This window comes from Cornus florida, unplaced genomic scaffold (assembly GCF_030987335.1).
Source record: "Cornus florida cultivar Cherokee Brave unplaced genomic scaffold, ASM3098733v1 CherokeeBrave_3.0.0_Hap2_Chr06, whole genome shotgun sequence".
NCBI lineage: Eukaryota > Viridiplantae > Streptophyta > Magnoliopsida > Cornales > Cornaceae > Cornus > Cornus florida.
In genome coordinates this window covers 96456251-96528047 of record NW_026775576.1, presented here as the reverse complement: position 1 = coordinate 96528047, position 71797 = coordinate 96456251, and the positions used below count along the sequence as shown (strand labels likewise).

Genomic DNA, 71797 nt, shown 5'->3' with positions numbered 1-71797 from the left:
GGTTATTGGGTAATAAAGCTTTATTTTGTAATCAGATAAATATTTATTGGCACGCTTTTATTTGAATCCCTTCACTTATTTTAAAAGAATATTGATACTCGCAACGAATACTTGTTATGAATTACAATAATTTTTAATTAGTTATTTATACCAAATACAATTAAGTGGAGGGCTTTATTTCCTTATTTGTCACATAATTGACCAATTAAAAAAATAAGTCTAATAATTCAGTGTAATTATTTGGTGGAAAAATCATTTTCCGTCTTAAAAACGAGAAGGTTATACATTTGGTTAAAGTCCTCTAATTCTTGACTAATACTTAATAGAGTAGCTAAGTTTGACATGCATGTTTAAAAGGTCAACTCCTTAAAATTTGAGTAAGAGATTTTAATTAATTGTTGGTCATTTATTTTATACAATATAACAAGGGAGGAGGGAGAAGAGAGAGAAAAAAAAAAAAAAAAAGGTGAAGAAAAATGAAAAAGATAAAAGAGAAAGGAGAGAGGCAGAAAACAGAGGAGATAGAAGATAGAGAAATGGAGGAGAAAGTTTTGTTTGAGTAGGTTAAGATGGGTACTCATTTTTAATCTATTATTGACTATTAAATTGTATGGGTACTCACTTACTTAAATTTGGGCGTTTAAATGATTTAATTGTAGTGGGTGAGTTTGGACGGTTTAATGGGTTTGAATTTAAATTGCCACCCCTAAAAAATATATGCCACCATAAATCAAATTATTATCATATTACCTTGAATTAAGCTCTGTCAACAAGATTTGTGTAAAAGAAAAAAAAGTAGAAGAAAAGATATTACACCTATAGAATATAGTAAAAGAAAAGAAAAAAGAAAAAAGAAAAAGAAGAACAATGCCTTGTGATAGGATTAGGCCGATTAGCATCCAAGAATTAGACAAATAAGTAAAAAATGGTTATTGGGTAAAAGAGCTTTATTTTGTAATCAGATAAATATTTATTGGTACGCTTTTATTTGAATCCCTTCACTTTTTTTAAAAGAATAGTAATACTCGCACCGAACGCTTATAATGAATTACAATAATTTTTAATTAGTTATTTATACCAAATACAATTAAGTGGAGGGTTTTACTTCCTTATTTGTTACATAATTGACCAATTAAAAAAATAGGTCTAATAACTCAGTGCAATTATTCGGTGCAAAAATCATTTTCCGTTTTAAAAATGAGAAGGTTATACATTTGGTTAAAGTCCTCTAATTCTTGACTAATACGTAATAGAGTAGCTAAGTTTGACATGCATGTTTAAAAGGTCAACTCCTTAAAATTTGAGTAAGAGATTTTAATTAATTGTTGGTCATTTATTTTATACAATATAGCAAGGGAGGAGGGAGAAGAGAGAAAAAAAAAAAAAGGTGAAGAAAAATGAAAAAGATAAAAGAGAAAGGAGAGAGGCAGAAAACAGAGGAGATAGAAGATAGAGAAATGGAGGAGAAAGTTTTGTTTGAGTAGGTTAAGATGGGTACTCATTTTTAATCTATTATTGACTATTAAATTGTATGGGTACTCACTCACTTAAATTTGGGCGTTTAAATGATTTAATTGTAGTGGGTGAGTTTGGACGGTTTAATGGGTTTGAATTTAAATTGCCACCCCTAAATAATATATGCCACCATAAATCAAATTATTATCATATTACCTTGAATTAAGCTCTGTTAACAAGATTTGTGTAAAAGAAAAAAAAGTAGAAGAAAAGATATTACACCTATAGAATATAGTAAAAGAAAAGAAAAAATAAATTGTTCTTTTTTAAAAATAAAAAAAAAAAAAGAAAAAAGAAAAAAGAAAAAGAAGAACAATGCCTTGTGATAGGATTAGGCCGATTAGCATCCAAGAATTAGACAAATAAGTAAAAAATGCTTATTGGGTAATAGAGCTTTATTTTGTATTCAGATAAATATTTATTGGCACGCTTTTATTTAAATCCCTCCACTTATTTTAAAAGAATAGTGATACTCGTACCGAACACTTGTAATGAATTACAATAATTTTTAATTAGTTATTTATATCAATTACAATTAAGTGGAGGGCTTTACTTCCTTATTTGTTACATAATTGACTAATTAAAAAAATAAGTCTAATAATTCAGTACAATTATTTGGTGCAAAAATCATTTTCCGTCTTAAAAATGAGAAGGTTATACATTTGGTTATAGTCCTCTAATTTTTGAGTAATACGTAATAGAGTAGCTAAGTTTGACATGCATGTTTAAAAGGTCACCTCCATAAAATTTGAGTAAGTGTTTTTAATTAATTGTTGGTCATATATTTTATACAATATAACAAGGGACGAGGGAGAAGAGAGAGAAATAAAAAAAAAAAAGGTGAAAAAAAATGAAAAAGATAAAAGAGAAAGGAGAGAGGCAGAAAACAGGGGAGATAGAAGATAGAGAAATGGAGGAGAAAGTTTTGTTTGAGTGGGTTAAGATGGGTACTCATTTTTAATCTATTATTAACTATTAAATTGTATGAGTACTCACTCACTTAAATTTTGGTGTTTAAATGATTTAATTGTAGTGGGTGAGTTTGGACGGTTTAATGGGTTTGAATTTAAATTGCCACCCTTAAATAATATATGCCACCATAAATCAAATTATTATCATATCACATTGAATTAATCTCTGTCAACAAGATTTGTGTAAAAGAAAAAAAAGTAGAAGAAAAGATATTACACCTATAGAATATAGTAAAAGAAAAGAAAAAAGAAATTGGTTTTTTTTTTTTTTTTTTTCCTTGTGATAGGATTAGGCCGATTAGCATCCAAGAATTAGACAAATAAGTAAAAAAATGCCTATTGGGTAATAGAGCTTTATTTTGTAATCAGATAAATATTTATTGGCACGCTTTTATTTAAATCCCTCCACTTATTTTAAAAGAATAGTGATACTCGCACCAAACACTTGTAATGAATTATAATAATTTTTAATTAGTTATTTATACCAAATACAGTTAAATGGAGGGCTTTACTTCCTTATTCGTTAATAATTAACTAATTAAAAAAATAGGTTTAATAATTCAGTGCAATTATTTGGTGCAAAAATCATTTTCCATCTTAAGAACGAGAAGGTTATACATTTGGTTAAACTCCTTTAATTCTTGACTAATGCGTAATAGAGTTGCTAAGTTTGACATGCATGTTTAAAAGGTCACCTCCTTAAGAAAAAAAGCCCCCCCCCCCACCCCCGAACAAAAGAATAATGGAAGAGAGAGGATATATCACAACAATATTTCAAATGATGTACTCAAAATTCAATTGTTTGAACTTGAATTCTGATGATGCGTGGAAAGCAAGGCATGGAAGTGGCAATGACAATGTGTGTGTGCGCGTGTATATATATTTGATGCTTTATCCTTTATAGACTATTAAGAGTTTACTTTTTTTTTTTATATATTTTAATATCATATCTTATTACTTTTGAGAGAGAGAGATGGAGAATATAGTCCATAAACATGATAAGCAATTACTAGTGGTACTTAAATAAACGATGACTTTGTCTAAGGTGGTAATTAAAATGCAGTTAATTATAAATAAAATTAGATTTTTCAAAAGCTGATAAATTCAAAGATGCATATATGATATTAGAAATATGGTATATATATAGGTCATGATCAACAAAAATTTAAAAGTGAAATACACCAATACATTCATAGATAGATATAGAGATAGAGACACAGATATAGAGACTATATATAGTCCATAAACATGATAAATTCAAAGATGCATATATGATATTAGAAATATGGTATATATATAGGTCATGATCAACAAAAATATAAAAGTGAAATACACCAATACATTCATAGATAGATATAGAGATAGAGACAGAGATATAGAGACTATATATAGTCCATAAACATGATAAGAAAAAAGTGGTACTACTTTAATGAAGGAAGACTATGCCTAAGGTGGTCATTAAATGCGGTTTATTAATCGAATTACATTTTTCAAAAGGTGCATCATAAATTCAAAGATGTGCTATAAATGAAAAACATTAGCTAAAGAAAGGTACACATTCAAAGTTGAGCCCACACATCCGTACTCACATGACTCTTAGTCTACTTTGCACTTCTACTCTTCTAAAAAAAATACACACATTATTTGTGTGTACCAAGTTTAATTATTCCATTAACTATTTTCCTCCTCAATTGGCTTGATTTACAAGGACAAAAATAAATAAAATTTGAGATTATTTTTCAACGACCATTTGACTTTTCGGTTGGTGTAGTGCCTTATTCTAGGAGACTAGGAGAAATACACACACACACTTTTCTTGCCTTATGAAGCCCCACCAACTTAATGACAAAAAATTGCAGAGTAATTGCTATGGATGTGGCTCGTACTCTATCGTTATAGATAAATTCTGGGTAGTTCATATTCAATCCTAATTATCTTGTTATTTAAGTTACAATTATGATAAGAATGTAACGTGAACAAACCAAGGAAAATATGATTAATTGATTGTTACAATAATAAATATATTATCAAGGTCAACCAAAAATATGTTGATGATAGTGGCGTGTATATGTATAATATAATCAATTTTGTACAAAGTTTAATCTATTTTACATCATTATAGTATTAGTTGACTTAATTTAACAACCACCTACCAAGCAATTTCCGTACAAGTTGTGATCTATTTTCCATAATTATAATATTAATTGACTTAATTCAACAACCACCTCGCAATCTTTAGACAAAAGATCAAACTGAGGACAAAGAAAAAAAAAGTGAAGCTGAATATGCACAAAACAGAACATTGTATTTCTTTTCCCATGTGGGAATACAATTTTCCTACATTCAAAATTTAACGAAGTCCAAACACTACAAGCATAAACCCTTTGGCAGAGAGACAAGCCCTTAATTGTTGTTGTCTACTTCTGTTAATCCAAAAAAGAAATCGTTGTTTGCAGAAGAAATCCCAACTTGTTTTGAATAGCACCTCACCGTCTGCTTTAGATGACTTTGTGGGATCTTAAAAATGCGCCATGATTGATTCTCCGGTGAAGTTACAATCATTGACCCGAGATAAGCTGCCTTCTTGAGTAAAAAATCTATTAACAAGAATTGATCATCTTCGCTTGTAAAACCCGCCAACTTAACAATTTTTAGTTGTTTGAGCTGTGATGCTTTAGAATTGGTTTCACAATCCACCCACAAGTGAGGCTCATGCCAGAATTGGCTGAAAAATGGACATGGGATAGAGATGCAACTTTTGTCAACCTGTATATTTGTTTATAGAGAGAAAGGGAAACATGCATTAAGACATGTACAAATTGAAAAACGTAACATTGCATGAGTGTGAAATTTGAGGAAAAACACTTACATTGACTATCAACTTCTCCAAGAAAGGTGATATGTTTAAGAAGCACGCCAGAGAATTTCTCTTTGCTCCGTCCATTGAAGAACCAATCCACCACAACTCCTTTAACTTGTTGAATTTAAATTCAAGTTTTTCATAAATCACTCCTGCTGCACACAGCCACTTTGGAAAATGACAGATAGTAAGTACTCTTTGTTAGAAATGATATACATATATTATATATAGTATGATAATGTTTGAAATAAGTGAAGGAAAGTGATAAAAAGTGATTTTGTTAAACTAAGTACCTCAAGAAGCCAGCCACTTATTGTGAGACTCTCAATGTCCTTGATTGAGTCTAGAAGATTTAGAACATCCTCGCAATGAAACTCGTTGAGGCCCAAACCTTCTCCCAAATCAAGTATCACATCGACCAAATGTGGAGTGTTTTTCAGATGAATTTGAGGAAGAACTCCTCTGTACCAAAAGACTTGAGATTAGAAGCAGAGAGTGTGACACTTTCCATGTCTGGACAGTCAACTATTGTGAAGCTCTGGAGACACTGGTTTGCTTTGATATTTATTCTTTGTAGTCCATTGCATTTGTCAAGCTTCAAGTTTTCAAGAAGCTGACAGTTGGAGAAAATATTTGTAACCAAGTTCTTGGCTAGGTGGTTTACTGATCTAAGATGCAGAGTCCTGAGAGAAGAAAAGGTGGATGCATCGATGCTTGGCTCGAATACCAAACTGAAATTGCTTGTCATTTGGTTTCTTCCAGTGAAGTCAATATGAACCTCTTTCTCTGCTCCCTTGATGGCTGAGAAAATCAGATCATCGTTCACCCTCTCGGGGATGCCGAGACTGAACTTCCATAGCTCTGGACCATTCCAAGATCCCAAGAACATAGCCATGGCTTGCGTTAGCTTTTTGCAAGCTTCGTGATTGGTTCTTTGATTTGAATCAAAGGCCAAGTCTACCACAAATGGTGTCCAGAGGCTCTTCCATGTAGTTGAGAGACTGCTAGTTCTTACTGCCTCTTTCAAAGTGAGGAATGAAAAGACTCGTTGCAAAATTTCTTGTGGTAAGCTGCTGATAAAATCAAGCTTTTCCTTCTCCATCATATCTGATCTCTGCTTCAAAACCAAAGTGTTATTCCATAAGTAGTGAATCAAACTAGAAAAAAAAATATCACGAATGACAAAACATAGCTTCAAAACCAAAAGGGCATGAAAAAAGTTACAAATAAGAAAAGTTACAGGACTTGTTTGTTTGAGTTTTCTGAAAACATTTTTTTATTCATAAAAAACTAATTAAAACCTAAAAACTGTAAAACAAAAAAATTACACAAAAATCTATTTGGTTTTGAGTTTTTTAGAAAAGTGACAATTTTCAAGATTTCAGAAAATATAGAATGGTTTGAAGAGAACTATATAAAAGATAGTTTTATGAAAACATCTTAAAAGTTGTGTCATCAAAAGATTTGTGTATAATTTTTTGATTTTTAATTCTCAATTGTTTCCACTCAATTTGCATGATTATGACAGAATCAAAAACAGGAGGTAAAGCATCAACAGATGAATTTTCAGACATGATGCAAAAATCAACAAATATGATCTACTCTATATATCGAGTATCCCGCTCTGATACCAAATTGTGAAAATAAAGTTACGCGGGGTGCGAAAACAGTTAGTTGATTTTAATTATGATTAACTCCTTTAATGACATAGATCTGATTATTAGGTCAACTTGCTCAATTTATGATTGATTAAATTATATGATTAATTTAAATATTCACAATCACAAATATATGTAAAGTAAAGCAAGTAAAAGTTTAGAGAGATTACACTAGGATTTTTAGCGAGGAAACCCCAATTGATAAAATACATCAACTGTTTGCATGGGAAAAACCTCATGGACTATTTAGTCCAAAGTAAACCGATCCACTATATTTGAAACAAAGTACACCAAACTTTAACTCTGGCTTACACCCTATCGTTCTACCAAATACCAATTGCTGACAATCTTCTGGCTTTGCAACTCCCCGTCCAACAGCAACTTGACATCAGGCTTATACTTGATATTTGGAGAAGAGTAGCAGGTAGATCAGACAACACTCCTCGAATGCTCTAACCCTTTCAAAGTGTGATCGCTTTTACTTCTGTTCTTCAAGATTTGAACTCAATATAGAAGAATTAAATCTTGTTTTTCATTCGGAATCTCTGAATCTTCAGTATTACTATACTTCCAATGAGATAGAGAATAACACTACTAAATCACTCATGAATATATGCGTATGCTCTAATAAATAAATTTAGAACAATCAGATTTGATTTTCTGAATTTTCTCTCTCTAAAAGGTTTTTTCAAAATATAGAATTGATTTTCTCTAAAGTCATGAATAAACCTAGAAGAATAACAAGGTTTATATAGAGTTTAGAATGTCCTAATGTTGTCAGGACTCTTGGTACCGGTTCTCAATCTTGGTACAGGTTCAAGAAGGTCAGAAACCTTTCCGACGCACTTTGGCTATCGGTTCCGAGCTGTGGTACTGATTCAAGGTTGGCAATGAACAAACCTGTTGTGGATCAAGGTTTGCTACCGGTTCAAAGATTCTCCTACCGGTTCCCGATGGACAGAAGTGAAATCTCTGTTTCCTTCAACCTTTTAAACTCCCTAAAGTGTTCTCACTCACTCACATACCTTTCTAAAGTATTGTTCTTATCATCCCAGAGTGTAATAAATCATGAACACTTGAACTTCTTCAAATCTGCATCCGATCTTCTTCAAAGTTGAAATTGTGAACCGAAAAATTACAATTCGATCGGACTTATTTTGACAACGAAATTAGCCAATTATAAAATATATTTCACAATTTCATCATTAACAATTCGATATCTCATGTTGCGCTTTCTGAGACAGCTGGTATGGACTAAAAGACCCTATTGATTTTCGTTTAACTAAATAGACTTTTATAAAATAAGAATAATGATAGTGAAACCGATGAATTAACCCCAAATAAGTATCGAATTTGACGTATTTTTGTTCACCTCATCTACTTAAATAGTTTTCAAAAATAATTATTTAACACGTGATAAGAATGACTAATCACGTCAAATTCAATACTAATTCGGTAATTCCTTTCGATTCTCCAATCATTACTCATAAAATAAATACCCATGTGGTTAAACAGTAAGCGGTTGGTGGGTCTCGGGTAGGGTGAAAGTGGCGGGTGCTTGGAGAGAGAGAATCTAAGTCAAACACAATTCAGTAATGTGCAATTCATCCAGATGGTCACCCCATCCCTCAAAACTGCCCCAAAGCTTTACAGGATTTCATCATTAACAATTAGATCTCTCATGTTTCTGAGACAGCCATGGAGAATGCCTTCGGTATATAAGAGTTCATGGGTAAAAGGAGACAAAGTCAAAATATGTCAGCTTTGGATGATTTTGTCATTCATAATTCGATCTCTCATAATTAGTCAAAATATGCTAGCTTAATTGTTTTGTTTTTTTAGCAAGTAGCAGCTTAATTGTTGCTCTAACTTGTGTTAGTTAACAAATCACACTACATATGCAGGGTGCTCTGTGTTTATTATAAATAACGGTAATCAATCAGCACAATATTTTATTCATAATATTGAAACACCCAATCTCTCCTTCCAACCATCTGAGCTTAATATTCAATGGTATGAGTTAATACCCATCGATACCATGTATTCTAGCGATGTTGTTTTTATCAGTGTTGGCTACATGCGTTAAGAAATTATATATATATATATATATATATATTTAATTTGTTATTACCTGTGTTAATCACGTGCTGGAATAGAAGGATTTTAAATGTCTCTTGAAAGTGGTGGGCGGGTGTTTGGAGAGAGAGGAGAGAATCTTAAGAGAGAATTAAGCATGTGGTGGTATGCATACAATTGTTTGTTTCAAAATGCATACTATAAACAAACAACTGTTGGCATGCACCAACATTGCCTTTAAAATTAATGAAAGACACTAATTCATTAGGTTATTCAGGCAACTAATCTCTCCATTACGAAAGTACATTCTTAAGTACTTTTCAAGTTTTCATAATTTTATGACTAATTAATTTTTAGTTGTTGTAGTCAGTTAAACTTTTTTTATTTATTTTTTTAAATGAACTAAAAGATACCATTCTTGGAATCATCTCCAATTCTTAAAGAAGGAAGAAATGAGAAACGTGTTATGGGGGACTATAGATTATTCAGTCAATGCCTTTGAAAGGATTTAAGAACCCTAAATGCATAACCAATTGAAACTCCTGCCAAAACCTCCCAACAAACCTTACAGATTCTTTACTGTGATATTAGGATGATGCCAAAAAAGAATTTGGTGTCAAGACTAAGTGATCATGCTTTATCCCCTTTGAAAGTAAAAGATTGAAGGCTTTAAATCTTCAGAGTAAGTGGATGTGTGAATTTCTTCCTAGAATATATATATATATATATATGCCATTGTTAAGGGAAAGAAGATCGGCCAAATTGACGAATTGATCACACAACCACGTGGCTCTAGACTGGCTAGCAACTTGTTAACCAGTCTCAGTGGTTCAAAAACAGAAGACTTCGGTACTTTAAAGTCCATCTTCATGGTTCAAATATGAGGGCTAAGGCTCGTCTCTGTTGACAACCATAAAAGTACCAAAACAGGTTAAAGATTAATGCTGTAACCTAACCAAACAAAAACATAGAGCTCTTACAATATAGATTTCTGTATAAGATCAAAGGATGAAGTTATGAACTTAGGTTCACTTCAATGTTTCGTTGGAATCCAAGCTTATTTTCAGCATGCTTTGAGCAAAAAATAGAGTAGATCCCACTAAGAGTTTTGGGTGGGTCCATAGTGGGAACATGTTACTATGTGTGGTTATATTTGTTTTCTGAAATCTATTTTTGAGTGAATTAGAAATTATCCAAAGTGAGAAGTTTAGAAGTAGGGGTGGCTACTGATCGGATTAGACATCAATTTTAATTCAATGTGCTCTCAACATATTAGAAAAATATGAATCGGTCACTGATTCGTTATCTCACTAATCGAATCTAATTGGATATGGGTTTTTTCCTTAATAGTCCAATATTATTTATTTTTTAACCATAACCCAATAGATAAAATTTCATTTTATGACCATTAATTCATATATTTAAATGACCATTAACTAATACATTTTTAAAGTCCATTAAATGATAATCAACTAATTAAATTAACTTATATATTCTTTGAATATATATATATATAAATTTTACCGATCGGATTGGATCGGATTTTTTACAACCCAATCCGTGATTCGATCCGTGAGCTACAGATTCAATTTTTTTAAATCCGTCACCGATCCATGGTGTAGCAATCCTATTCGATCCATCGGATTCGTAGATTCATAAATTATTTGCTCACCCCTAGTTAGAAGCTCATCACTAGACCTGTTAATGGATCGAATTTTGATTCGAATTCGATCAAATACTCCTTAACTTAACAAATCAAATATGGTTTGGGTTGATCTGATTTGTTAATAATTCGATTCGATTAAAATTATATATCATTATATTTATGTTCTATATCTTATCATATATCAACCATTAGATCATTAAATTTGTTTGGACTGACTAATCACAATTTTGTATGTATTTCTCCCCCAAAAAAAAAAAAAAAAAATTTATGGTGCTACCCGTTCTTTTTCTCTAATCACGAATACACACAAAAAAATAAATAAATAAAAAATGTTCCTCTCTTATTTTTCTTAACTCGTAACTGGAAAATGCCAAACATAGTACGAGTAATTTGGCTGAGATTTGGAGGAGAGAATTATTTGCCCTAATTGCTTGATTTATGCAAAAGTGCATAATTTAATCGAATTGGACGCATAATTTAATCGAATTGGACATTCGATAAAGTATGTTTTTGAATATGGATTAATTATATAAAGATTCTTTTAGAGGAGTTTAAAGGAACAGTAGTTGTGTATATCATCTAATATATAGGGAGGTGAAAATAAAAGATCACAAGTAAGTAATGTGATGGGTATGGACTTAGTCTATATTGGGCTTCATTCATAAAAAAACACAGGAAGGGGGAAAAATATATCACATCTAAGTAGTGTGGTGCGTATGGAGTCTATGGACTATCTATATCGTGGGCTCAAAATCATTTATTTTTTTATTAGAGATTGGGCTGGACCCAATTAGATTCAAAAACCCAATTCTAAGATGAGAATCCACAGAAATTTGAATTAAAGACGTAATATTCAATACTAGCCCCCATTTTCAAGTTCATTTTATTAATGTTGTATTTTATTTTAAAGTGTGTTTGGTAGATAAATTTAATATACATGTGATTATAATGTTTAATAGTATAGCGGGAATGAATAGTTTTAAATTAAAATTAATATGCCTTTTTTTCTTAAATTAGCAACATATATTACCTTAATTTTCTAACATGTATTTCATCCATTAATTGAGTAATATACATCTAATCTCTTCAAGTGTGCATTGGACAAAACATATTGCTAATTTATTTGATGAATCCAAAGGAATAGTTAGCTCATAGTCCGTAGTTGTTAGCTTTATAAGAATGCCTATGTGATGTTTGACAAAATGATAAGTATGACTGTATGATTATGAATTGTTTTTCAATTTGACGAGATTAAAAGTAATACTAAAAGTAAAAGAGTATATGGTTTATATTATGTATATGATATAAATAAAAGTATATAATACACTATATGGTTTATATTGCTATTGGACTTAAGACACTCAAATTTTTACTATATTGTGTTTAAACTAACTAAAGACCCAATGAATTTTTGGGGCCTTGTTTGGGCTTATGCACTAATCAGCCATATATTTATAGAACTTTTACAACTTTGGGCCCGTGCCCCTTTTCTATTTGTCCAAAATTGAGTCGAAGAGGAGAGAGAAATAAGGAGGACCACAAACCAACATGTAATTTTCTTTTTGTAACCTTTCCAAAAATTTGTTATTAAATTTTAATGTGTGATAATTTTATATAATAAGGGTATATTAATAAAAGATATACAAATTTTATTTCTCATTCTTTTAATTAAAAAAAAAAAAAAATCAAATCCAAATAAAAAAGTGAATGAGACATCTTTCCTTTTTTGTAAATTATATATATATCTTACATTGAATTACCTTACCGAATAATTTTTAATCGGTTATTTATATCAAATACAACGAGTGGAAGGCTTCACTTCCTTATTTGTTACATAATTGACAAATTAAAAAAAGTAGATCTAACAATTCACTTCAACTATTCGGTAAAAAAAATCATTTTCCATATATAAAAGATGGGGCAAGTTGAAGAATTGATCACAACCATGTGGTTCTAGACTGGCAACTTGTCAACCAGTCTCTGTGGTCCAAAAACAGGAGACTAAAATACTTTAAAGTCCATCTTCATGGTTCAGCATTGTTGACAACCATAAACGTACCAAAACAGGTCCCAAAAGACTGCTCCAAGCCGACGCTAATCACTCAAAAAGGAGCTCTTGTAACATAGTAGATGTCTGTATACAAGACCAAAAGGATGAAGTTATGAACTTAGGTTCACTTAATGTTTTTCATCCATTAATTAGGTTAATACATATCTATATTGCTCCAGCCCAAATTTTTTATCACACAAAAACTCACAACTTGATTGAAGAACTTGCAAATTCATTACATACAAAGTAACAAAATATGTCAATTCTAAAGTGAACAAATTCCTTTTAACTGTACGTTGAACGTAACATATTGCAAAATTTATTTGATGAATCCAAAGAAATATTTCTCATTTGGAGATAAGATAGCTCTGAATTCAGGTTGGCACCTAGCCGTTTGCTTTAGCTGACTCAAGGGTATCCTGACAACGTGCCACAAATCATTCTGCCCCGACGTTGCAGTCATGGACTGGAGTATGACTGCTTTCTTCAGTAGAAGATCCATTACCAATAACTCATCCTCCTGGTTTCTATATCCCGCCATTTTAACAACTTTAAGGTGCTGAAGTTGTAAAGAAGTCGATTTCGGAACTGAAGAATCCAGGTGGAAATAAGGCTCGTGCCAGTAATGGCAAAAATGTGGACAAGTAATAGGTTTTCGCGTTCCATCATTCTGCCAGTTTCGTCAAATATTGAAAGTGTTAGGATTTGAATGTTTAGGTAGTATGATAATTAATCAGTACATGAAGATAAAAATTGTGCACACTTACATTTATGGTTAGTGTTTCTAATAGAGGACAGATGTCCAAGAAGTAAGCTAAGGAAGCGCGCTTTTGTGCATCAATGGAAGAGTCTGTCCAACATAGTTCTTTTAACATGTTGAATCTGAACTCAAGCTTGCTGAAAATCACTCCTGCTGAGCATAGCCACTGCAATCACCAAACAGTTCGAGTTAGAAGATCGATGCACATGTAAAAATCAGACCACTTCAGGTTCATTGTGTGTGCCAACATTTACATGAAGCTAAGAACAAAATAAACTGCCCCCCTTCTCAAATTTGAGCAGTTCGTTACGTGCTTTACGAAAAAAAAAAAAAAAAAAAAATCAAGGAATTTGGATACTGGTTTAGTTCTCAAGAAGCGAAGAAAAGAAAATAATACCTCAAGAAGCCAACCACTGAGAGTGAGAACCTGAACATCCTTTAAAGCTGCTAGTAATGATAAAAGCTCCTCACAATCGAACTCATTGTGGCCTATACCATCTCTCATATCGAGCATGACATCAACAAGGTTCACGCCATTCTTCAGCTGAATCCGAGGAAGAACTCCTTGATACGAGAAGGATTTGAGATTAGAAGCAGAAAGAGTAATCTCAGCCAAGTCAGGACAGTCCACCACTGTCAAGCTTTTGAGAGAACCACCCGCGTTTATCTCTAGACATCGCAACCCAATGCATTTCTCAAGCTTCAAGCATTCAAGAAACTTGAAATCTGAGAACAAAGCAGGAACTATATCCTCAGCAAGACCAGTAACTGATCGCAGATGGAGAGTCTTGAGAGAGGCAAAGCCAGCTGCTAACTCTGGGAAATCGTTAGCTGGACTTTGACAAGTTACCTCCAATTTCAAATTGAAATCACTTGTGACTTGATTCTCTTCTGAGAAATTTAGATGAAGCTCTTTGTCTACTCCTTTAGCAGCTAAGATGATCAACTTCTCTTTCATTTCAAACCTTAAACAGAGCTTACAAAGCTCGAGATTGTTGTAAGACTTCAGAAATGTATCAATGACTCGCGTCACACCTTCATTAGCTCGGTGGCTACGTCTGCCATCTGAATCAATGTCCAAATTTACATTGTATGGTGTCCAAATTCCTCTCCAAAGAGGCGAAACAACGCTAGTTCTGACGGCCTCTTTCAGTGGGAGGAACGACATTATGAGATTGATAATGTCTTCCGGTACACTGCTGATTAGATCAAGGGTTTCGCTCTCCATTGTGTGGTACTACAATCCAACTCTGAAATGTTTGGTTCATTTATAAAGTACCATGCGCGTTTAATTTGCTGCTTTTTGAAATGTCGTGCGATTTAGTCCGACTATAAAATTGATAAGAAATTGACTTTTTTTGTATATGATGACTTTTAAACTTTATATTTAATTCCAATATCAGAGAATAAAATATGTGAATCCTGAAAAAGAAAGCAGATACTGTGAAGGATTGTTCCATTACCAACTCCAATTTTTTTTTGTGTCTAGGTTGAAGAAGCAAATGAATGCAATTGGTTGTTGGAATTTTATTTGATTATGGGGTTTGATGTGGAGAGGTATACATTACTTACTCCAACTATGCATAAAAAATTAATATTTTTTTATTTTTATTTATTATTATTATTTTTAAAAGGGTGCATATATAAAATTATATTGTGTAATTAATGTTCCCCTTTCACACCTTGAGATTTGTCTTTTCCTCCATGTCTACCAATTTCAAATTGATTAAATTTCCAGGAAGAAGGGCATTGATGTGCTAGGTAGCAATGCTCCAATAGTCCAATATATGTAAGATCAATACCATCATCTTATCTGATCTAGAACTTGACTCCTGCTGGGAGAAAGGAAAGTGCTGCTTAGTTTTTCAATACATGGTGTGGAAAAGTCTGTACCCAGTAAGAGACTTCACCATATATCTATATATACGCGCATTGGCACACACATATATACATATATGTATGTGTGTGTGTGTATATATATATATAATAGTTGATCCTTCTTTAAAGAGCTGATAAAGATGGATTATCATAAGATTAAGGGGAAAGTTCTGTTATGATGCACAATGTGATTGGGTGGTGGGACAAGAATTCAAACTTTTACATTACCCAATTTAGTGATTAGCTGGGCCTCACTGGCAAACAATTATTCAAGGCTTTTTGATGTTTCAACAATGGATTTATTTATATTTATTTTTTCATATCGTGACTTGTGAGGTGAAACATCTATACCCAAACCTAGAAATTTTGTTGGAAGTTTTTTCAAGTGTTTCAGTGGGAGAATTTTCAAAATTTATAGCTACATAGTCCAAAATAAAAATAAAAATAAATCAGTAGGGCAGCTACTCCCACTAGGCATCACATAGGTCCATGCCTGACCTTTGTGGTCTGGTCTATGTTAGTATTTCTATATGTAAATCTCGAAGAAAAATCGAACCGAATTTAACTTATATTTATATCTCTAGACACCAAAATTGGATTAAGGTGCCTAGAGATATATTCACTGACATTCAACTTTAGCACTAGGAATAAAAATAAAAAATTTAAATGTATATATATATATGCTCAACCTAATTAGTTACATTTTTATGTTATGGTCAATGAGTATGAATTAAAGAGAGGTCAACCTAGATTTCTTGTTGAATAAAATACATTACTTAGGTTAATAATGTAGTGAATTAAAATTTTAAATGAGGGTGGTTGTAGTCTTGTAAGATTGGTTTGCAGTTTTCATATGGTGGAATAGATTTAGTATTAAAAATGGAATAGATTTGGTGATAACTTTTTGCATACATTTTAAATAATTTTAGGTGGAGATAAAAAGCTTGGACAGATCATCCATAACATAGATAATTTCGACAAAAAATAAATTCAAATTCTCTCTCTTATGATTATTTTTATTATTATTTTAGAGAAATTATTACATAATTTGAGACCAAGTCAAAATAAAAAAAAAAAAAAATTAGACATGCTTATGTGATAGATTATGATTAACGAGATTATAGAATCCCAAAATATGTAACATATGGTGCATTCGCTTATTTGTGTGTCCGAACAATCATAAAATGTTAGTCAAATAAAGATTCAAATTGAATGAAATATGAATGTACTAATAAAATCGAACTTGATTTTTTCAAACACTTTGATTTTTTTGTTGTGTACGACATGAAGCTTCCGTAAAACTCGTTTTCACAAATCGAAAATTAGTCATGCATGGTGTACTATATTAGTCATGTTTAGTCCATCACTTCATTGTATTTAGATCAGAAAAAATAATAATAATAATAAAAATCAAATATCAACAGCAAAGCGTGTCATATATAATCAAAGCTTCTAGTATGAGAAAAGAAATCAAATCCCAATGAGTTTTGCTTAACATGGAAGCTTCAATCGGAAAAGAAAAAAATGTTAGTAATCTAGAAACCTCTTAATCTATCAACTTGACTTATTCTGGGAATTTCTACTCCATTAATGTAACTGACTTTCTGGGATGCTTCATTTCTTCTGCAATCTATTCCTACAATTAATGTACAAATTAACATTTTTATTTTTATTTTTTCTTCGATATACATAAAAGTCAGTTACCTGTATTTTTGTAGTAAGATTTGTCAATATGTGAAATCAAGGATAAGAAGCTAATAAAACTCCTGAGTCATGACCATAGTCCATATGCAAGGAACTGAAGTTTGACGCAAAAAAACCATTATTATTTTTTATTCGCTTAATTGCTCATTATATAATAATTGCTCATCCGGGTGAAATTATCCTTTCTATAATGATTTCAAGCCTCTTAAAGCATCTAATTTATTATGGGACATGCAAAAAAATGAAATAATATATTATTAAATAATTAATTATAACTTGATGTAAAGACAATTATGGCGACGGTCTTGATCTCTTGCTCCCCATGGAATAAGAAAATTAATCCACATTTTTTATATAGACCGTTAGATTTAATCTAACGTTCATTTTTCAAACCCACCTATAGCCTTTTCCTTTTAACACAAAACCACTTTCACCCTATTTTTTGTTTTTTTTTTTGGTTACCTTGTTATTTCTGAATTCTACACCATCCAATAATCAAACTTACAAATTCACAGATTCAATAATGAATTTCACCAAATGCCCAACTTCAAATTGAAATAGAAAGAACTTTTGTTCAAACTTTAAATGAAATTTTCTTCAATTTCAATTCCAATTAATCAATTCGATATTCCAAAATGCAACATTACAGTATATTTGTTGATAAATTTATTTATACTAGAGAAGTATATTAATTTACTTATACTGAGAACAACAAGATATTTATTAAGAAAATGTTATAATATCATACTATTGTTTCAAAATTGAAAGATACGGGTATTGTTTTTCTTTCAAAGAAATATCTAAATAAAATATAAAAAAATTATTAATAAAATATACAGGTATTATTTTTTTTTCAAAAGTTTTTATTTTTATTTTGATAGTTACCTTTTACTGTTACAGTAAGTAGTAATAGTAAAATTAAATATAAAAATTAAAAATATGGTGAGAGTAATTTTGTGTTAAAAGAAAAGGTTGTAGTGGGTTTGAAAAATAATAATTAGATTTAATCTAACGGTTTATATAGAAATGTGAATTAATTTTTTTGTTTTATGGGAGCAAGAGATCGGGACTATATATATATATATATGTAATAATGTGTGTGTATATATATATAATTATAAATTTGTAAAATATTTAGGGATAGTTTAGTCTTTTAATATATTTCTTTATATAAAATTTTTTTTGACAAAGTCAAAGGACATTTAAATTAATTTATATAGTGTCAGATGTCTAAAGATAATAGTTGAAGTGTAAGTGAAAAAAGGAACAAGTATAGTTATTTTGAAAAGTTGTTTTAAGGTAACATTTGGTCAAATTTAAGAAGTATTATTAAAATTAACTCAAAAAGTTAAATAATATATTATTAAATAACATTCCAGATTGCTTTAGACAAATGATTTAAAATCGGTCGGAAAAAAAAAAAAAAAAAAAAAAAAAAAAAAAAGACCCCACATTTCAATTCTCCTGAAAAGCAAATGAAAATAGTTGCTTGCTACACAGTACAAACAGTGCCCAATACGTCTATGAAAAGTATAACAAGACAACTAGCCAGTTGGAACTGTTGCATCAGAGGTTCCGATCCTCTGTGTTCTACACCACACAAATTACTTTAGTTCAATGAATGTTAGGGCCCCGCCAATTTTAAACACATTCTAATTTAATGATTGTAACTGTAATGTTACGGAATATGTGGTGTAAGGTTTGAACAAGGATCTTCAAATACAAAAAGTAATTTATCTATTCAAACAACACTTTTTAATATTGTCAAATGATAGCTCAATTGTCGAAAGGAATTTTGATGAAAAAATTTCTCCCACAAATTTTTCTCCAAACACGTGAGTTATTCTACAACAAGCTAAATGTATGATTGAGGATAGTTTAATTGTAAGATTCATCCTCGTTCCAACTCAACCACGCTATTGACTACATAAATCAGGTTAAAGTCTATCACTAGAAAAGAATTTTTTGTTACATTTCGTAGATTTCTCTCCAAAACTCATTGCCCTTAAGTGATGCCATGTGAATCATTACAAAATGTGAAACATATGATTAATGCAATAATTGAAGTTTCTGTATGGATCTCTAAAAACAAGTGACATGAATTATTAACTTAATAATGACAATTAATTTTGAAATTGTCATTCTAACACAACTTACCCTATTGACAGTGGTATCAATATTCTTATTGATGTGCTTAAAATAATTATATTCTGACTAAATTTTAAAATTTGAGACAGAGTTGTAAAATTTTTATTCTTTTGATGCAATAGATAGACCAAGTAAGAATCTCATTTATTACACAATTTGAAAATTATGTATCTTCTTCATTTTTATTTTGTTTTTTTATGTGGGTGTTAATTCTAGTTACATCGTAAATAAGGAATTATAGAACTTTTTGTTTTTACTACAAAATAATACATTGTTAATAAATTGTTCAAAAATATTGGGGTGTGAGGTAAGATTTAATTGGTTACGGGGAAAGCCTTGTTTTGGAAGTGAGCTTAGCAAGTGGAAGGCAAGGAAGAGTAGCTAAAGACGCAACTGTAGTTAGTCAGCACGCGGTGGGCTTTCGGGTTGGGCCTGATTCATCTGTTGGGGCCCATAGTCGTTGCTTCGGAGCTACAGGAAGTGGACCCTACATTTCACGTGGAAGATGAAACAACGGCTGCTAATACCGTAATAGAATCTCCTCTAATCCCCTCCCCACCAATTATATGCCTCCTCCCACGTGGGACTTCTGGTCCCACCACCACTATGATTTCACCTCATCCCTACCCTGCCCTTTATTTGGTATCTTTTATTATAATATATATATTATATATTTGTATGTATACACACACATACAGTTATATTTACACACTATTCATATCAACCTAGTCGCATACACACAACATATAGTTAATTTGTTTCTCTTGACAGTACTATTCCTCTTCTCTACCTACCCTTACCCTTTTATTTTCCCCAACCTTCTTTCTTTCTTTCCTTTTGTGAAAGAAAATCCAGTCTCTTCTACCTCTTCATTAATTAACTAGCTAGATCTTTTTGTCGCTCTCGGAGAAAAGCTCCGATATATTTTTTATATCTGGAGTGCGTGTGTGTATATATATATATATATATATATATATATATATATATATATTATATACAATAAAATAACATCATGGGTGACTCTTCAGCTTCATATATCCGATTGGTAACAATTAATTTCTTTATATATATATGTGTGTATATATGATATTTGATCATGTGTTTTATGTATTTCACTTCATAATTGAGGTTGATCTGATGGTGTACTGTAATGGTTATATGATGCAGGTGCAGCACCTGATAGAAGAGTGCATCATATTCAACATGAGCAAAGAAGAATGCATGGAAGCCCTCTCCAAACATGCTAACATCAAACCAGTCATTACTTCCACAGGTCAGTCTCCATTTGAGTAGATAATTAAGTTAATACATACATTAATTCTCTCATCTCCAAGCTTACCCATCCATATATATACACAAATAATTCATATATATATATGTATTTACTCAATGAATCTTAATTAACTACTTGGGATTGATTTGACCATATATGGGAATTGAATTTTTAATTTACTTTTTTCTTTTTTCTTTTTTCTGGAAGGACTCAACAAACTCCTCTCTCTTTTCTTTTTTCCCAACCTATCACTGTCAACACTAAACACAAATGGGTATGAATATGATATATGTGTTTGACACGTTTATCAATTATAAAATTGGACGTCCCCGTCCTTTACAAATGACGATCGATTTTAAGTAGGAAAAAAAAAAAAAAAAAGTTAGTGGCAAAGAAGAATTTCTTAAATATGAAATAAATCCCTTTTTTTTTTTTTGAAAATTTGTTCACCGCACACATCTAATGAAGACTAATTTAAATCTTAATTGAGCTACATTTATTATTACAAGTCACCTCTCATGTTATTTTTAGTATTTAACGATCATTTTCATTAATAACAAGACGTACTCACTTACTCCACCTAACTTTTGGACAAAATGTCCTTATTCAAAGAAAAAACAAATAAATAAATAAATAGTAAACCTCTTGGACACGTGATACATACAGATACCATATTACCCATCCCTTTTGTATAATAATACACATGAGTATCAGTCCATGCATATAAGTTACATCCCTTACGGACAAATTAATTAAATTCTTATTCATTTTACTTTTAAAATTTTTAATTTTTATGATGAATAAGTGTATTTAACATAGTAATCACTCTGTGTCCCGATGGAGGACGTATTACTCAAGTCAATGATTTTGATGATGGAATCCTTGTACAGTTAACACATGAAAAAACATGACATTCCTGGCTATTTTATAAATACACAATACATATGACATGGACATTTGTGTGTGTGTGTGTGTATATGTGTGTGTGTGTGTGTGTGTGTGTTTTATTACTAAAGTCGGTTATGTGATTTTGGGGTGATATGTAGTATGGAAGGAGCTAGAGAAAGAGAACAAGAATGATGGAATCCTTGCAAAGTTAACACATGGAAAAACATGACATGCCTGGCTATTTTATAAATACGCATATACATATGACATGGACATTTATGTGTGTGTATACATGTGTGTGTGTTTTATTACTAAAGTCGGTTATGTGATTTTGGGGTGATATGTAGTATGGAAGGAGCTAGAGAAAGAGAACAAGGAGTTCTTTGAGGCCTACACAGAGGGCAGAGAAGAAAGAGCATCTCAAATAGAGACAAAGGAAAGAATCCACAAAATATTATTGGATTCCAATTCCAGAAAATCAGATACCAAAGACAACCACGACTAATTCTTTTCAATTCAGACAACGATGTTGGGAGGGCTTGGCTTTGCTTTCAACTTGTTTTGGTTCAATCTGTAATATCATTCGAAGTCCAAGGGTAATAAAGGGAAAAGACAGCGACACGTCGTCATATCTGTTGGGGTGTTCCATCCTTACAAGCGTGACGGGTTTGGGATGTTGTGGTGGGCAAATGATACATCATCTATCATGCGCTCGCGACAATGCCGACAAATAGCACGCACGTGGCAAACCCCGCTTTTCTTTAATATTAATTTATGTGTCCTTTTTATGTTGATAATTTACGTACTTTTTACACAGTTTATTTATGTGTTCTTTTAGATTGTAATTACTATTTAGTGTGAAATATATAAGAAATTTATGAAATATAAGAAATTGTAATTTCGAGCACTTTCTCTAATTAATGCGGTTCGCAAGAATAAAAGTAAGTATCTACAATTTGACAATTTCCCTGTGGTGCAGTAAATTAAATAAACAAATTAATTATTTACACTAGGATTACACTTCAATTTAGAATTTTAGATTAGTAAATTAAATTTATGTTTTACCATACATAAATTAATAAACAAAAACAAAATCTCCATAGGCTCTCAAAAGCCCAATTTCGCGATCCCAATGTCTAATATTTGCGAATCACATAATCCAACCCACTCACAGAAAGTGGACCCGAAAATGCAACCTGCGAAAGCCATTGCTGTTGCTAGAAACTATCACAGGCCTGGCTGCAGGCCCCCATATGTTTTTTTGTTATTTTTTTCCAACGGTATATTAATATTTGAATTGAGCAATGGTTTAAGGACCTATCTGGCCCAGACCGTTGCCCAAAAACTAATTTTTTTTTTTTGGCACTTTATTGAATTTAAAGGACTATTAGGCACACCAACACTGCCTAAACGGCTTTATTGAGCAAAATAAAATTCGTTTTCAATTCTTTTCCCTTCAAAAAATGATTTTGTTTTTGTTTTTTTTTTCCTTTCCTTTCACCTCTATAAATTCATCAATCCCTATCACCATTCACCTTACATCAAACTTGAGCAAAAGTATAAAAAATAAATAAATAAATTTAAATATTAAAATATTATTATTATTGGAAAGCGAAAGCACACCATTGTGGCACCTATCTTCGTTAACCAAAATTTGAAGAATCTAAAATGCTGACGTGACTCTTCAAAATATTTACATAACTTTACAAAAACAATGACGGGCCAAATGTGGAGGGTTGCTATAATATGCTTGGAACAATGAGACCGTGTCATCTATCCTAAACAATTCTGTTATTAATTTATCTCTTAGGTTCCTTTTGGATTAAAAATTTTGAGGTGTATATTTTAAATTTACTAGCATATAATTGGAAAGAGGATCTCTTGAAAAATTTAGATTTAGTAAATTATATTTCTGTTTTAGCAATATGGTAAAATAATTTGAGATTATTACAGGTATAAATTCCAAATAGCAAGCTAATAAGAGCTAGTACTTAAATTCTATGCTGGTGTGTGTGTGTGTGTGTGTGTGTGTGTATTCATTCGTGTGTGTGTGTGTGTATTCATTCGTGTGTGTGTGTGTGTGTGTGTGTGTATTCATTCAACCTTTTGACTCTACAGTAGTCCTAGCAGACAACACGCTGCATGCATTGCCACAAAAACAAACACCTTGGATAAACATGATATAAAAGTGATTAATTTTATTTTAAGTGTAATTTACTCCTAATAAAAGGAGTATCTACATCATACGTACGTGTTCAGAAGGGTGCAAATGGTGAAGAGGTCCTTGAGTAGCCTCATTTACTATGGTGATGAGTTACTACGTTTCGATGGTTGGTGATAAGCTAGTTACGACGCTTGGATGGTGCTGATGGAGGAATAGGCATACCCTTTGTCAGCATTTCGTAGATCAGTAGTGGAGTAGGCGCCCGAGATGGAGGTCGCCGGAAAGATGACATAAATGGCCCAGATAGTGATGACAGAGGTATCGGCCGGTGGTTGTTGGGCAGCTTTTGGTATACTGTTGGAGTACTCAGAGTTGGGTTGATCATCATGGTGGATGAAACTAGTAATTTTCTGGCATTTAGTAAGCTGATGGTTGAGCTCCAAATTAAAGTGCTGATCAGAATCATCACTAACAAATCATGTTTAGCTTTCACCATTTGTTTTTTTTACTCGATCTCAAGCAATGTAAGAGTGATATGTTTGTTGTGCTTTAAATAATTAACAAGATGAAAGACATTAATTAATTTAGTGATGCATGTAGTTGGCACCAAACACCAAACAATGCCCTAAATGGCTTTCTTATTAAGGATACAATAATTTTGAATTTAATGAATTGTCATGCCAAAGATGCACCTATGTTTATTATGCACAGCTCATAATTTCTGCAAGATGAACTGTTAAATCTCTTACTGACAACGATGGTATCATGATGAAAACGCATGCATATCAACATCAAACACATGTAACAACAATTTGATTTGGATCATCTTATGTACACTTCTCTTTTTTTGTTTTTTTTCCAGCTATTATTTACAGTTAAGAAAATGCATATCAAAATATTTAAATGTATTATTTTAAATATTTTTTTTCTAAAAAAAAAAATTGAAAATATATATATATATAAAGAGATAAGAAGGAAAGAAAATGTACATAAATAATAATTAATAAATAAATAACAAAAGGTAGGCAAGAATTAACATCGTCATATCCCTCCCCCCAAATTCTTCACCCCACTTCAGGCCGTTCTGATTTAATAAATTAACCTTTTTCTTCAGGTCGTTTATTGAACCCTCTCTCCTTCGTTAACACCCACCAGCATTTTTCTTTGTAAGTACTTAAATATGATCATAATCCTTGGGGCGAATTCAAGAATTGTCAATGGGGGTTCGTATTGAACATAAATTTAATTACACAATTTTATAAGCAAATTTTTTTTGAATGGGTTAAAAAGGAGGCTAATACTACTATTAAATTTTTAAAAAAAAAAAATTAGGCTGAGCATATTATACTAAAAAAAATTTTTTTTTTTTTGGGGAGCTCAAGCCCCCCTCTGTGCCGCCATTGATAATCCTTCATTAAATGTTATATTCCTCTTACCTCCCCAATTTATTATCAGCATATGACTTGACAGAAAGAATTCATATGAAGTTATGAACCATGCATATATATTTGTTTGATCTCTTATATATGTCCCATGCATAAACCCCCAGTTTACTCTATTCGGACATTTTCTTGATTTCTGATCACTATACTCCCATATATATCAAGATCAGAAATAGCATTGGGGTCACAAAATATAAACTTGTGACTTAATTATACTCCTCTCTCTCTCTCTCTCTCTCTCTCTCTATATATATATATATATGAGGAAAACAGGTCTAAGAAAGACAGAAGACAATGGTCAAATCTTCTACCTTTTGATGGATTAAAAAACAATCTCACTTTAAACTTGAGGCTTGTGATGAATGTGATAGACTGGTAAGCTAATAATTAAAAATAAAAAATAAAAATTCAACCTTTGACTTTCTCAACGAGTGTTATGTTGCCATGCATTTAAACAATAATTTGGATAAACAAAAATAAAATTATTTTATTAATTTGTAATCAGCTAATTTTACACCAATTGAAATGCGGGTTTCTTGTATTTTGTTGATTTTGTAGGCCCAGCAGGCGGCTGAGATGGATTGGGACCACTTGGAAGATAATGGCCTAAAGATTGGTCGAATAACCGAGATGGAGGTGGCTGAACTGGATTGGGCCCACTTAGGGGTTAATGATCGAATAACCCAAATGGAGGTGGCTGAGATGGATTGGGACCATTTGAAGGATAATGGCCTAGAGATTGGTCGAATAACCGAGACGGAGGTGGCTGAACTGGATTGGGCCCATTTGGGGGATAATGATCAAATAACCCAGATGGAGGTGGCTGAACTGGATTGGGCCCACTTAGGGGATAATGACCTAGAGATTGGTCGAATAACCGAGATGGAGGTGGCTGAGCTGGATTGGGCCCAGCTGGATTGGGCCCATATGGGACATTATGGTCTGGAGTGGTCTGTGTAAATATACCTGATGGGGCAGATAAAGGCATAAATACTCAGAATTTTTCAAATTTTGTAAGTCTAACTGGTGGTGGCTCGACTGGAATAGGTCCATGTAGGACATTATGGTATAGAGTGGCTTGTGTTTGGACAAATGAACTAGTAGTTGTGCCTGAAACCAGAACGAGCACAAGGGTTGCTAACAACAACTTCTGGTGAGATTCCATGTTGGTTTGTATCAGGTTTGGTTTTGGTATTTTGCTATACTCCATCGACCTTTAAATACTTGATGCTCGTGACTTTAGTAAGGCAAAATACTACACACTATTCATTACGTGAATATATAAGGTATATGTTATCATTTGTTACGTGAGATCAATAATCTTCTATATAAATAAAGACAATGATATTTACTTCTATAATTTCTATAATCTTTGGCGTTGATTATTAATGAAAGTTATAAGGAATGTCATTAATTTAATCATATATAAGAGTAACTTCAATGCTCTCTCATTTGGGCCTCTCAAATTCAAAATATGAGAGTTGGGTAAAAAAAAGGCCTCTCCAATGGGCTCTTATTTAAGTTCTCAAAATTTGAAATTCTCAAATTTTTTCTCATATATGGCAGCTGCCAATTTTTTTTGGCAAGTCTCTCATTTTCCAAAACGGTGCCGTTTCTCATCCGTCATCACCCACTCGCATCTCTATATGTATATTATATATATAATATACATATATATTATATATAATATATATAAATTTCCGGAAAAAAAAAATTATATAAAAAAATTAATTCACAAATAGTGGTAAAAAAATTATAAAAAATTTGTTTTTTTTTTTGTTCTTTTTTGACCAGATATTTTAGATTTGTACTTTTTTTAATTAGGTTTAATTTTAGTTTCCTTCTAATGTCTACAACTTGACTTGGAATGTACCTAATATTAATATTACTGATGCAAATATGAATTGTGAGAATGGTAGTTGAAAAAGAATAGTGGTTGTATTAAAAAATAGCATTTTGCGTAAAATATACCATTGGAGCAAAATTGCTAAAATGTAGGATTTTGGCACTGTAACACCTGTCAAAATATAAATTTGGCATGCAAAAATAGGTTTTAGCATTAGAAATGCTCTAAGATACTCAATTCAAATTGTCAAATTTACTAAATCTAAGGACATACAAGGGATTTCATTTATTCCATCATGCACTATTTGTTTACAGTCCCCTGTTGCCAAGTTTTTACCTTCTTGTTTTTTAAGCATCATAATTTTTTTATACCCTCAATTTTGTAAAATATTACGACTTACAATTAGAGCTGCAAGTTGGGCTGGCCCAACCCAGTCCAATCTCAACTCAACCTCAACCCGAAATCGGATTGGACTGGGCAGCCCAAATTATACCCAAAATAGGTTATGTCCATAACCCAGTCCGAATATTTTGGACGGGTCGGACGAGTTTCATGGATTAATATTTTTCTTTTTTTTTTTATTACAAATATGCAAATTACATTTTCCTTTTCTATGTTTGTAAGCATCAAAATTTTTAAGTTTAATTCATTAATACTTGTCATTTTTCTTTTAATAAATACCTAGAAGTACAAATTGTCAATTACAATTTAAATAGTGTGTTGAGTTTTAACTTATATTGTCTCAGCCCAATATTCCAAACATATCTTCACTATAAATATATATACACACACATATCTTACGTATATATCTAATATATTATATACATAACTTAGACTGACACATAGTGATTATCATGCTGAAGAACAATCACCAGCCGTTGATGATGGAGATCACAGTCAAATTAGCCGTTTATGATGGAGATCGCAGTGAAATTGGAAGGTTCACTTCCGGTGGCACGCCCCCATTCTGATCTGACACACTTGTCGGAAATGGGTTGGGGTCAGACACTAATTGGTTTTCCGGTGACAATGTTCCCGAAGGTTGTTGGTGAAAACCAGTCACATGCCATGTCCCATGGACAATTCATTGCAAAAATAAAAAAAAATTTCTTAAGTTTTTTTATTTTATTTTGGGTTGGGTTGGGTTCAGGTTGAACCTGAGCCCAACCCGAACATGCCTGGGTTTTGAGAAAATCCAACTCAATTTGAGCTCGATTTGTAAATTTAAAAGTCCAAATTTCAAAATTTCTGGTCTGAGTTTGGGTTGGTCTGAGTTAGCCCGTCCAAGTTGCACCCCTACTTACAATAATTGAAAGGGAAAAAAGAAATGATCTACGCACAAACAAAAAGAAAAATTGAGGCCTTCCTTGGTTTAGAACTCCCAAAATTATTTTCAAGAATAGTTTTCAAAGAATCAGAACAAAGAACAATTTTTAGTTTTTTCAGTTCGAAAATCTGCTTAGCTATGAAAATTACAAACAGTTTTCAAAAAATAAAAACTCATAAATTTGATTGGTTGTACATACTGAAAATAGTTTTCTGAAAACTAAAAAATTTTGCATATTACTCTTTTATTTATTTCTTAAATTTATTAAGAGTATTGGATGTGCATTACTTTTAAATATTCTTAAATTAACAAAAAAAAATGCACAAATACAATATCATGAGTTTAAATATAACAATTCCTTTAAATTATTATTTAAGAATCCATACCATCAGAGTTAATTACAATTACAAGCCACAAAGGCCATACAGGGTGACAATGCCATTGTCTGATTGCTTTCCAAGGGTTTCACAAAATTTTCTTTCAAGTCCATGCTCTGCCCGCAAACTCAGTAGAAAAGTCAGTGAAGATGCCATTTGATCCCTTCAATAAGAAACTCTGTGAACGAACCACCTTTGTGGGCCTTCGAAGTATCACCCAAGAAGAGGACCACAAGTTCAATGTCCTCCTTGTTATACCACCATGTAACAACACTAAAAGGGAGGGGGTAATGGAATCACACCATCACACTTCTTTATTGCAACTAGTTTCTCTTCTTGTTCAACAAGTACAATACCAACAACACCACTACCTACAAAATGCAATATAGAATAGAGATTAGGGAGGAAAAAAAAAAAAAAAAAAAAAAAAAAAGGGGGCTGGGATAAGAAAAAAAGAGAGATTTGATAAACAGCTAGCCAGGTACTTTATCAATTCAGGTTTAATTTAATTCATGTTTACTTAACAAACTATACACAAATTACACCAAACCCTATAGTTCAATATTCACAACTTTTGAGGAGAATGTTTACGCTATCTTCTGTAAGGAATTAATACTATAAGCTGGCTTTGCACTATATTCTTTTCATAAAATCTATCATTTTAATAGTATAGCAACATGAGCGATGAGAATAATTTCAATATCTATTATTCCTTATAGATATCCAACATTATCTTTATCTACCATTCCTTATAATTTCAGTAATTCTGGAAGATGAGTTCATCTATTGTGGCTACATGATGCTTTATTTTGATGTTATTTTTGTTCGTTTTCTTTAAATATAAAGAAACAAACATGAATCTGAAAACATATATTTAAATATACTTGTTTCATGTCCAAACCATATATTCTTCAAACTTTGCCATCCAGGTTTTCCATTGTCTGGTCATCGCTACACAATATATATACAAATGTTGTGTTGGTCAATAACAGAGTTCCGTAGGCAATGAACTTGCAAAGAATGTAAAATAACTCCATATTCTGCTCATCACAAGTAAACTTTGACTTCATGTGTTAAAAATAATAAAATACTTTTGTTAAAGTGGTTTGAGTCTGTTACTTGCACCACCCAATCTAGATTTTGATTGCAAAATTGTTTGGATCCATAAATTTTTCTGAGTCACACCCAAGTTAATTTCCCATTCCAAAACTAATCAAAGGACCAATTATAAAATGAAGAAAAAAAAAAAAAAAAAAAAAAAAAAAAAAAGAAGAAGTTAAGTGCAAATGTAATAGCAATTGATGGAAAAAAACTTGTGTGCATATACAAAAATATAATTATAATTATTTTACCCTTAGTGAGTGGTATCTGATTAAAGAAGCGCCATCCTACTGGCATTTATAAGAGTTGGAGATGCCTTCAAATCCATTGAATGAGGGTTCTTCAACTAAAGAGAGATATATTACATGAATACAAATACAAAGATAAACCCAGGGAAAAGAAACCTAAACAATAAAGAAATGAAAAGAAATACAAATTCCACCACAATCAAAGCAAACCCACTTACAAAATCGAAAATAAAACCAGAGAATAAAGTAAATTGAAGCTATCTTTACCAAATCAATAATAAGATGAGTGAATCTTATAGAGGTTTCTTGTGTATTTTCCAAAAAACCCCCAAAATTCTTTAAGAGATGAAGGATCCATTACCCAAGAGCTTTTTGATTAGTGGTGAAAAAATAATGAATATTATCTTTTCAACAATGGTGAATATCTTTACATGTGAAAGATTGGTGACCAAAAAATTCCAACAAATAAATCAAAATAAGTTAAATTGAGAGATATAAAGGGGATGTCATTTAATTGCATTTGTAGTGGGATTACACTTCAAATTTAGATTAGTAAATTAAATTTATGTTTTACCAATACATAAATTAGTAAACAAAAACAAAATCTCCATAGGCTCTCAAAAACCCAATTTCGCGAGCCCAATGTCCAATATTTGTGAACCACATGGTCCAACCCACTCACAGAAAGTGGGCCCAAAAATGCAACTTGGGAAAGCCATTGTTGTTGCTAAAGACTATCGCCCACTATCACGGGCCTAGTTGCAGGCCTCCATATTTTTTTAAGTTTATTTTTCCTATACCTTCTGTCGGTAACCACCGTCTAATTTTTTAATAGGAATGTGTGATTTTATTTTTTGGCCCAAGAGTTATATATTAAAATTTATAACCTAAATGAAAAGACTTAAACACCCTCCATTTCTCTTTCTCTACACAGACCCATGATGTGGACGCCGGTGACCAAGTCGGACGATAGAGATCGTAAACAGCCACTGAGTCCGTTTAAGCACGTATATTTTTGACGTTTAGACCGTAGGGGCATTAAACATCCCCAAGCGGTGTTATCGTAACTTGTCGAAGATTCCTTCACCCAAGTCGGATGGTGATCCCAAGTCCTGTAAAGTTCAGTTCAGTCCAGCGAAGCTAGCAACGGAGGACGGCAGCTGTGATAAGAACCAGTGTCGGCCGTGGCTGTACCTCGTAGACCCAAAAAACGGTGATTGTAAGGCAACACGACAGGAAGCTCCGACCGCGGCGACTCTTTTTCCAAAAGTTGTGATATTTACTCTCTAATTGCCTCTAAAAGTAGGGTGTGATGTTTTTTCACGACTGCTATTCCAGCATGATCGTGAAACTTCAAAAAACTGGGTTTCTCTTCACCGGTGCAATCTGTTTTCGCATGCATGGAGTGTCGCCGATGTGAAAGCTTTGAGCTTGCCGAAGTGGGTTAACTTCTCTTGGGATGTTTCCGAATTGAAATTAGGTTGCTTTTAATTCATTCATCGTCAACGTCATGGCTCACTCACCGGAATCAGTTTTGAGCTTTGCGGTCTGTCACCCAAGTGGGTTTCGTGAGCTTGTTCCTTATTGTCGTCGAGAGCACCTCAATGACGGCGACGGTGGTATATATGTGTGTGTGTGTGTGTGTGTGTGTGTGTGTGTGTGTGTGTGTGTATATATCAAGCTTGGCCACGATATCATTCTCGCATGGACGCGGAGAGGTTTTAGAGATGACCGGTATATCTCACCGTCAATTGGTTGCACCTCACGTCGTTTTCTTCTTCAACGGCCACCACTATCTCAAAAAGCCACCGCAACTGCCTTTCTCAACCTCCTTCTACGACCCAACAACGTGCTTCAGTTCGATGAGGCTACAAGCGTGATTCAGTGCGGCCAAACAACAACCCATCAACATGCTTCAGTACAGAGACGCTACAAGCGTCCTCAACCCACCTTGGTGAAACCTAGTTCAAGACGGCCATGGACTCGCCAGACATTTCATTCCCACCGAACAGTCCCGCCACTAGCAGAAAAGTCGAAAATAGGTGTACGCAGTGATTGGTTAAGGGTAATTTTGTAAATTTGCATTGGTAAATGAGGTTAAAAATGTTCTTTCAAGTATTGGAAAGGCAAAATTGACCATGCTGACACCGCCAGTTGCTTAACAGTAGGGGGTAATTTGCCACATAAACGAAAACCTCAAGGAAAGTTGGTGGAATATTGAAACTTAGAGAGGGTATAAGTGGGATATAGACAAACGTCAAGGGGTGTAGATGAAATTAACCCTATTTTTTTTGTTATTTTTTTCCAACAGTGTTATTAATATTTGACTTGGGCAATGGTTTTGAGGGCCTATTTGGCGAGACCGTTGCCCAAAAACTAGTTTTTTGATTTTTTTTTTTTTTTTTTTTTTTTTTTGAGTTGGATGACACCAACAGTGCCTGAATGGCTTTATTGGGCAAAAAAAAAAAAAGAAGAAGAGTAGGTTTTCAATTTTTTTCCCTTCATAAAATGATTTTTTTCCACCTCTATAAATTCATCAACCCCTGCCACCATTCACCTCACATCAAATTTGGGCAAAAGTATAAAAAATAAATAAATAAAATATTAAAATATTATTATTATTGGAGAGCGGAAGCACACCATTTTGCTAACCAAAATTAATATTGATGTAATTCATCAAAAACGCTGATGTGGCAAATTTAGAGAGTTAGAATTTAAAGATACCATGATATGCTCTAATATACTTGGGGCAATGAGAACTTGCCATCTGTCCTATGCAATTCTGTTGTTAATTTATCTCTTTAGGTTCCATTTGGATTAAAAAATTTGAGGTGTATATTTAAAATTTACCAAGCATATAATTGGCAAGAGGATTTCTTGAAAAATTTAGATTCAGTAAATTAAATTTCTGTTTTAGCAATATGGTATAAAATAATTGGAGATTATTACATGTATAAATTCCAAATAGCAAGCTAATAAACTTAAATAGCAAGCTAATAAGCATTGCTGGTATATATATATTTTTCAAAAGATTTTTTTCTCATTTTTTGAAATTCATTCAACCATTCGACTCTACAGTAGACAACACTTTACATGCATCGCCACAAAAACAAACACCTTGGATAAACATGATATAAAAGTGATCAATTTTATTTAAGTGTAATTTACTCCAGATAAAAGGAGCATCTATATCAAAAGCTAGTTATGACGCTTGGATGGTGCTGGTGGAGGAATAGGGATGCCCTTGGGCAGCATTCCATAGACCAGTGGAGTCGGCTGAGATGGAGGTCGCCGGAAAGATGACATATAAATGGCCCAGATGGTGATGACAGAGGTATCGGCCGGTGGTTGTTGGGCAGCTTTTGGTAGACTATTGGAGTTCTCAGAGTTGGGTTGATCATCATGGTGGATATGAAACCAGTAATTTTCTGGCATTTAGTAAGTTGATGGTTGAGCTCCAAATTAAAGTGATCAGAATCATCACTAACAAATCATGTTTAGCTTTCACCATTTTTTTTTAACTTGATCTCAAGCAATGTAAGAGTGATATTTTTGTTGTGCTTTAAATAATTAACAAGATGAAAGATATTAATTAATTTAGTGATGCATGTAGTTGGCACCAAACAGCAAACAATGCCCTAAATGGCTTTCTTAAGGATACAATAATTTTGTATTTAATCAATTGTCATGCCAAAGATACACCTATGTTTATTATGCAAAGCTCATAATTTCTGCAAGATGAACTGTTAAATCTCTTACTGACAACGATGGTATCATGGTGAAAACGCATGCATATCAACATCAAACAAATGTCACAACAATTTGATTTGGATCCTCTTATGTATCCTCCACATTCTTTCTTTCTTTCTTTTTCAGCTATTATTTACAATTAAGAAAATGCATATCAAAATATTTAAATGTATAGTTAAAATATATATATATATTTTCTAAAAAAGAGTCGAATGAAAAATAAATAAATAAATAAATAAATAAAATGAAAAATAAAAGAAACTAAAAATAAAAATAAAAATGCAATCTGTGACTTTCTGAGTGAGTGTTATGTTGCCAAGCAAGTAAACAACAATTTGGATAAATATAAATAAAATTATTTTATTTATTTGTAATAAGCGATTGTTACATAGATTGAAACACTGGTTTCTTGTATTTTGTTGATTTTGTAGGCCTAGCAGGTGGCTGAGATGGATTAAGCCCACTTAGGGGATAATGCCGTAAAGATGGGTTGAAGAACCCAAATTGAGCCACAAACTCCTTGTATATTTTTGGGAATTTTGTAAGCCCGGAAAGTGGCCCAGCTAGATTAGGACCATGTGGGACGTTATGAGCTAGTCTAGCTGGTGGCGGGGCTGGATTACTTTCTTGATTAAACCCATTTGGGATATTATAGTCTGAACTAGATGGTGGCCCAGCAGGATTAGGCCCACGTAGAACATTATGGTCTGAAGTGGTCTGTGTAGATGTACCTGATGGGGGCAGATAAAGGCACAAATACCCGGAAGTTTTCTGAATTTGTAGGCCCAACTGGTGGTGGCTCAACTGGATTAGGCCCGTGTGGGACGTTATGGTCTAGTCTAGTTGGTGGCGGGGCTGGATTACCTTCTTGATTAGGCCGACCTATGACATCATGGTCTGGACCAGATGGGACTGGATTACCTTTTGGATTAGGCCAACTTTGGACATTATGGTCTGGACCAGATGGAGGCCCAGCTGGATTAGGCCCATGTGGAACATTATGGTCTGGACCAGATAGAGGCCCAGCTAGATTAGGCCCGTGTAGGACATTATGGTCTGGACCGAATGGAGGCCCAGCGGGATTAGGCCCATGTGGGACATTATGATCTGGACGAGATGGAGGCCCAGCGGGATTAGGCCCGTGTGGGACATTATGGTCTGGACGAGATGGAGGCCCAGTGGGATTAGGCCTGTGTGGGACATTATGGTCTGGACCAGATGGAGGCCCAGCTGGATTAGGCCCATGTGGGACGCTATGGTCTGGAGTGGTCTGTGTTGATATACTTGATAGGGCAAATAATTAAAGGCACAAATACTCAAAAAATTTCTGAATTTGTAAGCCTAACTGGTGGTGACTCGACTGGAATAGGTCTATGTAGGACATTATGGTCTAGAGTGGCTTATGTTTGGACAAATGAACTAGTGGTTGTGCCTGAAACTAGAACGAGCACAAGGGTTGCTAACAATAACTTCTGGTGAGCTTCCATGTTGGTTTGTATCAGGTTTGGCTTTGGTATTTTGCTATGCTCCATTGGCCTTTAAATACTTACTTTAGTAAGGCAAAATATTGCACACCCTATTCATTACATGAACATATAAGGTATATGTTACCATTTCTTACCTGATTTCAATAACCCTCAATAGATACATATAAAGACAATGTTATTTACTTCTATGATTTCTATAATCTTTGCTTTTGATTATTAATGAAATTCAAGTATGTATAAGGAATGCCATTTAATCATATATAATAAGAGACTCAATTCAAATTATCAAATTTACTAAATCTAAATAGGGATGTCAATTTTTACTGCCCCGCCGGGGTCCCGTCCGGTCCCGCCTCATTAATAACGGATATGGGAATACTTTTTATACCGTTGGGGCGGACATAGATACAAATTTTGTACCCGTCGAGGGTCACGGGGCGGGTAAGAGTTCAGTATACAAATCCTAGGGGCCCCGCCCCGCATATAACTATATATATATATATATATATATATATATATTAATAAGTTATTTTAGCGGCTTACCCAATTACCCATCTCTTACAATCCTAATTTGGGATGTAAACTTGGTATTAAATTTGCTTTTGTTTTGGTTATGGTGGAACTTAGAACTTAGAACTTCTTGTGATTTGGTTGTATTAAATTTTTATTTTTGTTTATTATGTTCTCTGAATTATGTTATGTGCATGTTATTTTTTTATTTTTGTTGGGATACATAATTTTATTTATGTTGTGTCATTCCTATGCTTTGCACATTTAAATAGCCGGAGTTTAAGTTCCAAAAAGTGGGAGAAAAAAATTTGTTAGCGGGGCAGGCATGGGGCACAGTATTTCCTAACGGGGCAGGGCTGGACATGAAAATCCAACCGTCACGGGTCTCGGGGCGGACATGAATTTGACAAAAATTAAAAGGGACGGAACGAAATTTAGGGAAACCCGCTCCAAACTCTCCTCGTTGCCATCCCTAAATCTAAAGACATAGAAGGGATTTCATTTATTCCATCGTGCACTATCTCGTGTCTACTGTCGCCACATTTTTATGACATAGAAGGGATTCATGATTCACGTGTTGCCACGTTTTTACCTTAAAAAAAATGCTAACGAAAAAAAAGAAAAAAAAAAAAGGTCTACACCAGATATTGCAAACAAAAAGAAAAATTTAGGCATCCTAACAAAAACTTTAATGAATTTATGAAAACAAAAGGAGAAACAAAAATTTTAACAAAAATTAATTCAAATTAAATCCCAAATTGTAGAAATATATAATAAAATAAGGAGATCTAATACAATTAGAAGATCATTATTTCTATATATGATAATGGCTGTGTTGAGAGTATGCATATAATAGTTAGTGTACTGATTTAATTATTTATGCATAGATCATTAATATTTCTACGCGATGAATAATTTAAAATTTTATAACAATAATAATAAAAATGCACGAATTAAGATGCAACAAATGCAACAATAATCATGGAATACAAGCGCTCAAGCCCATGGAAAAATAGTAGAGAGCGATGAAATGATGATACATAGAAGTATCAAAAGATCTCTAACACACACACACACACACAAAATGCTTTAGATTGTTAGAAATTTTGTGGCAATTTTTGTTTTTATTTTTTAACTTCAAATATTAGAACATTATAACAAAAACAATTCCTCATATCATATTTACTAAAACAATGAAGAAAACAATTGAAAGGTCTACAAGCATGTTAGATGTATCTTGTAATCTAGCAAGCCTTCAAGCATGTTACGGCTGGCCCAGATAGCCGAACTGGGCCCTATATTTTGGTGCGCTGAAGGCCCAAATGGATGACTGGCCCTTTTGGAATCATTGGGTGGGTAGAATTGTAGAAATGGGGTGTGGAATGTAGATGTGATGGCCCAAATGGAGGCGCATGCTAATGGCACCGTTGCAGCTCAGTGGTCAAAATAGTTGGAGCCCAGACGAGTTCTATCGGGTAAAGCCAATGATTAGAAACATGGACTCAATGAGACTCACACAGTGTCTTCAATCTATTCTCAAATTTTTTACATAGGACATCGAACATCAACATTTGACATCACTTTAGTGAGTCATGTTGAGAAATTAATTAATTATTTTGATAAGCAGAGCTGAGGATGCGGGATGAATTAGAGTATGTTCTCATGTGCAAGAAATGACCTATCACATATGCGGACCAATGGGTGCACCATTGTGGAAAAATTCTCTCTTCCAACATCTAAAGACTTGGCCTATGCTCCATTGCCCTTTAAATAATTCATAACATTTTGAAATTTCAAATACTAAACAAGTAGGTACTCCTCAAATATTCAATATTTTTCTGTTTTATGTACCAATTAAGCAAATATATTTTGCCATTCTTCACCATGTAAATATAAACTGAAATTAAAAGTATTATATACATTGCACATACAGAAAACACCAACAATTAAATAAAATTAACATTTCAAGAATTAGTCATTTAACTAATTAAGGATATATATATATATATATATATATATATATATATATATATATATACCTGATTAATTAATTAAAGAGGTTCATCGGGAACAAGTTGCTTGCACAATTCAAAATAAGTGAGATAAAGAACACGATCTTTGGCACCCGTCCTATGATTCTTCGTGTGCTTGCAGAAGTACTTCAATTCAGCAAGTTTGCAACATCCAAGCATTTGCCCTAACAACAAGAACAACCAGTTGATCGATTTCTTCTTCGAAAGAATTGGCTTCACACAATTATTCTGCCCACAAGAGCTGCAATCCGGTAGAACCGGGTTCATCCAAATAGTCGGTGCGCGGTCGTGCATTAAATGCTTGTTCTTCGATATAAATGTTGCAACTTCCATGAACTTTTTTTCCAAATCAAATTCAATCTCATATTGTTCGTCACACCTCTTGCATTGCACTTCGCCACTAATGTTGTTGATGCCATTTGACATGAGATGGTCCAGACTATGGACCGTGGCACGCTTTGTGGTGGCCCAAGGGTATGGTGCAGCTATGGTGTCACTCTTCCCCGGCCCAAGGGACCGGACCGGGGACCTTCTGGTGCGCGACAATCGAGATGGACCGGCGGCTGCATCTTGATGGGATGTGGGAGGTTGGAGTAGGATATTAGTGAGATGAGGAGGGGGTGGTAGTACAAGTGACTTTTGTGGTGGACGTGGTGGTGGTGACAATGTTAACCATGTTGGTTGTTGAGGTAATTTTGATGATGATATAGAAGGAGGAACATTTTGTGGTGGTGTTTGGACATGTGAACTAGGAGCCATTGTTGAGAGTGAGAGGGTGACGGACTCCTCATCTTGGTCATAATCAAGCTCTTTTAAAGAAGAAGATGGAATATTCTTCATGGGGGTATTATTATATATATTTATTACAGAGAGAATTAATGGAAGGAAAGGGGAAAGAGAGAGACAAGGATGAGTGGAAGACAAGAAGAGAAGAAGGTATGTGTAGAGAGAGGGACAAGAGTGACTGATGAAAGAAGTCTATTGTGATTGGAATTCCTTGGTTCAAAAATTGAAAACTAGTAGATGCGTAGAGATTGACAAGAGAGAGAGAGAGAGTGAGTGAGTAATGAAGAAGTCAACAATGGTTAGAATCTTTAAATCAAAATTCAAAAAATAAATATCTGTAGGATATATGATACTTATCTTCTTTGGTTCCTAACAACTTTAGTAGTAAAATTCGGATCTCCCAACTCCCTACGGAAACCCTAGCCAACAAAACTGCCAATGCACCCCATGTAACCCTAATTTATTTACTGTCCCCCACACAACCATAGTTCATACATGTATGCTTATTGTCTATTTCCAAAGACAGATTAATTAGGTTCCACCAAAACACTATGGAATGATCACTTTGAATAAGTATCCACTTCATATTGTACTTTTGTTTGGACGTAGATCACCAACCGACCTTAGCTCAGTTGGTAGAGCGGAGGACTGTAGTGGGTTAGAGCTTATGGCAATCCTTAGGTCGCTGGTTCGAATCCGGCAGGTCGGAATTTTTTGTTCTTATTTATGCATATATATTTCTACTTCCTTTTTTTATTTATGCATATATATTTCTACTTCCTTTATTTATTTATTTATTATTTTTTTGGAAAGTAACTTCTACAGTTCTACTCCTTTTATTAGACTGGTGTATTCTTGATCTCTAATAAATTAAGCCAGCTCGTAGGAGCGAAATGACATTTCAGGCCTTCAAATTATACATTCTTCATATAACTTTTTAACATTTCATTGATACAAATCCTAGTGAAATTTGTGGCCCCTATATGATGGATGCTGAGCGTTCTATCTTAACTGTACAATAATGTGGCTTCGCCATGTTTACTTGCTTTCATGATTGGAAGAATTTGGTGGATCCGTCTTTCTATCACAATTTTAGGATATTTTTTGTAAAATTTTTCTCAGTCGTGTTCACATATAAGGTCACATTTAGGGACGAAGAGTCAGTGAAGGCAATTGGCCCCACTAAATTTTTTATTTTTTATTTTTACTACTATATATCATTAATTTTTCTTATTTTCAATTATATATTTATAAAATTTTCACTTTGCCCCACTCTAAAATTACAAATATATATATATATATATATATATATATATATATATATAATACTAAATTCACTTTTACTCTCCTCCCACAACTTCCTGAATCAGTCCTTGTCACATTCTCAATAATTGAATTGAAAATTTGTGAGATGTAATCTGAGAGACAAACTCATAGCGAGAGCACTCCTTTTTGTTTTTCGTATCACCCTTTTCCTTTTTCCTGATTAGCCTAAACTTGGTACATTAAGGCACAAGGGTATGGCACATATCCTTTATAAATGCAGTTTTAATAAATAAATAAATTATTATTTATTCTTGATAGTTCATGGCTCACATGATTTTTTGTCTGTGGTAAGCTTTTCTTTTGTCCCCTTCTTGCACAATGTTTCAAGTCAAACCAAAATAGAAAGCAATTTGTTAAATTAAATTTGAATTCTCTGAAAATTTTATTGAGTTTGAAGTAATCTGTGCATCTGTCAGTGAAACTGATGTGCTAAGGCTTTGGATTCTATTTGAACCCTCAATTAATAACACTGGTCTAAACTATATGAATATAATATGAAATAATGAATATAATTTTTACCCAACGATCAGAATTTTACGACTTCCCAAACAGCCTCCCCCAGAAAATGTGTTGGGAAGAACACAGGCGTGGCAAATATTAATCAGAATAGTCTTTTATCAGTTTTTAATAAATAGTAGCTCATAAGAAAATAATAATAATCATAATAATAATACCACATGAGTCTTGGTCCATAACTATACTAGAAGTCTAGAACTAGTTAAAATTTAAGAACCATTCACTTCATTCTAACACTTCATGTACACTACATTTCAGCACTGCAACACACAACCTTGGGTAAATTTTTGCACTGCTCTAATTTCTTCTCATGCACCAACTCCCTTGTGTTGTTTCTTGACTTCTGCATAACTCGAGCCACCAATCGGGGCAGAAGATGACATTGCAGGCGTCCACAGCTGCGCACTCTTCACCTTTGACACGCTCGCGAGGACTCCCAATGGCGTGACATCCCCGATAACTGTTACCTTCTTAGCTGCAAAGTCTATGTTGAAGGATGTCACCCCTGCTCACAATTGTAATAACAAAAGTTAGTCTTTTTCCTAGTAAAAAAAACAACAACAATTACCTTATGTCGTTGAGGAGTTTGGAGAGGGTGAGATGCATGCACGTTTATTCTTTATTTTGTACATATATAATGTTTTTATAGTAAACATGACCTTATTTTATTTATTTATTTATTTTTTTTACATGATCAAGTGACAATAAGGTGCAAAAGTGAGGCAAGTGTTATTTAAGATAAGGTCATGATAAGAAAACAAAGAAGAGGCTAAGGAGTGAAATGCATACCTTTCATTCTAGAGATATGTTTTCTAACTTTTCCTTCACAGCCCTTGCAGTGGAGTGATACCCTCAAAACAACCACCTGTGAACAAAGCCATTAAAATCACACCCACCGCCCATTAGGCCCACCTCTGTTTTCTTTATTATCATCAAGAACCAACATTTAAATTAATGGACTTTATTTTTGATTTCATGATAAAAGAGATCAACTTTCACAGAAAGAAATGTGATTCAAAAAAAGCCAAAATGAACACCTGTACTTGTACTAGAATGTACAATAGACTATAAATCAATGAACTTTTTTTTTTTGATTTCATGTTCCTTATCATTTGATTTAGATTTTAAAATTCGAAGATAGACAGATACCTTTTCATCTAGCATTCAATTATCACAGTGACCCTTCTTTCTTTTCTTTTTTCAAACTATGGATCTGTTTTCGCTATAAATAAAAATACATAAATAAATAAACCAATTAATTAATAACAATAATTGATGTCAGCTTTTTATCCTAAAAATCTCTAATCTGCAATTGCATCCACTTCATGAATGTTCAAACAACAATTTACAATTTTCCCATAAAAAAATACAGAAATTAGAGCAAAAAATTTATTATTATTTTTTTATTGTCAATTCAGAAGCTCTTGTAAAATTTATACATTACTCCATAACAAAGAAAAAGAAAAACAGTTATTCTAGCCGTTTTAATCTATAGTCACTCACACACTTTCCTTATAGACTAATGCTTTGATGGTAATATTCAAGTTAAATTACCAATATAATCTAACAAACTGACAAGACACTTAGCTGGTGGTACTCACATACACAGACACAGATGGTTTTATGTGAACATATATATATACACAAATATGTATATATTTATAGGAAGAGAGAGAAAGACAAAGAAAAACCTGATCAGAGGGTGGTTTTGAAGAAGAGGATTCCTCTGTTTTCACATGATCATGAGCTTGAGACCTGTTGTTATTTTCCACTGGAACCAATGCTAAAACAGGGTCAAAATTGTCTGACAACACATCCAAGAAGGTTGTTCTATCACCCAACAGGTACCTTGTAGAAGCAGGAGGGCTGATAAAATCACCAGGCCTATTAACGCAGCTCTTCCTCAGAATGATACTCTGCTCACTTGGCTTAGCACAACCCTTTTTCTTCTTCTTCTTATTGTCATCATCACTTGGTGGTTTCGATGAGCTCTTCTTGGAGCTCTGATGATTATCATTATTTGCCTTGAAGATGCTGTTTTTAGTACTCTTGATGGCATGGTGGTGGTGGTGATGATTAGTGGGGTTGAGAGGTTTTGGCGTAATGGGTAGTTGAGAAGAGCAAGGAGGGAGCGATTTGGTGATTCTTTTGGGGTCTCTGATGATGGGATTGTGGCGGTCGATGGCTCGGCCTAGGTGGATGGTGGCGGCGGTGGCGGTGATGGAGGAGGAGGAAGCTTCGTCCATGGTGGAAGCACGTATGGCGGTTGCAGCTTGGGATGCGCAGAATATATCGATTCCTCTCATGTTTGAAAAGTGGGAAATGAAAGCAGAGTAATAATGTTTTAGAGAATCTGCATTTCTTCAACTTTTAGAGAGAGATAGAGAAGAACTCACCAGCAAAGTTGTTCCATCTGCTTTTAAGCTCGAACACTTGGAGTTGGAGAGACAGAGGTGAGTCAATTATTTGACTGTTACTTGTTCAATTTTGTTAAATTGTGACACCTAAAAAGTAAAAAAATTATGTAACAGAAAAAATTCAGCATTAGAGAAAATGTAGTGATATTATTTAGTGACCTAGTTGATAGAGAGCCTAGCCTACCGAACAGATGTGTTCGTGTTCGAGTTCTTAGAAACATGGACCTGTTGAACAAAATATTCTTATTATTACAGTAGAAAGCAAATTCTTGAAGTGTGAAAGAACAATTGATTTTTACAGTAGGAGGATCAATAATGGGCAAGATTCTCTGAGAATTTCTGGGACAATTCCTTATAATGCGTTTGGCGCGATTATAAATTCTATAAGATTAAAATTTAATCTGCAGATAACCAAGAAGGGTTTAATGGTTTTATATATAAACTTCAGAGGAAGTGTGTCCAAGAACTGTAGTTTTGAACCAGAATCAGACAAAGCAACGGTTAAATATTCAGTGACAACCTGCTGTGCTGAATTTATGGTACAGTCACGACATTTCAAGGAAGGCTCCAAAAATGTGGAACACACAATGTATTCTATCAAACATCTTTATTGAATCAGTAATGATAGAGATGGGGAGTCTGACGGTTCGAGAAATTAGACTAATATTACGGGAGTATATGTTAATTTTTTTTTTCGATAAATAAGAATTTTGATTCTTATTGGCTTTGTTAAAAAAACCAAAAAAAAAAAAATCTTGTTAACGGTATGATTTTCAAATTCCATTAGCATAACTACTAGCCACGACTGAATTGAGGTATGTCCTACTTCTTAATTACGCTTTGAAGTTGGTACTTGAGGGCACATTCAATTCAATTTTATGTTGCTTTCAGTAATAACTTCTTGCAGTGCCCTGCAAGTTTCAATTGCTCATCAATCAGCTTGAAACATTATTCACAGCTAATTCTAAGTTCTGAAAGCAACTTAATTCTTACAATCTTACTATAAAAAAATAAATAAATAAAGGAAAACTTTAAAGGTATCGAGAGTGAGCGATCGACTCAAAGACATGAAGTGTGTGCTGTGGTGGGCTCACACATGTCTTTCAGTTAGTTGTCGTCTCTCGACAATTATATCAAGATTCGTATAAGTATACATTTCTCTATTTTTCAGCTCAGTTCTCATATGAATTTCTAGCCAGCTAGGTAAAGGACAATTACTTGGTGCTAATCACACCTACACAAACAATTATTAAAAAAGACAAGAAATAACCGTAACGTGTAGTATTATTTTATATAAAAGTGGACATTTTTGTATTTAAATTTGTGTCCTTAAACTTGTCAACCAAATTTTTTACCATTAGCAATGTTGGTTGTAAAATTATATCGAATCTTGCAACCCATGTGAATGTAACTCTAATTTATGAGTGACACACGTAAAATGTATGGGGTAGTTATAATGGATTAAAATACCATATACTCAATGAAAAGTAAATGAATAATGATAGGGAGACCGGTGAATTAACCTGAATAAGTATCGAATCTGACGTGTTTTTGTCCACCTCATTTACTTAAACAATTTTTAAAAAATAATTGTTTAACACATCATAAAAATGACCAACCACATCAAATTCGATATTAATTCAGAGATTCCTTTTCAATTCCTCTATCACTACTCAAAGTAAATAACTTAAAAAAAGAAAAGAAGTATACAAAAGGCAAAGAAAGAAAATGTTATATATAATAGTTGCAGGTCATAGAAAGGGCCAAGTGTACCTTCAAATTTGCTTTAGGGTTGGGCGGTCCAATTGTACGTGCATAGGGACAAAGCTATGTGCAACTTTAAAGCTTCTAGAATGAGAGAACATTTGTGGAATTGTATTCTGATTCTCAAATGAGCAATAATAATGTTGCCCATAACACAAAACTATATACTAGATTTTTATTTCCTTTCCTTTGGATGAATGAGACACAAGGTCACTTTGCCAATCTATCCCATTGATTGAGTCAAGTTCTACACCACAAATTTATGGAATCTGATGCTTATATATATATATATATAAATGTAAATATTTGCACATATATATATTCTTGTATTCTTTTTCTTTATATCACTGCCAACCCATTCCATCATTCAAGAGTCCCAACTCAAGACGATTCCTTTATTCGTGATATTTTGTGCTTTGTCGATATGCAATCTGATCCCTTTCACTTTCCCAAACATTATTAGTATACAAATTATTGTGTTGATTAGGGCCATGGGTCGTTACTGGTCAAGCTCAGATAGAGAGAGAGGGATATTTATTTATAAGAGAGATCGATATTTGTGTTTGCTTTTTCATTTGCTTAATAAAGTGAATTTGCTTTAAATAACCTCTGACTTTTCATATGTCACTACCTCTTTGGTTCCATGGAAAATGCAGGAAAAAAGAAAAAGGAACTACAGCGACCCCTGTAACATTATTTAATTTTTTTATTAAAAAAAATGCATTTACGATTAATAATTTCCTCTTCTGATATTATCATCCTCTTTGTTTTAATCATATAAATGAAATTAGTCACATAATTTATTTTTTATTATTATAAGGCATCTCTCATAGTATAAAAAATAATAATAATATTGTCCTGTTTTGGTTGCTCTATAGGGAGAGCAAAAAGTCGACCACAGTGGGAGTCGAACCCACGACCTTCTGATCCGAAGTCAGACGCGCTAATCCACTGCGCTATGCGGTCTTGTTGCAAAGGTTTTCTATTTTCCATATATTATACCGTATATCTCTAAGTTTTCCAACAACTTTAGTGTCGGCAGCAACTTTTTGCTTTCCACGTATGATGAGTCCTTCTCATGCATATCTAATGGTTCAAGTTTCCTTCACTCCTATTCGTGAACTTAAGTCCCACTGTGCACACACACACACATATGTGTATATATATATATACTATATAGTTCTCATTATGCTCCTCTTGTATCATATCCCCCGATCCCCGTGAAAGAAGAATTAGAACTTGACCAGTGACCACGCATGAGGAGTCCAACTTAATATATTACGGTTATAGATAACATAACGATTTTATGACTTAAGCCATTAAATTTGATAAATCTCATATATATATATATATATATATATATATATATAGAGGGGTGGAGTCAAAAATTTTAATTTAGGAGAGTCGAAGTTAAAAAGACTCTCGTTATTATAGAGTTGGGGTGAACTAATCTTATGTAATTAAATATTGAAATATTAATTAATCAATCACAATAAATATATATTTTTTACAATATTATTCTTGTTAATGAATATATTGAGCAAAATAAAATCCAAAAATAATAAATTAATAGCCTAATTAGTTATAAATGAAATGAAATATAAATATATATATATATAAGATAAAATGATAAGTTGTGAAGAAAAAACATTGTTCAAGGTTAAATTTTATTTAACAATTGTTTTAGTTTGTGAAATTAAAAAAATTATTACTTTGATTTCACTTTGTGACAGCGTGTCATTCTTAACTTAATAAAATATTAAGAGAAAAATATAACATTTTAATCAGCAAAACACACTTAGCATGACCAACGGGTTAGTGACTTAGCGATATCAGTCCCTTACTTCCCAAAGAGGATCAGGGGTTCAAATCTTAAAGGAGACAAATGTGTGTAGGTACCAACTAGAAAAAAAAAAAAAAAAAATCTAGTATTAACAAATTAAAGAAATGCTAAGAAAAATATATAATATTTTAAATAAACAAAACACAATTAGCAAGAACTAAATAGAGAAGTGCTAATATAAAATATAATATTTTAATTAAACAAAACATAATTAACTAGCAGGAACAAAATATAGAAGTGTTTTAATAACTTATTTAAAAAATAGTTAGAAAATATGTCATCAAATAAATGACAACTAAAAATATTAACATATATAATGATATTATTTTTATTGACATTCTTGTAATCTTGGTATGATAATATTTTAATTTTTATTACTTCGCATGAAACGACTGACGAGTTATGTATTTTTATTAAATATTACGAGGAGACATTAATGAAATTTTTTCTTCTAATTCTTGAATTCATATAATGACTATTATAGTTGTGTATATGTAAGTGTAAATGTAAATAAAACAATCATATAGTAGTAAAAACTAAAAACAATGAATTTATTTTTTTGTTGGACAAGATTTGAGCTCAAATTAAAATTTTATATGAGTTTTGAGATGACACAAATTAGTTTTATTCGTAAATTCATAATTATTGGGGCAAATAAATAAACGCTTTGGAAATTTTTTTATGAGTTTTGGGGTTATAAGTAGAGGTATTTATATAAAATAATAATTTATATCGGGTTTTTAAAAATAAAAATAAAAAAAAAAAAAAAAAATTGAAAATCCAGAGCTTTCTACCAAGTACCATATTAGGGTTTAAATTTTTTACCAATGCACCAAGTATAATATAAGTACATCACAAGCCCAGACCTAATTTATTCAATTAATATAATCAAATGTATAGCATATATACACAGTACACCGCGTGGATAGTTGAAAGAACATCAAATGCCAAACCCTATCAACATAAACAAACAATCAGAAACCAACGGGCCAGTGGCTTATCGGTATGCCGGTACTCAGCCCCTACTTTCCAAAACAAGGTAAGAGGTTCGAATCTCAGCGGAGACGTGTGTGTGAGTACCAGTTGAAAAAAAAAAAAAAAAACAACCAGAACACCTATAACAAATGTCACACAAATCAAAATTACTGTAATTGGTCCATACTCTTCACAAAGATGATCTTATACCATGGCGTGTCGAAAACTAAACAAGATTAGAAGTGGACGCAAACGTTTATTTAGATATATACTATTTGAGGTTACTAGGTAATCACTTTCTGATCTTCTGGCAGTGGAACACACTGCCATCCTGTACAATGTTGTAGAACATGTTTAAGATCATTCGACGGAGCTCCCACCGTCCATGTGGGGTAGTATGCACTAGGATGGAACACACTATCTTCATTGGCCCGGGTCAACAAACCGGATTGAGTTCCGCTTACAAACAAGTCCCCCTCAGATATCATGCTGCCAGTACTTGCCTCTTCTTTATCAGCCGCCTACAGAAACATAACAAAAACGAAGCTTAGAGACGAAAAGCTTCTTAAGTCACAATGGGTATGGGCACAACTCAAAAATTATAAAATGATTAGAATTCTATTGAAATGATCCACGCTATGGAGTACCATTGTTTTGATTCCATATCAGAAACAGATAGACACCTTAAGCAAAATTGAATAGATACCTAGCATCGGCCTATAGTATAGTGGACATAGCTGTTCAAAATTACCAAGGGTTGCCTACACAAATCTTTGTTTACCAACTTTGGTTTATCTAGGGCCATACAATCATTTTTGAGGCCCTTATAGAAGAAGAAAAACACAACAAACCAATAGCAGCCAAAACTCGATGAAAAAACATCAAACCTACACGAGTTATTTGCAAACTCATTGAAATTTAGAATCAACTTCATTGAATATAGGTTTGAAAACTTAAGGGCGGAAAAAGAACAAAATTGTAAACCTCACTGGAAAGCAATCATTTATGAAGGCAGCGGCAGAATAAATCTCCATGGTTCACTCCTTTTATCAGAATGTCATCACATTTTGTCCTAAAATTAGAAGGCAGCAGCTATTTCCACTCTTGTCCCATAGTGGTAGGGTCCCTATATGAACATGAAGGCAGAAGTATCTCCACCGTTTCTTAGCCATTTGGGAAAAGTAAGTAGACCAAGAAAACTTCAATTCCACTTGCTCTGGAAAGGTACCCTAGCGGTCCAGAAAGTCGGCTTTTGGAAAGACTTTTGCAGACATGAACTAGATGTGCAATACATCACTCTAGTTCACAAACAGGATCAATAAAAATCTCCATGGATTTCTAAATCTGCTGGTTCTCTTATATTTCAAAGCTGCGAACTTGGAGGCCTATTGGTTCCCAAAACATATTAAACCTGGAGGAAATACCACTAATGGGTGTTTATTTACCAGTAGAAAGAGTTAGCATCTCAAAGGAGATGGTTTGCCAGTTCTTACCCTTTTCCTGAAAGAACCACTTTTATTGTCCCGTTTTTGTTCATCAAAGCAGTGATGCAGATGTTTGGCAGCTTTATATATTAAAATTATGCACCAAACACATATACCCTGCTTCTAGTTTACCGCTATTATTTTCTTCTAGCAACAATAATATGAATGTCATCTAACATGATGCATGAGTTAATTGAGTGTTTCATATCAGCATATCCCAGTAATACCCTGCAGATTTGCATACTCAACAAAGGCCCGCTATTCAACCATAGAGTCATATATGTTAGGGAAATCGGGGGGAATGCATTTTTTTTTTAGCTGGCCAAGTGCATCAGTCCTACCGAAACAAAAAGAAAAATATGACCTCAGCTTAAACAAAACATCCAATTTCTCTAAAATAGTTTAATTGCACACTTCCTTGGTTCCTTAGGATGGTTTTTCTTCCAAATTTTTGCCTGCTTAAATTGTCAAATTAATTAAATTTCTCAACTTACACTACATTTTGCAGGAATTAGTTGTTCACTCTGATTTTCCTAGACTTCTTTTTCTAGTATATTTCTATGTTTTAAAACCAAAAAAAAAAAAAAACACAAATTATTTACAAATTTACTAATTTTTGACCGTTTCTATATTAGGATTTCGGTCACATGAATCTGATATACAGGGGCCTAAATAAACAAGCATGTATAGATTACTAAATGTCATGTGGATCTCAAGTGCAAGTAAATGCATCCATGTTTACAGCCTAGAATCATGGATTTCAAATAACACATAGTGAGGTCTTTTTCTCAAATCCATTCCTCATTTGAGCTCTAGCCATCAACTCTCAATATGCAACCCTAACATTTTTCTTCCTCTCCATCTCTACATCACTCAGAACACTCTCTCCTATTGTCCTTAACCCTAACAAGGAATTTTAATGTGAGTTTCCTGCCATAAGTTGAAAATTTTCTTAAAATCCAGTAAAATTTTACCATAAAAATATTAGAACTGAAATTATAACAAAAAGAAGAAACTGCATTAGCATATATAAACCATAACTACTAATGCCATGCGTAAAGTTTAGAGCTGTAACTGTGAAACGTAAAAGTAAAAAATGAAAAAAAATACCTTCTCTGTGAGATATTTAAAAGCCACCTTCTTTTGTCCTGCTTCATAAATATTGCATTGTGAATATATCTGAAGTCAAAAATTATAATGATAATTAATAAGTGGCATAGTAGAAGGTACTATCTTTAAAACCTTAACAACATTAAATCAAAAATATATATTTCTGAAGAAAGCATTGAAACCTGTGATTCTACACTGGCACAAACAGCATAAATGCCCCAGTTTCTGGTGTAATTATTGTATAAATGTACTTTCCCAAACCTAACACGAGGGTGGCGCTGTCGAGTACCATCAAAAAAGCAATGGTGAATGGTCACCCGCATGCATCTGTCACCAGTGTGAGAAGGGTCTGCTCCAATGAGAATTGTCTTGTCATGCCGTGAAAAGTGACATCTGAATACAAAGATTTGACAATCAAAGACATGGATAAAAAAACAAATTAGGAATTTCCTAATGGTATAGATAAGCTAACCTAGAAATAGTAATATCTGTGCTCTCCCGGGTGATATCTATCAAACCATCATCAAAATCACGAAGGCTGCAACGGTCTATCCATATGTGCTTTGAATTAGGTTTAATTTGAATGCCATCAACATCAGGTCCTCTACCACCTTCAAACTCTAGATTGCATACAATTACATGTTCACATTCCTTCAACCTCAAACCTTTCCCTGTGAGTTTGATTCTTTTGCCCCGCCCATCAATGGTCTTATAAGATGACACACTCAAATAAGATGAGAGCTTAATGGTCCCTGCAACTGCAAAGACAATCCACAGAGGTTCTTTTTTGCGACATCCAGCACGAAGTGATCCTGGCCCATCATCTACATTCACATAGAAATGGTGTCAATCTTATCAAACACAAAATACAGAACTCATCATAGAACTTTAAAAATAAAATAAAACAAAATAAAAATTCCCCTAAATTTCCCATACTAAACAAGAATTCAAGTTGTCAGCGGACCAATATGATGTTTAAACAAATTATAGTCAAAATATAAAAGCAGCTTTGGCAAATCAACAAACAGCAATATTTAACAAATTCATCTACACCAATTAAAATTCAACACCGTAAACCTTCAACAAATTAAATATGTTTTCAACTAAGAACATTCAAAATACAGGTAAAGTGGTATGCAAAAAGATTATACCTCCAAAACCATCCTACATATATTATTTATCAAGCATAAGTATGCTTAAATTTTTTCTTTAAACACCATGACTGAACATGAAACATTTGCAATACCAATTGCAGCAATATTTCAACCATATTAAACTAGTAAGTTAAATCCCATCAAAACCCAAATTCATATCAAAGTAATTCCCAATAAAACATAACAAATACCTATACCTCTCAAGCCACTCACATTCAAATGTGCGATTCACAGTCCAAGCATTTTACCATATACACGAATATATATATATAGGGAGATATATATAGAGAGAGAAAGGGGATTGACCTGCTAAAGTGGTGACAGGGTAGAGGGGTCCGTGGAGGCCACCAATGGCTAACCGGCCGAAACCCTCGGCTTGGCCGGCGAGGGCTCGTAAGGAGGAGTCGACGTGAGAGTAAGGCAGAGTAGAGGAGGATGCCATGGAATTGGTAGTTGAGCTCGAGATCTGTGAGGCGTTAAGATCGGATGGACTGTATTTATCGGCTGCTGGAATTGCCGTTTTCTCGTTCGCGCCGTTACGGTTCTTGCGGTGTCGGTTGGAAAAATGACACAGATGGTTCCCCATTGAGAATGGACACAGACGTTTCTCGCTATGTTGAAAAACTGACCCACATTGATATATATCATTAAATATATACTTAATGACAAATATATATATACACTTCAAATTGAAACCGACCGACATGCTTCTCGAACCTGATTCGCATTTAGGCGCGTTTCAAATGTTTTTCTTATTTAAATTCGATGCAATAACTCATATATAAATTGAAGCATTTTATTTAATAACTCAATACTGAGTGATAATCTAATTAGCTATAGTCCATATGATGCAACCTATATCAGAAGTATATATTTATTTAAATAAATTTTACCTTACGAGGGTAAAAAAATGGGTGATTTGATCATTTTTATGGTTGTAGAAAGGGGTAAATCATAAATAATAATAAAATTATTGAAAAAGAGAGAATAGATGAGTTTTTGTGAAGGTTTTGATCAAGGGTGTTTTTAGTCATTTACAAAAGTCATATTACAGTTTACTTCAAGAACTAGTGAGAAGGGTATGAATATGTAAGCGTACGAATTCGTGCTAAAAAAAAATATATCACGTAAAAAAAAGAAGAAAATTAATTTAAGGTTATTTTTTGTGAACCCACATGGATCAACTATCGATCATCGTGCATGAATGGTTTTCAAATTAAAATGCTAGACCACGATTAAGTAGATTATTTATTTATTTATTTTTATATATTTAAAATAAGAATTAATTTTACTGATACTCCTCAAGTTTGATCAAATATTACATTGAAATATATTTTAAAAATTATTATCACTAGAGTCTATTTTTACTTTTTTTTTTACTTTTTCGTCACCAACACCGTCTAAAATGTGTGAAATAATAACTTTGTTCCTAATCTTTTTAATCCAAAATATTAACAAATTGAAAGAACAAAATTGACCGTTGACGCAACTACTCATCAACGGGAAGCAAGAAGAGTGATCTGGACTATTTTCCTGTATGCATTGTGGCTTCTTTGCGACCGTTTGGCTACTGATAAAATTGGAGAAAAGATTTTTAAAAAAAAAAAAATTTTGAGGAAATAATTAACTTTCAAACCTTTTTTGTTTGCCATTATTTTGCTTCCTTATCATCTAAGCCTAATATTTATAACACGATCGGTGGAGTGGGTTCTTTTTCTTTTTCTTTTTTTTTGGGTTTAAAACTTATTTTCTTGAACTGAGATATAATAAATAAATAAAAATTATAAAATGGGTTTGATGCTTTTAAAGCACTGAATATTATTAATTCTTAAATTAGGGGACAATCCAGAGAAAGATCGAGGGGAAGATGTTGATGTGGTGAATAACATTCCTTTAGATTAACACAACTCATCTTTTAACTATGTAATTATTCACTCGTCGCTATCTTTTAAAGTCAAGCGGCATAAAAATTTACTTCTAATCTGATGGAAAATATAAATACGCTCGCTATAGTTTGATCTAATATTTGTATTCAAGGTTTTATTTTTATTTATTTTGTTATTTATAAATTTTTTAAAGTGTTGGTTTGTAATTACTATTCTTTCGTACTTATATTAGTCCTTGGGACCTGGACATCCCTTTTTGATGGGTTAATTATTATCAATTGAACAGTTAATTTGGTGAATTTTAATCCGAACTTATATTAGTCCTTTGGACCTGGTTATCCCTTTTTGATGGGTTAATTATTATCATTTGAACAGTTGTTTTGGTGAATTTTAATCCAAACTTATATTTGGGAGGTGGATATAAAAATTTCCAATCTTTTATATTACTCTTCCTTTGTCTCATTTTAAATGTTCTTTTTGAGAACTGTCACCCATTATGGATCACAGTTCCTTTGTAAGTCAGTCTTAAAAAAAAAAAGACATTTAAAATGAAACAGAGAAAATATAAATAATTTCTCTTACTAAATTTTATGAATATCTATTTTATTCTTTGAATTTTAATGTATGTCATTTGTGCTTTCTGATATGGATAGTCGCTCACAATTGAGAAATTGACTTTATGTTGTGTTTGTTTAGAGTGAGGGATGGATGAGAGGGTGGATAAAAATACTGTATTTGGTTAGAGGGAAGGGAAAAGAAGGAGGAAGCAAGGAGGGAATCCCTCCTTTCTTTGTATTTTTCATAAGTATCAATTAACAAAAATATGTATTTTTCATTTCTAACCTTCCTATAAACTTGGAATAAATATAGAATTTTTATAATTTTAAATAATGAGGGTATATTGGTAAAAAGAATATAAAAAACCCTCTTTCCCTTTCTTCCATCCAAACAAAAATAATGTGTCACCTCATCCATTCTTTCTACTATCCATTCCATCCAATCAAAAAAAATTTGAGGGAGACATCTTCCCTTCCCTAGGGATGGCTCGTCTATTCCTTCTCATCTCCCTTCCATCAATTTTTCCATCACTCCAGCCAAACGGAACATTAAGGTGGAAAAATAGTTGGGTTCTTCTCTCAAGATGAAGTTAAAGCAACAAACTTGTTCTGTGTTTAATTCATTAAATAAATTTGATGTCTTTTTCCTAAATTTCTCTTCTAAGGCGAAGACATGATTTCTTAGTTTCATAAATTTGATGTTTTTTTCCTGCTTTTATATTAACTTGTTTTCTTTAAACTCACTTACTTTCTTTGTTTCTTCGTAATTGTGTGTATTTATATTCGTACACACACCCACATAAATATATATCTATATGGAGAGAGATAAAAAGAATAAAGGGTAAAACGCAAGAAACCCCCTGAACAATGCAAAATTGTTGCAGATCACTCCATCCGTTTAACGTCCGGTGATATATGACCGTTGAAATTGGTTTCTTAAATTTAAATGACCATACTGCCCATAGAAGCATGAAAGGACAATAATACCCTTAATTTTAGAACACCGACCAAACAAGACTTTATCAAAATTTCCCCAAATCCATAACTCTGATTCTCTGAATCGTCCCTGTAACACGCGAAGGTCTTAAAGCGTTCTCAATTTCCTAATTTTGGGGATCGTACAGTTTTACGACAAGGATGAGTTCATTAAAATCTAGTAAGACAAGATCAACGATTCACCGCATGTCAAACTGTAACACAGAGGACGGAATGGTCCGGTGACTATACAGAGGACGGAATGGCGAGAAGCAAGAACTGCCACTGAACACGGACGTCATGATGCGGAAGTATTTCAAGCATCCCATAAATTTTCAAAATGATCAAAAAGGAGACAAAATATTCTATAAACATGCAATTGGTAAAAGCCAAAAATGAACCCAGTACCATAAATTGGATTATTGGATCCGTCCGTGCGACCCTCTGCCTTGCCGTCGCCGCACCAGTAAGCCCCGTCGCCGGCGACCTGTTCCTCTCTCTCCGGGGTATCTTCTCAGTTCACGACCCGCCGATCTCTTAAACTATTGCCAGAAAAGTATGCATAAATTCCAGCCTCGGAGGTCCAGGCTACATCCAATTTCTTCACCGCCACCAAGGACAACGCTGACCTCATCCCTCCACCGACGCCGACAAGTCTCTGGTCTAGACTCTAGACATAATGCGTCCGCCTTTTCTGGTCTCTTCTCTGCCAAAGCTCACAGCGAACTCCGCAAATCCATGACCGATGGCGACTCGTGTTCTCTCTTTAGGAATTCGCTTCTGCAGTTTCAGTAGCCACCGGCGAATGAGAATTCCAACTGAAGGTGGTTACGTTGAAATTTCACCACCTATCATCACCTTCACCCGATCTTCTCACCGGATTCGCACGCAATCTCACCGCCGAACAGTCTTCACCAGCTATGCTCACACGCGATAACACGGTGAGAAAAAGCTAACCAATCAATACCCTACTTTCCCTAACGTGCGCTCATGCGCCATGTTTTTATGATTAATTTCTTCACAGAATTGTTCATGATGGTAGCTCTGTTCTTGGATTTGTCTCCGATTTTGCTTCTTTGGTCTGTTTTGGATTGATTTGATCTTAATTGGTGCATCGGATTGACTATATGCGTGAATAAATAGGTTTGTTTTGTTGTTTAATCAACCCAAAACATTCATCTCTCCCATGCAAGCTCTCTGGCATCGGCAACCGAATTATAAGACCCCAAAATTATAGCTGCAAGACCAATAAAAATCTTGTAGTATAGGTGGTTGTTGGTGTGATGGAGTATATATTATCTCTTTGGTGTGCTGTCAATATACCATTGGCTGTTGAGAATTTTTTTGCCGCGTCAGCAAATTAATATGACGATGCTTCAAACGGTGTAGTTTCATAGTAAGGACAAAAATGTCATTTACCTTTTCCTGTGACCTGATGGGGTAATATGCAACAAAATCAAAGTCCAGGGGTTTTTTTGTAGTCCAAGGGGGTTAGTTGCAAAACTCCCATAGTTCAGGGGGGTTTCTTGCATTTTACCCAAGAATAAATTGACAGTACCACAAACAAGTAATTTGGAATAGTATTGAACTTAAATTTGTAGCAATTCTTGTTAGTGAGAAATTTATTAAAAAGGTACCAATGCCATTTTGTATACAAAAACTGTTAAGTGTTTTAATGTGATATTTAGTCAAATTTGAGGGAGTGCTAATGAAATTAATCCTTAAAATGAATTGATTGTGAAGAACTTCAAATAATTAAAAATGTAAATTAATGCTTTCAATATAACTCCCCATCCTGAACTCTCCTTTTTAACTAACTAATGGAAAGAAGTATTAAATTTTTACATATCTCAAAAACTACCTTAATCAAGCTGTTAAGTATTAAGAGTTCATAACTCTTTCATAAATTCTCTTGAAAGCATTCTCAATATGAATATATGATGTTATCATTATTATAATTCTGGCATATAAGGTCCAATACACGGAGATCATAAACCCCTAATTTCTTGACATTAGGTGATTTTATCAACGAATAATATTTTGAAATTTTTTTTTTCAAAAGGAGGGATATACACAAGATAAGTCTCACAGGGATACAATAAGCTTTCCATCAGAATTTCAATTCCACATAGTTAAATGGAAGATGTAACATATTATATATATATATATATATATATATATATATATATATATATATATGATATAACATGTTTATAACACATTTATTTTAAAGTTGCAACATGCAATATATCATATTAAGATAAAACATTGCCTAATTGTTAAATCAATAATGTACGACAAAAATGTAACTCTTTTAGATCATTATTATGTTTTCGATTTAATTACATTGTGTACGACAAAAATTACTAGTTTTATTATAATTTTCTTTTAAAAAATTCTCCTATTCATAAAAAAAAATAAAAAATAAAAAATAAAAATGCATCAAAGATTAATCAATTTATCCTTACTTCTATTTCTTTCCATTTTTTTGAAAAAAACACAGATAAATTTCGTATCTCCTCCTTTCCTTTTCTCTCATCTCATATGCTTTGTTTTAAAAAAGGTGTAATAACTCTTTTTAACGTCAACAAGACGAGCGCAATTTGTCATACCTCCTTTACCTAAACATGCAAGAGTGAGAAATGACAGGGCAAAATTTGAATGAGGTTCTAACCTGTAATTTCGCCCCCGGCCGTTAAATGGTGGGGCCCGACCCACCTCTAAATTCCCCGCCTCTGCAACTGCCCGAACTTCTCGTCACTCACCACCTCCTTCTTTCTCATCTCTCAAAACCCTAGAATTTCCAATCTTTCAGCATTTCACCAAAATGAATTTCTGAAACCCTCTCTCTCCTACATTGCCCAATATGGCTTCCCCATTGGAAGAAGGTAATGCACGCACCATTCACACACACACATTTATATATATATCTATATGACTACATATATATATATCTCAATTACCATTGAATTTCTTGATTTGATCAAAATCTGTGTAATGTATGTGTTGATTGTGAAGGAGGCGAGAGGGATCTGGAGATAGGAATGAGCTCTGTGCCAGACCCTCACCTTCTTGCCAAGCCACCGTCGCCGTTGCAGTCATCGCCATCACCTTCTCGGATGGCAACGGCGTCACCATCATCGAGGCCGGCTCTTGTTGTGTCCAATTCATTTAAGACATTGGCCGGATCAAGCTCCGGTAAGGCATTGCTTGTGTCGTATTCGAGCAAATCTTTGTTGATGTCTAATTCAGGCAAGAGGATGGACCAGGCCGGGAAGAAGAAGTACGTGAAGCAGGTGACCGGCCGGTTCAACGACACGGAGCTGCATTTAGCGGCACAGCGGGGGGACGTGGCCGCTGTGAAGCAGATTCTTGGCGAGATTGATGCGCAGATGATGGGGACGCTGAGTGGGACGGAGTTCGATGCGGAGGTATCGGAGATTCGGTCTGATATGGTGAATGAGGTGAATGAGTTGGGGGAGACGGCGCTCTTCACGGCAGCTGAGAAGGGGCATATTGACGTCGTAAAGGAGCTGTTGCCCTACATGACCAAGGAAGGCATTTCAGCAAAGAATCGGTCCGGTTTCGATCCATTGCATATTGCTGCAAGGCAAGGTCACCTAGGTAATGATTGAATTTACGTGTTATTTTATTTTGTTTTAATTTTTCAAGTAGTCACTTCTCATTTACATGTCCAGTTTAACTTCAATATATATGTTTATACTTGAGTTGGTATAAGGAGGTTGGAATATGATGCAAGGACACCATACAGATAGAGGCTAAAACTGTTATGCAGTTTCATTTTCTATAACCTTTTCTATTCATCCTTGTCATTGTTGTTGTTGTCATCATTATTATCATTGAAATAGGCTTGAATACTATTCTAAGGGGTATCCTAGCATTCAACATCAAACACTCAGGATAGAAAATTGAAGGTTTGTCAAAATCCACCCCAACTACTACTCTAAAGTGATGTGAGACGTCACAATCACCCCTCTTCAGACAGCGTCCTCGCTGAGGTATCCCCATATAAGTGCCACCAACTTCTCCTCCCAATGGACGTGGGGTGTCACAAGTACCTTTTTAAGACCTAGCATCCTCGCTGGTTTGACTCGTATGGGCTTGTGCATGCTCCTCCATTTCCGGTTAGGGATTAGCTCTAATACCATCTGTCAGGATCCGTCCCACACTATCCAAATACTATCCATTTTGCGACACAAGCACTCAAGATTTTCAAAACGCATCTACACAGGTAGGAGACATCCCTATAAGTGCCAGTAACTTTTCCCCCCAGGTGATGTGGAACAAGGTTGCTATAGTAAGATGAGGATTCGGCATGGGACACCGCGGGTTTGTTCCCATTAGAATCCTTTTACAAGAATATTGAAGGTGTGGTGTTCAATAAGCCGTGCCTAGGAATCTCTTTCTTGTATGGTGAGAATATTGTTCCTCTCATAATTTCTTAGAGTGAAAAAGCAAGTGGACATTTTACCTTCTATGAACGAAGGCACAAGCTTTGAGGAGTTGAAACATGATTTTTAATTATGCTTCTTACATGCAAAAGATTTATAAAGATAACTTAATAGTAAATAAGAAAATATTGTCAAGAATGATATAAAATATGTAATATGTACGAAGTTGGACAATTTTTTAAAGCTCGAGGGGCACTCTCACATGTAGTTTAAAGAAGAAAAAATAAAACCTTTACAATTGTCATGTTCAAGGATTGGAAAAATAAGATTCACCGAGAAGAGAATATAATTAGGACAAGTTTGAACCTATCAATTGGTAGAGTGAAAAAGAATTAAAATCTTTTGGAGTTAATTCAAGCTCATTGACCCCAAAATTCTATTGAATGAACCCAAAAGACCGAAAAACCAATTTGACCAATTCGTTCTAAACTATAAAACAATATAAGAAAAAAGAAGCAGCCAAGTAGTCAACTCAACTCTACAAAAAAGCCACATCCTTAGCTATGCTGCATATTATCTTATCTTTCCTAAATATCTCAACCCATCCCTAGCATTTCCCTTAATAAGGACTATGTCATCTTTTCTAAACATGGCAGTTATTGGCCATTGCACATGGCAAAACCATCTTACTCTATTCTTTCTTTTTTTTTTTTATCTCCAATCAATGCTACTTCAACCATCCATAAATGTATAAATTTTTTTTTTTGGTCTTGCTACACATCCATCTCAACGTCCACATTTCTGCCACTCATTTCAGGAATACATTTGGTTTTTTTAGCTACTCATCATTTTGTCTTGCAAGGTATAACTGATCAAATAGCTATTTTATGAAATTTACCTTCAGTTTTAAAGGTATACGTTGATCACACTAGATACCAGAAGGACCATTTGACCCAGCCTACTTTATAAAGCCTAGGTTCGAAAAGTTATTCACTTTTTGGCACCTCTTGACCATTTATCATCACTACATCCATACTTGTATTTCTAGTTTTACTAAAGTTACAATACACATATTCAATTGTATTAATATGTCTCTTAAACTCTCTTGATTTTAAAGTATCTTCAAACCTCTACATTTGCTCTATCTATGCCCTAGTTCCTTCAATCAGAATGATACTATCAGCTAATAGCATAAACCATAGAATCCCATCCTAAATGTGTTTTGTTTGTTCATTCATAACAATAGCAAAAAATATGAGCTTAATGTCGATCCCTGATATGAACATACATAAATTGAGAATTTATTTGTTTCTTCATCATATATGTCCTTTACCACATAAAAATATTTACTAGTGACTTACTTTTTATCTAATGCCCAACATATTGTATCTGAGGGAATCCTATCTTAGGCTTTCTATGGATGTATAATAACCATGTGTAGATTTTTTCTATATTGATATTCTCAATAAATACATAGTTTCAACCATTGACCTTCCCAGCAGATATCCAAGTTAATTGTCCCACACTATATAGTTTCACACCCTAGTCATTATTCTGCAACTCTTTCAAAGAGTTTCATAGAATGAATCATTAATTAGATACCACAATAATTTGAACTTTTTAATTATTATTATTTTTTTAGCCAAAACTGACCATCATCACATAAACACCTCCAATCTTCAATAGGAATGCTTTTCATCTTATGCAATGCACTCGTAATTTATTATTTTGTTATCCAAAAAAAAGGCCATCATCACATAAACACCTCCAAGCCTCAAAGCTTACCTTTTAACCGGAAAAAAAAAAAAAAAAAAAAAAAACCTCCAAGCCTCGATAGGAATGCCTTTCATCTTATATGATGCCCTTTTAAGCTCATATATACATTGACCTTGTGGACATTGATGTATTCTCTAATCTCACAAGGGTTACCATATTTTCTAAACATAAGCTTCCCATATGAGTTATATTTAAAAACTTCTCTAAGTAAGCTTTCCACCTTTCACTAAAGCATAGATCCTTAGTTTTATGCACTTAATAGTGCTCAAATCTCTAGTTTTTCTCTCCCTAAACTTAGCAAGTTAAAAAATATATATATTCTCCTCATCTTTTGTACCTAATTGGAATAAATATAATCTTATTCTTGCACTTATCTTGCTCTTCTCTTTTAATTTCTTTGTTTTGCATGCTTTTTATTTCTCAGAAGTTTCTTCACTACCCATTTTTTTTTTTTTCAGAATTTATAACACCTTTTGTTTTCTTAGATAATGGCCTCTTCCTTTTAATTTCCCAAGAGTTTCTTTTGCCATTCTTTTAGTACTTTCAGACATCTTATTCTATATTATACTGGTTTCATTAGCTAAATTCCTTATCTTTGAAAACCTTTTTCTTAAATAATTTTACATTCTCCGCTTTCAAATTCGTCCACCTAACTCTTGAGTTTATAACTTACTTTCTCATCCTTGATTGTCCTTAGGGGTGGCAAAATTCGATACGACCCGCCAACATGACTAAAACATGACATGAAGCTAGTAGGTTTGGGTTGACCTTAATTGTGTCGTGTTCGTGTTGTGGAGCTCAACCCGTTTAACCTAGACCCGTTTAATTAATCATATCAAGTCAACCCAGTTAAACCATAACTTGTATTAACCCAAGAGTTTCTTTTGCCATTCTTTTAGTACTTTCAGACATCTTATTCTACATTATACTGGTTTCATTTGCTAAATTCCTTATCTTTGAATACCATTTTCTTAAATAATTTTACATTCTCCCCTTTCAAATTCGTCCACCTAGCTCTAGAGTTTATAAATTACTTTCTCATCCTTGATTGTCCTTAGGGGTGGCAAAATTCGATACGACCCGCCAACATGACTAGAACATGACATGAAGCTATTGGGTTTGGGTTGACCTTAATTGTGTCGCGTTGTGGAGCTCAACCCGTTTAACCTAGACCCGTTTAATTAATCATATCAAGTCAACCTGGTTAAACCATAACTTGTTTTAACCCAATTACTATGAACATTTCTATTATTTCAATATAAATTCAATGGATACTGGTTTTTTTTTTTTTTTTTTTTTTTTTTGATATTGTATTGTCTCAATTTTCATGAATTTAGTCATCCATTATCTCAACTTTTTAATTATATTTGCATTTTATACTTAAGTTAATAAATGTGTTACATAACCCATTTTAGTTAAACGGGTTAAATAGGTTTTTAAATGTGTCATGTCACATGACCACCCATTTATCAAACGAGTTACACGGATCGTGTTGTGTTATCCGTTTTTTAACGGGTCGTGTTCGGATTGACTTGTTTAGCATAATACTAACAGGTCGACAGGACACAATAATGGCCCGCCAACGCGAATTGTTACCCCTAATTGTCCTTTAATAGATATATATAAGACTACCAATGTCTATTGTGATGTTACGCGTGCGCCTATCTACTTTTCTAGTTAGGAATCTGAGTTATATTTAATCCATTTTCTAGAGTGATTCATTCATCACTCTTTTTATATAAGATATTTGGCTACCATAATCTTATATGCTATAACCTCTCTAGCATCATTCCTATCTCCGTCCAAATATGTGATCATCCTAGACCATCTCATATCCTCCACTATCTTTCCATACATTGCCATTAAGTTTACTCATATAAATATTTATTTTTTTAAGGTGTTTCTTGAATTAATTCATCCATATGTGACCAAATTGTGCTTTAATATACTTACCCAATCCTACTTTTGGTGCATAAGCGCTAATTATATTAACTATATGTCTCCTAATAATGTTTTCTTAATATCATCCTATCCCCTTTTCTAATAACTGTAACAACATTTTATCTTAAATCATTATCTCCAATTATTTGTACTCAATTTATTTTTTCCTTTCTTTTCTAGTGTACTAGAGTCACGCCCTGTATTTTCAATTTATCTAACCTTCTCTCCAACCCATTCGTCTCTAATAAGCATGCTATATTAAATGTCCTCTACCAGCTCCATCCCTTTACCCGCCAATATTTATATATTCCAAATCCCTAAACTAAGCATATCATCTTGGATGAACTTTTTCACTTGCAGTTGTCCAAAACGCAAAAAAGCGTCATGTAGTTTTCACCACACTTGGATGCCGCTGCAATGCTCCTAGTTTTTTTTTTTTTTTTTTTTCTCCTGAAGCATTGGAACCAAATACAACGGGTTGCTTAAACGGAACGCCCTAGCATTTACGTATATATTCTCAGGATTCATATTCATATAGAGCTGATGGAAGTTTTACATTAGCTGTCAAGCTTCCTAACGAAATCCTCTTTGTTTCTCCAGGCTTGGGACCTTCTATGCAAAGATAAGACACTAAGCATAGCGCAAGTGGAGTTATAAAAAGTAAAAAGATACATAGATATATACACACACACACACATATATATAAATTGGAGGTGAAATCCCTTAGAATTTGGGATGAAACAATTTTTGTGAATAATTACAAGCCTTACCAGAATTATTCAAAACTAAATTATGCCGAAAGCAAGTTACTGAAAAGAAAAAAGAACTAACTTGAAATTTTGTAAAAACATTTTGGGAATATGAAACTTCATTTAAGTTTCGAGAAAAGTTGTTGAAATCACTAAAGACTTGGAAATCAAAAGTCTCAGTTCATTAATTTTTTTTCTTTCTTCCTTCCTTTCCACTTTCTAATCTTGAAGACTTTATTAAAATCCCTCATTAAACTAACCCTAGGTTGCTTGAAACAATATTGAGAAAATCCCTATTAAAGAGATTATTTTACACATTGATGCCCCTGAAAAATTAGGCACAAGTAAGGATGCTCATTAAACTTCATATCAAAACCTTGCACATGCCTTACAGGATTCTTGTTTAAATATAATTCTTATGAACCGCTGGAGTTCTGCATCTGTTGAGGTGCATCATGTGCCTCAAGGTGCCCCTTGACTTCGCTTTTCTAGATTTTCAGGTTAATAGTGGGTAATAGATAAAAATTGAAATAGTTGTAGGTGACTCCTCAAGCCTGTATAATCCATAATATAATTGTTAATATAAGAAAATTGACTGAAATCAATTGAAAGATAATGTTGACAAGGTTCACATCGTATGGTCAATGGTGGCAGTTTCGAAGCATGAGCGAGTTTGCACAAGAGCAGATCGGTCACACAGTAGAAGAACACTAAATATACTTATTCTCGCTATCAAATGTTCAAATATCGGGACAGTTGTCAATTCATGATCACTTCCCAGTACACAATCATATGATTCCTTTCTGAATTGTGGAAACTAACTAGATAATGGAATTAACCTTTTTGTTTCAATGTCCAGCATGTGCTATGTAAACTTTTGTGGCTTCCTGCGGAACATTAAAAAGATTATCAACTACTCTGTTACCTCTTCTTTTGTTTTTCTTTTTTTCTAGTTGTTTGCATTTATATCCTTGAACAGGCTGTATATTTTTTATCCAGTTCGACTCAGTTATATAGCTATATCTATGCAGCCATTGTCCAGATACTATTAAATCATGACCCAGGGCTAACTAAAACAGTTGGCCAGTCGAATGCAACCCCTCTTGTATCTGCTGCTACAAGAGGGCATGCTGCCGTGGTTAATGAATTGCTGTCAAAGGATTCCAGCTTGCTGGATATATCAAGATCCAATGGAAAGAATGCATTACATTTAGCTGCCCGGCAGGGGCATGTGGATATTGTTAAAGCATTGCTTGATAAGGATCCTCAACTGGCAAGAATAACTGATAAGAAAGGGCAGACTGCACTGCATATGGCTGTCAAAGGAGTCAGTTGTGAAGTGGTGAGGTTGCTTCTTCGGGCAGATGCAGCCACTGTGAGGCTTCCAGACAAGTTTGGTAATATGCCATTACATATAGCCACCAGGAAAAAGCGAGTAGAGGTATTCATTAACATTTTTGCACCTCTATATTAATTAACTTATATTTTCTTGATTGTTCATGGGTCTAATTAGCACCTTGTTCAACATATGGATATTTATGTTTTTTACTCAAATGGTTCTTGATAGTTATGTCTATGGTCTAAGAATTGGTTTCTATTAGCCAGATTCAAGGCCATGACATTTGGTTCTGAGGATCTGGCACTTGATTGAATAATGGAGCCACACAGTCCCTCAACAAAGGAGTCGTTACCTAGTTAAAGGCTATTAGGAACCTTTATCTGTTGAGTCCAAGGAAATGTTCAGGAACTCTGGTATATATGGAAAGGGTTTACACTCACCTCATCCTTCCAACTCTTTGACCTCTATGTGCACCCAAAAACAAGGTTTAAGCTTAATTTCGAATTAGCCAAATATATTAAAAATAAAGAAACAAAGCAAATATGTAAATAAACCGAGGAATTGTAATATTAAGCTATAAATACAAAAATTAATACACTTGAGGAAAAATAAAAAAAAATAAAAACAAGAAAACATGCATCGACACTGAAAACATACTAAGAAATTAGAACTTGCACATAACTAATGGTATGCATGTACATTTTAGACTAGGAGACTTACATATAAACTAAAAGATGTAAGTAAACAAATAATAGCAGTTGCAAGAATAAAAAAGATGTAAATAAACCAATAATAGCAGTTGTAGTCTTCAACTTAACTAAGACACTAAACATGCGTCCAGGAATTATAGAACTAGGATCATGTGCATGACTAAGAAATGCATATTAAGGATATACATGAAGGTGATACATGCACGGGGACATGTAAAGAGACTAGTAACTAGAAAACGTGTAATTAAAACTCCTCGATCCTTGCTCCAAAGCCAACACATGAGTTTTGGTGCTCATATTTCTTTCATTCCATCGGTATGCTCTCTAGTGTTTGAGTTGGTAGTAATGGAATGGTGTAAAAGATCTCTTAACTTAGATAGGAGGAGGGGTTTACTAACTTGTAACATAAAGTTTCTTCTTCATGATTTACACTTGAAGATAGACAATAAACTAGAATTGAACAATCAAAAATCTAGAATTACCAAACATAATCGAATGGCGGGAACTTACAAAAAATAATATAAACTAATAAATGATGAAATCGTAGAATTATGCTAAACTAAGAAGGAAAAGGGCCTAATTGCAAATTTTGGTTCTTTCAAAGTGACAAAAGCTCTTTATCTTCAGAAATGCAAGCATCTCAAAATTTTGGAATAATAACTGCTTCCAACCTGGGAAATTGGGTAAATCACTGGATTTTTTTCACTTGAGAACTAGATAAGCCTCTCCAACAGGGAGAGCTTGAAGCAATACTCAAAGTCTCAAACATCATTTTGATCGGTTGAGAAATAGTTTCTTTTTATACATAGTTGATTTCTAAATATTTGAAGTGTCTCCTCAAGTGGCAACTTAAATATTTTTAGAACCTAGTGGTCCTAAGAAAATGCTAAAATAGGCTCCAGCCCAGCCACAGGATTAGCAGATGAACAACCTTGAGTGCCCATAAACTCTCAATTTCACGTGCCAAACGGCTATTTATATATGCATTGAACATTCAAGTTCCTTATTTGGAACTTTAAAATGATGAGGGGTGAAGCTACTGTTGGCTCGCGCCCGGGGGGGTTTTCTCTTTTTCTCTGCTTTTTCTTCAAATTTCTTTGATTATCTTAAAAGCATTTTGCAGTCCTATTCTTCAATTAAACCCTAGTTTTTTTCCCCTTCAAAGTTCTCTCATTTGAAATGTAATTTTTCTTCTTCTTCTGCTACCTTTTTTTTCTCTCTTCTTGCACTCATGTATGAGATGTGTACAATAAGGCAGTAGCCTTTTTTTTTTTTTTCCTTAGTTTTTTCCCCCTTTTTCTTCTTTAAATTTGTCATTTCAATTTATGTACTTAATATTTTTATTTATGTTTCTAAATTTTTCTCTGCTGCAATTTTTTGTGAAACTTACTATTTGACTCCTTGATCATTGCACTGTTACTAGTTTATATCAATGTCTTCACTGGTTGAAAGTTGGCATCACAATGCATCCCTTTAATGCATTGCTTTATTTTTAGGATTTAATTAATATAGAATAGATCTATTTTTCCTGTGCGTGTCAACCATTATAATTTTGTTTGGTATTCTCAATCTCTCTCTTCATCTGGAAGTTCTTTTTCTCCTTTTTTTTTTTTACTTCTTCTTCTTCTTGTTGAAATGGGCACGATTTCTGATTTTTAATTTATAACACAAGCATATTAATCACCCACATTGAATTAGCTGCCCTTTGTTTCTCTTGGAATGAGATTTTCATCAGGTTTGAGTTTTTGGACTTCTATTTTGTTTATGCTAAGATTTATGTGCAAGGAAAATACGTTGGATCATAAAGCATGTGTGGTTATTTAAAGAAGTAACATATGCTGTAATATTAGGCTTTTGATTTATTACAGATAGTGAATGAGCTGTTGCGCATGATTGACACCGATGTAAATGCGCTTACAAGAGAACAGAAAACAGCTGTTGACATAGTGGAAGGACTCGCTCTCTCTGAAGAGACCTCTGAAATAAAGGACATTTTGGCTCGCTATGGTGGCTTCAGAGCAAACGATCTGAACCAGCCACGGGACGAGCTTAGAAAAACTGTAACAGAAATAAAAAAAAATGTTCACACCCAGCTTGAACAAGCCCGGCAAACGTACCAGAACATGAATGGAATTGCCAATGAGCTGCGAAAGCTCCACAGAAAAGGAATCAACAATGCTACCAATTCAGTCACTGTGGTGGCTTCTCTCTTTGCGACAATTACATTTGCATCTGTTTTCACAGTTCCAGGAGGTGCTAATGATGACGGGATTGCTTCAACAATAGACACACCATCTTTCAAGATCTACTTCATCTTTAACGCCCTTGCTCTCTTCACATCATTGGCTGTTGTAGTGGTACAGATTACGGTGGTTAGGGGGGAGATAAATTCTGAGAGGAGGGTTGTGACAGTGATCAATAAGCTGATGTGGTTGGCGTCTGTTTGCACTACAGTGGCATTCATTGCTTCATCCTATATTGTGATAGGCCGGCAGAATATATGGGCTGCTATTTTCGTCACAGTTGTAGGGGGATTTATAATGTTTGTAGTTCTTGTTGCCATGACTTATTATGTGGTGAAGTCTAAAAGGGTTCGGAAAGTAAAGAAGAGAGAGAAGTCTGCGAGGAATGCAACCAATACATGGCGTTACTCAGAGATATCTGATGCTGAAGTAAACCCAGTTTATGCCATTTGATGTAATGGCTTGGACAGGTTTCCTATGCTCCTTCTGATATTTTATATAAACGAAAAAAAAAATCAGAAGAAATGAAGTAAATATTAGATCTGCAGACGAGTAGCATTTCAAGTGATGGATTTCTTGGAAGTGATTAAATTTTGGCGTGCTGAGATGTTGTACGGTGTAATAAGAATCAATTGTTGATTACTCGGGAATCTTTGATGGCACGAAATCAGAATATCATATACTCAGTATTTATTGTACATGTACTCTTTTGTGTTGTCATCTGAATTTTCAGATTATGTATATATAGCTGAGAGTGGTTTCTCTCCCGATCAAGAAAACATAGTGAGGTTTCTGAATGTCCAGTTAGACCCGTGAATTTGAATTCTGTGAATCAAATTTGAAGCTGAGCCTAATTATGTAAAATTTGGAAATTTTGTTTGGTGGAGATGCAGTGAGCATTTGATTTGCCTCATTGATAAAGACTGAGATATACATCAATGGCCAGTATTATTTTGTACTATTCCTTCAATTAGGATGGACAAATCAAGAAACTCTGGTATGAGATTAAGGCTGTTTATAATTAATATTAATTTTCATTATGTTTGTGTAATTTTTACTCATTTGTAGTCCTTAAATTACTCTGTTCATTTGATTGCTTCCATTTTTTATTTTTATTTTTACTATAAAGTCATCAGTTTCAATTTTTTATCAGTTATAGGGGCTGTTTACACTTGAAATAAGCACTATGTGCATTGAATGAAGAAATATAAGGTCATTTGACTTTCTTTCTCAATCAAACTGGTTTGAATCTTGCATTTGTGCTATATGGTGGATGGTCCATTTATGGATTTAAATTCATGATTTGTGCAGTACAGAGATCTATGTTGCAAAGTCAAAGTTAGACTTTATAGATTACTAGAAGATGATGTTTGGCATATGGGAAAAGTTTCATAACATCAACTACTTGATATAATTGTGCAGAATTAGTCAAATTTAACCATTTTAACACTTGATTTTTTGTTTTTGTTTTTGGTGGTTATGCTGAATAGGACATAGAAACTTCTACTAAGAAAACTACAAAAAGAGGTTGGGTATATGGTAGTTTTAGTTTAGGATTTGTTGGCAGCACTTTAAAAGAAGAATGAATTTCAATTGCCAAGTAGAGATGGTATACAACTCAATTAATTTAAAAAAAAAAAAAAAAAAAATTAGTATATAAATTTGTTGGCTTCAAATGACAGAAATAGAACTGGTCAATGAACAATTTAAGAACATTTAATTTGGGTTGAAATTCACATTTTCTGAAACTACTGTGCCCTAAGTTCTAAGTAAAAGTCCAAGTAAATTTTTTTTTTTTTTTTTCTTAAAGTCCAAGTAAATGAGAAACATTTTTTTGGGCATAAATAATGTGCATTATGTATGTACACCAAGTCAATGGCCAATCAAAGTCAAAGTAATAGAGTGGGAAATTTGACCTCAAACAATCCCACGTCTTCAAAGAGATGAGCTATAATGGCTTTAATTAAATCCACTAATTACGTCCATTAAAATGTTATAATTTTATAGTGATTTGATAGGAATGACAACAACTTGGTCAGAGAATCATTCAAGTCCGTCTCTACATTTTATCTATATTTATATATATATAGTATTTGATTATGCGTATCAGAGAATCATTCAGGTCATATATATATATTTATACTATTTGATTATGCTTATCTGTGATACCATTATCTATGCATATTGGTAAAAGTGGACGCGATACAAATAAATATCGAGAGAAACTAAATAAATAAATAAATAATTATTAATTAAAATGCAAATAAATTATACTAATTAGTTTGTATTTATATAGTAAGAATGTAGATGGAGGCACGTAAGACCAAAATAATCCGGAATTGGTTGGATGAACATATATAGGAGTGAAAAATGTATGATCAATTAGTTTTTGTATTGAATTTTATATTCTGATTGAGTTAATCAAGGTCCACCTATACTCAGCCACATAAGATCTCACATGGTTGTGTCAGCAAACGTTGTCCAGAGCCAGAAGGCCAGCAACCAACGGTTTGTCATTCCCTCCGTGAAAAGGAATTAAAATGTTACTTAGACGTCTCATATATATATATAAATATATATATATATATTCTTCCAAATATGATAATTGTGGCTCTCAATGATGAGTTCCCCCACGACTGGCGTTTGGTTAGAGCCAAACACGGAAATTACTAGTAATAATTGAAAATGAAAAAAAAAGTGAAGTCAAGTAAATAAATTTTCTATTTACCATAAATTAAGAATAGGTAGTGATGAAATCGAATTACAAATTAAGGTCTCTAAAATTCAATCGGGCCTGTGAGCCTAAGCCACTTTTAATGAATTTATAAATTAAGACAGATGTGGTGTTAATCCAACGATACGTGTATTATTTGAGACCTCTGATCTATGTTCGAAACTCACTTTCATGTAGCTTAGTTACATTATATTATAGGTCTAGACTGCCTTGGGCCGGCCAACTATACCGATTGGCTATGCATAATTTTTATGACTAAGATCAATCTAATTGATTATGCTGACGTTACTAAGAAAAAAAAAAAAAAAAAAGTGGGGCCCACATTTTTGGCATCGCAATCCCACGGACACAATTAACAACCTCAAACAATTTGTGTGTAAATCCGCTTAATTGCGAACCCCACACCAACACAAATCCTAATTAAAATGATTGTATGCCAGCCATACCTAATGAGCTCATATCACTAGCTTCGTAGCCTTAGCCTCGTGTTGTATACTTCATGTCCACTTTTACACTATACAACCTTTGACACTGTAAGCCTCATAGGGAGGAAGGAAGTTATGGCCCAAATGGAATACGTGTCCCAATTGAATTTTTTTATATTCTATATCTATAATTAGTTTAATCTCAAAAATATCTCTCTATATATAAATATCTCTCTCTTTTTATATATATCTACTCATAAGCATTAAGTTATATGCATGAATATGATACTATATATATATATTATGGTGTACAATATTATAAAATGTGCCCTTTCTGAACAAGTTTTTTGGCACTATTTCTGAGCGTAATATAAATTTAAATTGATTAATACAATATATATTCAAAATCATTATTTTCTCTCTATAAAATATGAGATTGGATCACATTTTTAGATGGGATGTGTGAACCTGAGTCACCCCTAACACATTCTATTTTTATCAATTTTAAATGAAAATTTGTTGCAGTAAATTATAATAATAAAATAGGTTAAGATGGTCCTGAATCGTAATCATGAATATGTAAGAAAGGAAGGATTGGGATGTAATTTGTGTTGATATCTGACTTGCCAACTAAATAACAAATTTAGTGTCAACATGGGTGCATCCACTTAATGCCAAAACCCACGTGGGGTCCTACGTAACGTGGTGGCCCTTGACCCGAGTTCAAGTTATGCCTTTTAGTCAATGGTCCCTTTTTTACCACTTTCAAATATCCAATCATATCACACACTTCGCTTTACTCCAATATTTATTACCATCTTTCGTACACGTACACACTTGTCATCACATAAAAGACTTAAATAGCCTCGCCTGTCACAATAATGATGCATCTATCTCACCATTTTAAGGGCAACTTGACACAAGATGTGTACAATTATATCTC

General features: G+C 33.5%; 7 protein-coding genes, 2 non-coding genes and 1 pseudogene across 9 annotated transcripts; 3 read left to right on the top strand and 7 right to left on the bottom strand.

Annotated features, from left to right (window-relative positions):
- Positions 1-4772: 4772 nt before the first annotated feature.
- LOC132314663 (F-box protein At2g39490-like) lies at positions 4773-6448 on the bottom strand (annotated as a pseudogene).
- A 5881-nt stretch (positions 6449-12329) lies between these two features.
- On the bottom strand, positions 12330-14844 carry LOC132315048 (F-box protein At2g39490-like). The gene is made up of 3 exons (XM_059813809.1): positions 13954-14844; positions 13564-13722; positions 12330-13466 (listed from the first exon to the last, which is right to left on the bottom strand). Exons 1-3 carry the CDS (start codon positions 14782-14784, stop codon positions 13116-13118), a joined length of 1341 nt encoding a protein of 446 aa, XP_059669792.1. The 5' UTR covers positions 14785-14844; the 3' UTR covers positions 12330-13115.
- Positions 14845-19973: 5129 nt separating this feature from the next.
- LOC132313130 (uncharacterized) lies at positions 19974-22354 on the top strand. The gene is made up of 3 exons (XM_059811794.1): positions 19974-20331; positions 20454-20559; positions 21795-22354. Exons 1-3 carry the CDS (start codon positions 20299-20301, stop codon positions 21950-21952), a joined length of 297 nt encoding a protein of 98 aa, XP_059667777.1. The 5' UTR covers positions 19974-20298; the 3' UTR covers positions 21953-22354.
- An 11732-nt stretch (positions 22355-34086) lies between these two features.
- LOC132314662 (uncharacterized) lies at positions 34087-35352 on the bottom strand. The gene is made up of 3 exons (XM_059813495.1): positions 35324-35352; positions 34463-34985; positions 34087-34419 (listed from the first exon to the last, which is right to left on the bottom strand). The coding sequence occupies exons 1-3, from the start codon at positions 35350-35352 to the stop codon at positions 34087-34089; spliced, it is 885 nt and encodes a 294-aa protein (XP_059669478.1).
- A 2398-nt stretch (positions 35353-37750) lies between these two features.
- LOC132314661 (uncharacterized) lies at positions 37751-38572 on the bottom strand. Its single transcript, XM_059813493.1, has one exon. It carries the CDS (start codon positions 38570-38572, stop codon positions 37751-37753), a length of 822 nt encoding a protein of 273 aa, XP_059669476.1.
- Positions 38573-39135: 563 nt separating this feature from the next.
- On the top strand, positions 39136-39227 carry TRNAY-GUA (transfer RNA tyrosine (anticodon GUA)). The gene is given in 2 exon segments: positions 39136-39172; positions 39192-39227. It is a non-coding gene; the product is annotated as a tRNA-Tyr (tRNA).
- Positions 39228-40486: 1259 nt separating this feature from the next.
- Positions 40487-42805, bottom strand: LOC132313129 (protein SODIUM POTASSIUM ROOT DEFECTIVE 2-like). Its single transcript, XM_059811793.1, has 3 exons — positions 42052-42805; positions 41150-41225; positions 40487-40865 (listed from the first exon to the last, which is right to left on the bottom strand). The coding sequence occupies exons 1-3, from the start codon at positions 42664-42666 to the stop codon at positions 40669-40671; spliced, it is 888 nt and encodes a 295-aa protein (XP_059667776.1). The 5' UTR covers positions 42667-42805; the 3' UTR covers positions 40487-40668.
- A 2628-nt stretch (positions 42806-45433) lies between these two features.
- On the bottom strand, positions 45434-45507 carry TRNAR-UCG (transfer RNA arginine (anticodon UCG)). Its single transcript has one exon. It is a non-coding gene; the product is annotated as a tRNA-Arg (tRNA).
- Positions 45508-47228: 1721 nt separating this feature from the next.
- Positions 47229-51756, bottom strand: LOC132313127 (probable pectate lyase 4). Its single transcript, XM_059811792.1, has 5 exons — positions 51414-51756; positions 50426-50777; positions 50136-50346; positions 49954-50022; positions 47229-47880 (listed from the first exon to the last, which is right to left on the bottom strand). The coding sequence occupies exons 1-5, from the start codon at positions 51691-51693 to the stop codon at positions 47644-47646; spliced, it is 1149 nt and encodes a 382-aa protein (XP_059667775.1). The 5' UTR covers positions 51694-51756; the 3' UTR covers positions 47229-47643.
- Positions 51757-57116: 5360 nt separating this feature from the next.
- LOC132313125 (ankyrin repeat-containing protein ITN1-like) lies at positions 57117-68860 on the top strand. Its single transcript, XM_059811789.1, has 4 exons — positions 57117-57413; positions 57544-58149; positions 64435-64844; positions 67321-68860. Exons 1-4 carry the CDS (start codon positions 57392-57394, stop codon positions 68146-68148), a joined length of 1866 nt encoding a protein of 621 aa, XP_059667772.1. The 5' UTR covers positions 57117-57391; the 3' UTR covers positions 68149-68860.
- The last annotated feature ends 2937 nt before the right edge of the window (positions 68861-71797 follow it).

Bases quoted from the DNA above. Each gene is read 5' to 3' on its own strand.
- LOC132315048 (XM_059813809.1), bottom strand. From the start codon at position 14,784: ATGGAGAGCGAAACCCTTGATCTAATCAGCAGTGTACCGGAAGACATT. The intron at 13,723-13,953 runs GTATTATTTTCT...TGGTGATTGCAG, and splicing joins TCAGTGGTTGGCTTCTTGAG to TGGCTATGCTCAGCAGGAGT. The intron at 13,467-13,563 runs GTAAGTGTGCAC...CGAAACTGGCAG, and splicing joins TAGAAACACTAACCATAAAT to AATGATGGAACGCGAAAACC.
- LOC132313130 (XM_059811794.1), top strand. From the start codon at position 20,299: ATGGGTGACTCTTCAGCTTCATATATCCGATTG. The intron at 20,332-20,453 runs GTAACAATTAAT...TATATGATGCAG, and splicing joins CAGCTTCATATATCCGATTG to GTGCAGCACCTGATAGAAGA. The intron at 20,560-21,794 runs GTCAGTCTCCAT...GGTGATATGTAG, and splicing joins ACCAGTCATTACTTCCACAG to TATGGAAGGAGCTAGAGAAA.
- LOC132314662 (XM_059813495.1), bottom strand. From the start codon at position 35,352: ATGTATCTATTGAGGGTTATTGAAATCAG. The intron at 34,986-35,323 runs GTAAGAAATGGT...TGCCCTATCAAG, and splicing joins TTGAGGGTTATTGAAATCAG to TATATCAACACAGACCACTC. The intron at 34,420-34,462 runs GTATTTGTGCCT...ACATCTACACAG, and splicing joins CAAATTCAGAAAACTTCCGG to ACCACTTCAGACCATAATGT.
- LOC132314661 (XM_059813493.1), bottom strand. From the start codon at position 38,572: ATGAAGAATATTCCATCTTCTTCTTTAAAAGAGCTTGATTATGACCAA.
- LOC132313129 (XM_059811793.1), bottom strand. From the start codon at position 42,666: ATGAGAGGAATCGATATATTCTGCGCATCCCAAGCTGCAACCGCCATA. The intron at 41,226-42,051 runs GTTTTTCTTTGT...CTTTGTTCACAG, and splicing joins CAAAACCACCCTCTGATCAG to GTGGTTGTTTTGAGGGTATC. The intron at 40,866-41,149 runs GTATGCATTTCA...AATTGTGAGCAG, and splicing joins ACATATCTCTAGAATGAAAG to GGGTGACATCCTTCAACATA.
- LOC132313127 (XM_059811792.1), bottom strand. From the start codon at position 51,693: ATGGGGAACCATCTGTGTCATTTTTCCAACCGACACCGCAAGAACCGT. The intron at 50,347-50,425 runs GTTAGCTTATCT...CTTTGTATTCAG, and splicing joins ACAGATATTACTATTTCTAG to ATGTCACTTTTCACGGCATG. The intron at 47,881-49,953 runs GTATTTTTTTTC...ATGTTTCTGTAG, and splicing joins TTAAATATCTCACAGAGAAG to GCGGCTGATAAAGAAGAGGC.
- LOC132313125 (XM_059811789.1), top strand. From the start codon at position 57,392: ATGGCTTCCCCATTGGAAGAAG. The intron at 57,414-57,543 runs GTAATGCACGCA...TTGATTGTGAAG, and splicing joins GGCTTCCCCATTGGAAGAAG to GAGGCGAGAGGGATCTGGAG. The intron at 64,845-67,320 runs GTATTCATTAAC...GATTTATTACAG, and splicing joins CCAGGAAAAAGCGAGTAGAG to ATAGTGAATGAGCTGTTGCG.